Source organism: Lethenteron reissneri, chromosome 29, assembly GCF_015708825.2.
Source record: "Lethenteron reissneri isolate LAM-NWPU_2019-01 chromosome 29, ASM1570882v1, whole genome shotgun sequence".
Lineage (NCBI taxonomy): Eukaryota > Metazoa > Chordata > Hyperoartia > Petromyzontiformes > Petromyzontidae > Lethenteron > Lethenteron reissneri.
The window spans coordinates 13,184,777-13,256,865 of NC_083807.1; the positions used below are offsets into that span (position 1 = coordinate 13,184,777).

Below are 72,089 nucleotides of genomic sequence, written 5' to 3' on the forward strand. Positions count from 1 at the left end.
GACGTTTAGATTTTTAGATATACTTGAGATTTGTTTCTGTGGTGAAGCCTGTTGAATCCTGATTGTGTTATTTGTGTTTTACGGCATTTCTGCTTGCTTGGTGGTCATAAGAGTAAATGTGACTTGTTGTGAGTTTGTTCTGGTTTGTGATATCTATTTGTGATGCAGCATCCTGTCATACTGCGTAATAGTGGTACATCCTTGATGGTTTCAGTCACCATGTTTTCACGTCTCTGCAATTAGTGTATTTTAATTGTCATAGGTGTTGAGCCTCGTGTTAAATCACTTTACTACACTCGACAAAGGTCACTGTGAATATGGGGTGGTTACGTCGAATGACAATAGCCTAGAGCCCTAGTGTCATGGTGAGGTTATTTGAAGGCGATTTAATTGCAGGAGAATAGCACTGAAGGCATCGGTGTAAAATACACGGCCCTCCATTGCTCACAAGGTACACCTAGCCTGGCACAAGCGCTGTAGTGGCATCACCGCCTCTTGGTGGAGAACGGCCGTTATTGTTGTTGAGATAACGCCACGATGGCGTTATCTCACCCGCCCGTCTCCAATCAGCGCACGGCACCAGCACGTCCACGTGTCTCAGTGTAAGAGCTCGAGCAAGCTTGGCAGTGCCAAGGTTGGCGAGTTCAAATCCCGGTCAGGGAGTTTGTATCCAGCCCATCTTAACACCGGGGGGTCGATAAAATTGGCAAGTCAACGGTGGTTGTACTGCAGATAGACCCCCCCCCCCCCCCACCGTGAATATGGAAATTCCACCACTGGCTTGGCTGTAAAGGGGAGACCGCATCAATATGCATTCGAGTAGGAAATCAGCTTGACCCACAGCACGTGGCGAGACACACTTTGGCCCAAGGGATTTCACAACGCCGTCAAGGAGCGTAGCACAGCAGCGGGAGGGGGGGTATCAGCAGTTCCACTTCGGGCGTATGGCCGTTCAACCCCCTTTATGCATTTATTGATTTGATGTGAGAGCTGCCGTCGTTTTGTGGCTGGAAGAGGGGGGTGGGGAATGGAGCCATTCGAAATGTCCAAGAGGTGGGCAGGAAATTCGTTCCAGAGACTGCCATCTACTGCCCAAGACAGGGAGTGATCCACATTGCTATCCCCCAGTGGACGAATTGTTTGGTTATGCTGCTTTGGTGCTGATTGCTGCGTTGGCAAGCTGTGCGCAAGCACAGCTAACAAAACACTTCCACGCATTTGTCCATAACACTGCTTTAAAATTAAAAATATAATGGCCCTACTTATTAAGCATCATGTATGTGCTATGAGGGCATCATTCATACCCTGTGAAAAAGATCCATTGTCCATCAAATGCCACCTATTGTATGTTTCTTTTCCCGTTTAAGTCAGCGTTATATGAATGAATGTACAGCGACTCTTTTAGGTACGAACATTCGGCTTACGAACTTTCAGAGATACGAACAAGCCTGTCCGTATGTCCAGTCGCCTGTTCGGACCGAGAGTCGTAAGTTCAACCGCCGCGCAATCGATGGCGGTGGTGGCATCTACATGTGCAGAACATGAAGAACCAGTGGCATCTGCATCTGCAGAACGTGAAGAACCAGTGGCATCTCCATGTGCAGAACATGAAGAACCAGTGGCATCTACATCTGCAGAACGTGAAGAACCAGTGGCATCTGCATCTACATGAGATTGTACAATTTTTAAAGCCACCCCCGTGTTTAGTGTCCATGCTGTTCATGTTTGGAATCGACAGGAGTAAAGTTGGACTTACGAACAAATCGACTTACGAACAGACCTCTGGTATCTAACTCGTTCGTAAGTAGAGGAGTCCCTGTATCAGCCAATAACACGATGAGTCGAACCCCATTAGGTACCAATCACTCATCCTGTACACCCACCGCAGTTACCGTCCATGCAGCAGTATCTGCAAATGTGTCTGAGGCACACTGAAGTAGATGTTTCAGACCGTTTGACGTGAATGAGTGGCAACACAAGCTGTCAATGGCAGTAGATATAATTGGCATCTAGACAAAAGGCCCATTTCAACATGACTTTGGTGAAATTCAACGGAATAAAAAATGTCACCCGCACCGATTATGCTCTTTGTGTGTTAGGAAGAAAAAATATATATCTGGGTGATCCGTGACAAGGTTTGCAAATATTCTCCACGCTCCAGTAACAAAGCCACTGCGATTGTCAGAGGATTGCATAGCGTTGGGTTCACGTGAACTTGGAAGGCCACAGCTTTTGTGCAGAAAATGTTGCAAAACCTGTCGTGTATCGGCGCCCGGTTGGTTGAGAAAACAGATTGACTGTGTTCACGACATTTTTTTGCTTTGCTTTTTGTTTAAATAGACATTGAAATATGCATAATCTCAATACCACATGATACTAAATTGTGATATTACTTTTAATATCTTGCAATGCGTTTTGTTCATGTATAAGATATAAAAAAACTTATTTACAAATTTAAATAGGGATGTACAATAGAAATTCAACATAATCTCACAATAGCATTACACTGTATACAGCTAAATGAGTCGTGTACTTATTTATTTTAGTTTTTGATACCAATGCTTGCGGTTACCTTGTTATGATTTGCGAAATACAACCCTTTACTGGCACAACCAAACCACCTTTGACTCATCGCCCATATCCCTGTGCTATGCCGTAAATAACGCAGTCAAAATAGTCGCACCATCGCTCAAAGCAACAAAATGCATTTGACAAGCTGGGGGCTAACGTTAGATCTGTACTGTCAAGCAATAATTTAGTTTACGATGATTTTTTTTGTTTGTTTAACATACTGTAAATTTAACTACAAAGTTAACATTCAAAGGCTAGAATATTGCAATGTACAAGTATACACATCTAAGCATGAACGTGCCTCATTAGGGTTACAGTACAGTACTTCATTCAAAGCGAACAGTGCTTTCTGGGGTCTCCTACATCCTGCACAGCGTTTAAACGTACGACAAAATAATGATACAAAAACCACAGCGCTGCTTTAGAGTTCTATGCGCATTTGCAGAGAACGTTCTGACTTTCTTCTAAGAGCTTTGAACATTCGTTCGCGATCAGTCCACATAGTCCCACGGCTCTCTTCTGTCGAGGAAAGTGGAGCGCCGCGTGTGCCTTGAGCCTTGAGCGGAATGAGGTTAATAATAGTCGCAAGCAAAGAAGCTTCCTCGGAGGGACGGGCGTTCCTCTGGCGATAATTGCGACGGGGGTGGTGGTGGGGGCAATACAAACAAAAAAACGACTACGATGTCAGCGACGATGTCAGCGACGAAATAAAAACTAAACAGTTGTGGAAAAACAACGTTTGCCCCCCCCCCCATCTCTCTCGACGAGTGATTCCCCCCCCCCCCAGCAAGATTTTCTTTCTTCAGCAAAAACGTTCCTTAAATAACGCGGCGGCGAAGGGCGTCCTCCTCGTTGGCCGTTAAAGAGTTCCGCTCGGAGCAAAAGCGCCAACAAGCAGGGAGCGTCGCTCGTTCAGTCGTGAAGCAGACAAGTTGGGGTTGGGAGGGAGGGGTGGTGACGGGACGAGAGGAAGCGCCGCCGGTGTCACACGGCCCCCGCCGGCGTGCGCTCCGTGCGGAGCTCCGTGCGCTGCTGGCGTGCCGCCGGCTTGTCCCGGACGCGCGCCGCCTGGGGCCCCCTCGCGGCGCCTGGCCTCCTGTGCTTGTTCTTCCGCTTCTTGCCACGCCGTCCGTGGCGTGAGTTGTCTGGGGGGTCGGGAGGTGGCCGGGGGGGGGGAGGAAGCGAAAAGGTTGCGAGACGGAGCGGAGCGTGGCGGTTCGGGGCAAGGATTTACTCTTACGAGCTCTTGAGCACCTCCGGTGAAATGTGTCACTTTCACTCACACGATGTTCTTCGCGGTTTAGCTCGGAGGGGTTAACCGTGCCACACACGTGAACGTCTTAGCAAACGAAATAGCAGCAGAGGGTAAAGTCTGATAGGGCACTTACACTTTGGCGGTGTGCCCATGTTCTCTGGTCAGGTCTGACCACGTTTTAAAGCCGACATATGTTTACATAGCCACAGTGCACTCTGTGCAATAAAACAGTGTAAGAAACTTAAACAGAGATGCATACACGAACATGGAAACGTGCAATGTTACGGTGAAATGGAGCAATCTGGAAAGTGTTAGCTCCAAATTGTTTGCTGGGGTGGGTATGTGTAGTATTGCACGACTCAATATCAGCAGATGTCTTTAAAGTATGGCCTTTTTTCATCAAGAATTCTTCCAGACGATGCTTAAGTTTGAGTACCGATTTGTGCAGTTTTTGCAGAGCGAAAATGTGGTGCTCCCAGTTTCTATTCAGATTTAGAATTGGTAATTCATTGCACTGTGTGATGGCACTAGCATAAATTATTGGTCCAGAATTACGAAACAAATATTTGCCATACATATACTCATGACGTAGTCGGCGTTGCCGGCTTTCAATCAACGTGTCAGACACCACGTGAGGTATATTACTTGGTTAACAGATGATGGGGATCGTGTATTTTTAAGTGTTTAGCACGGGACTTAAAGTAACATGACATTTAAGCTGGTGCTACCCTGTGAGTGATATTAATTTAACCTCTGGATCATAATTCTCTCTGGGCCCAAAGTATAATTCCCCCCATCCCCTTGGATATAAGCCGATATAGTTTTGCCAAATTTCATCTTTCTAGCCTTTCTGCACCATCATGATAAGTCACAGCAATCACTTAAGCCAGACATTGCATCATTGTGTACATGATGCATACATGTACTTGATTTATAATTAAAATAATCCGGATGTACAATGTTTTGGAGTTCATTCCTCTACCATGCAGGAACAATAAATCGTGTAGAAAAGTTGTTTTGATTAAAGTATACACACAGGCCTGACCCACGCACCAGAGTAATAGACCTGGGTCCAGCAATACGAGAGGAATGTGGGAAAGAAAAATATGTTGGATTTTAAGGATTTTCTCTGCCACCAAAGCTCATAACCCTCAACAAAAGAGATTAAGTATAATCACATACTCTTTAGGCATTATTAACTTAGCCAAGATAACTTGTACATATAGAATACAAGCCTTTTTACTGCTTTGGAAGAGGTAATGTTCTGTGCTTCGAATATATACAGGACATTTTTGGTAGCTCTGTTCAGTTATTCCTAGGGATAATATATTGGCGCGGGTAAGAGTTGAAAAATAGCAGACTGAAATTTCTCAGAATTCACGAAGCAATGTTTTTGCATTCGGATTATAAACCACAGTTAATTTGAAAACATTTATTTTTCTATGTTCAATGGAATTTGATATTTGCCAAAGTGCCTTAAGCAGGCTTTGTCATTTTAGTGCCCTCCTTCAAATGGGCTACACAGCTGTAATCATAACAAAACGAACTTCCTCATTGTGTAACCAGCCTGCTATACTTCGGGATGCTGCTGCTCAAGTGGTGAAATGCTTAGCATGGTTGACTCGCAATGTAGAGGCCCCCTATTTGCTGAAATTCCTCCTGTCCACCCAGCGACATGAGTACTCCAATAACAAAGGTTTTTTGGGTTAGATCTGGTAAATATAAATGCGTCGTTAAACCCGCCACCACCTGACACAGCTAATTAGTAAGGGTTTTCACGTCAACAAAACCCGTTATTATGGATAAAATTGGTCGCAAAATCCGACGTGTTAAACTGACTACTGCACGGTTAGACAATGGGAAGGTCAGGTATGGGGTTAGGTACATTGTGCTTATTCCCACCTCTTCCAAGACGTATGACCCGCGAGGAAGAGTAGGCCAAATTACACTCCAGAGGAGCACTCTAGAGAGCTGCACTCCTCTAGTGGAGGCCCGTTAGTCAGCAGCGGCGCGAGTGAGCACTTGCAGGGCTGCCCCTTAACCTTTTATGATTCAGGATTGATAGGACTACGAGGCTGGAGTCCCATGGAGCTCCGTTACAACTCAAATTGCACTGAAGCCCTATCGCACCCTCTCGTAGGACAGCGGAAGAATCGCACGATGCGCTGCGTGAAACGCGAGTCATCACTTTATAAGAATAGGTTTCACCATTTCTGGTAAAACCTTTTCTTATATTTTGATACTGGCAAGGGAGGTCCCATGATGCGAGTCATCACATCGTCTTTGGGTGCCCAATCCAACTCCACACACACACACACTTCACCTCGACACACCACATATCCACACTCGCACGCCGATCGTCGCGAATGTCGCAATTGTGCACGTGAGTGGGGCCCCCCTTTGCCGATCGACTGCCGGATGTGGGCCTCTCACAAGGCCGTGTGCGCCTCGCCACGGTTGTTTGACCATGTTTCTTCCACCCTGGTCAGGGTTAGGCCTGGTGAAGGTGAGGAAACATAGACGCCGGAGCATAGAGGTACAGCACAACAATGGGCTTTGTCGCACCTTCCTCTGCTGCCCACCACGCCGCTACGACTCGTCTGACGCTTGGTGGCCACACGTTCACGCACTACCAAACCTGGTGCCTGCTTGGCTTCTGGGGGGATTCGGTCCAAGGAAGCCACCATTACTCGAAGCTTGTGCAAGGAGAAGTATCAATGCCCTTTATTCATCCTGGAAAACCTCACTTTTCCCGGGTGATTCTGTGCAATTGGCACGTTTGGCCGATTGCTATCACGAGTATTTGGCTTCATGTGGGTGAAGCCCAACGACCATGTGGAAAAAACCCAGAGCGCGGTAACACTCAAAGCTCCGCACAGATAGATACAAGAATCTGCTGTTGCACTGCCATAACCTGACCACCTCATAGTGACATTCAAAATAAAATCTTTCCGAATAGAGTTGCTGAAAAATACATTATTTGAGTATAGTTTTACCAATTTTGCTGGAGGCAGCCTTGTGTCGTAGTACAGTACAACACCGTACATTTAGACCATCACACAATTGCCCTCACCAATCAACCACCCTCACCCAGTGCAGAATTTGCTCGTGGGGCAATGATTATTGTCTCTTGACAATTTTTCGGAAACAGCAATGTATGGTTAATCTTGCATGTTATTCGCTGACTTTTCATGTCCCGGCAAAGCATTTCCCCGCATTTCAAAACGATTTGTGATTTATTTTTGTACCGTAACCTACTTGGCGCAGAGTCTTACCCGTCGTGATGCGCACTAGGTGCTGTACATTATTTACACAGTTGACCTTTTTGCATATCCGCCAACACCTCAAGTCCGCTGGTGGGGGGGGGCGTCATACGTGCGACAACGCATGCCCCTTTATCACGTACCTGAACAAATGCCCCATTTCTTATTGGTCCGACCCCCCCCCCCCCCCCCCCCAACGCGTACTCTTTCGACTCACCGTCGTCAGGGCAGGTCCGATGCTGCGAACGACACTTGCGCACTTCCCGGAGTGGGGGGCAGAGCCCCCCGCCACTGCTGGGGTAGCGGACGACCTGCCGCGCGTGCCACTGGCGCCCCCACTTGAACCCGCACTGCCGTCCGTTCTTCGTGCACTGGGACCACTCCCCCCACATGGAGACCTCGCAATGCACTGTGTGGAACAGAGGACAGCCATTGCCACGTGTTTGCCGTGCACCGAAACCCTCTCGCGTTCCGATAAGACCGTAGGTTGCAGGGTGGGGTGTCCGCATCCACCAATGTTTTTAAAGTCATTTTACTCACCGCAAATAACTGTAGTGACACAACCGCACTCTATGATAGCTGGTGCCAAACTGTGCCACACACACACGTGTGTGGCACAGTTTAGTTTTTCTTCCGGTTCCGTTCCGATGACGTACACGTCCGTCATCGGAACGGGAAAGGGTTAGTAACAATAACAACAGCAATGCACTTTTTATTTATCTGGGAAAGCCTGACAATATTCTCAAGACTCTTCTCAGGAGAGTCCTGGAATTGGTATGTTTGACCAATTCTAGAGCCTATCTTAAGCAAATGTTAACATTTACCCATAGGACCCTGTCGTGTTTTCGTGTAAGTAAACGGCCCAGTGTGTTACACGGCACAGAGCAATAGTAACAAAGTTGAAAACAAATCGGTAGTTTCCGCTCTTATTCTATGACTGACCCTTTGCACATTTGACAATGTCCAAGGCTAGTATATTGCTGGTCATTTTAGTTGTTATGACCCAAAAATAGGCCTTGGAAAATTCTGTTCATGGGTGGTTGTGTGAAAGGAACCCAAAGTACTGGAGAAAATCCACCGAGCAAGTGAGGGGAGAAACATTCAAAGCTCTGCACAGATAGATTTAATAAATAACTGCTGTACTGACATCCCTAGCCTGGACATATATAATCTTATCTGTGAGACGTTAATTCCCCAAACAATACAATTAAAGTTTAAATAGCACCCCAATGCAACCATATCGGAAGGCACATAACTTTTAATCAAATATATTGTACTTATTCAAACAGGAACGTTGTTTGAAAAAACAGCCACTTATGTTTGGGGTGAGCGAGTATTTTTTACCGCTTAATTTTAGTATTGATGACGATGGCTTTAGAATTAACTGCTTGGCACCCACTTACAGAGTTCCGATGGCAAAGCTGCACTCGGGAATTGTCGTCCTTCTTGGACGCCCAACGTCCCATCGTCACGTGGCGAGTGGCTGCTCAGATGTTTCTCTCTCTGTGCGATTCTATTCTGTGCCCCTTCCCTCATTCACATCCACTGTCCTCGTCATCATACTCCAGCGCATCCTCCCATCCCATCCTTGAATGCCCCTCTCTACCCCTTCTACCCTGAACTGACGTTCAATCTACGTCGCCCTTGTATGGGAATATCCTCCGGCGTAACTCGCCGATCGGCACGCACTGCACGGTGTGTGGGTAGCTGGCACGTGACTCACCAATCGGTGTGTGGGTAACTGGCGCGTGACTCACCGATTGGCACGCACTCCATTGTGTGGTTGGTGGGGGAGAAGCCGTCTGGACACGACTCGTAGCAGTTCCCCTTGTAGAGGTACGAGCCGGGGAGGCAACGCGTGCAGAAGTTCTTGCTGAAGCACGTGTCGCAGCGCTCGATCTTGCATTCTGGGATCAGAAGGCGGCGAGAAGATCGTTCGCAGCCGAGTTACTTTCCCACAAATTAAGGAGTTTTTATTTGCCAATAAAAGAGCAAATGGGAAAATGTTTTGTGAGTGAATTCAAATTATATTTTTAAAAGATCATTATATATCTAGAAATCGTCACTGAGCATTCGAAAGCTTTTAACATTTTTTTGTATTAAGGTGCCAGTTGCTGATGATAATGGTATTGATAGTGTTGATGCGATGCTGAAGATGATGGTCATACCAATAATGATGCTGCTGATCATGGTAGTTCTGCTGCTCACGTTCATAATAACAGCGACATTGATGATGATGATGTGTTCCGGTAGGGGTGGACCGACTTGCACACTCCTTCACGTGGGTGACACATGATGCTGCTGAAACTCTTGCTGATGGTCATGATGATGATGACGATTATGATGGGAGTGGTGGTACTAATCATCATATTGCTGTGTGTTGATGATTATGTTATTTATAATGCTGATAATCTTGCTGCTGCCTATGACAATTGCAATCACAATGATTATCCAATTTCTCAATACGGTTGCGAGCTGAAACGATAACAATTGGCGCGAGAGACGCTTGCGAGGGCGGGACAATTTAATTTGTCGCGGCCGTGTTCCGATGGTGGAGGCTTTCCCGACAAAATATTTGGCCAAATCACGACACCGCCTCGCCCAAAAATCTATGAAGGATTGATGCCGACTGTGATTAAGGTGCTGGCGGTAATGCTGCTGTCGCTGCCCATACACATCACGACACGTTAGTCTCGTCTTGGAGTTTGTTGTCCTTCCCCGCACACCTCCGATTAGCACGGTCGGCTACGCACGATGCGAGAGAAGCGTCGACATTGACGACGATATCGCGAGGCTTTGGCGGACCTACTTGCACACTTGTTCATGTGCGTGGCGCGCAGGCCGTAGTATCCCGAGGGGCACATGTGCAGGCAGGCTCCCAGCTGCCGCATGCCGGCCCGCTGCAGGTGGAAGAAGAAGCGAGGCATGCAGCTGAGGCAGCCGTTGGCATCCGAGCACCCGGAGCATCCGCGCGGGCACAGCGCACTGCTCGCACCCACTGCCAGCCGGGGGGGGGGGTGAGACACAGGGGGGGGGGGGGGGGGGGGAGACACAGAGGGGGGTCATTGTGAGAGTGAGGAGGGAGTATCGGGAGGATCGAGCACGGAGGTATCGTGAGAGGTGGCACAAGGAGCCCAGAGGGACGGGCACGAGCGAGCGAGGAGAGGAGGGGAGTGGTGGGAGGAGATGATGGTGAGGATGATGAGAGTGGTGGGAGGAGATGATGGTAAGGATGGTGAGGATGGTGAGAGTGGTGGTAGGAGGTGAGGATGGTGAGGATGATGAGAGTGGTGGGAGGAGGTGAGGATGGTGAGGATGATGAGAGTGGTGGGAGGAGATGATGGTGAGGGTGGTGAGGATGGTGAGAGCGGTGGGAGGAGGTGAGGATGGTGAGGATGGTGAGAGTGGTGGGAGGTGATGATGGTGAGGGTGGTGAGAGTGGTGGGAGGAGATGATGGTAAGGATGGTGAGGATGCTGAGAGTGGTGGGAGGAGATGATGGTGAGGATGGTGAGGATGGTGAGAGTGGTGGGAGGAGATGATGGTGAGGATGGTGAGAGTGGTGGGAGGAGGAGGAGAGAGAGAAGAATAAGGACGGGACGGGATGGGAGAAGGGGAAAACGAAGGTTAGCAGAGGGAGTGAAGATGTGAAGATGAGGGATTTACCAAATAGAAAGGAGAAAATATTCCATATTTCATGGAGCACAACAGGTTAGGATTGCATTTGCAGAGGAATAATGAAGTTGCAGATTGGGGGCAGAGCCATGCTCTATCCACTGCTGGATTAAGGCTTCCCCAAGTTGTCGCCATCCTTTACAATTCTTAGGATGCAACAATCCGTGCAGCTCCTGCACTTGACGCTGATCTCAACCCTCCATCTCGGTGGCGGTCGCCCTCTCTGATCCCATCCCTCCTGCGGCTGCCACTCCGTCACCAGTCTTGACCATCGGTCAGCATCCCGTACAGTCAGAGGTTGTCTGCCTAAGCCCACGACGTCTGCGAGTGGCGTCTCCTCTCGGAGCCACGCACAACTCTCTTTCTCTCTCGGAGTCATTTCGAGCATGCGGCAATGCCACATTTCTCTGTGCGCCCAATCTCCCCTTACTGCGTTCTCTTCGTCAATGTCCGTGTTTCCGACACATCTGGAAGCTGACAAAGAAAACTGACAAAAATAGCAGCGTATAAATAGTTTTCTCGAGCCTAATTCAATTGTACCGAATTTAATTTATTAGTATTCATTCCGACTTGCATTCCAATCCACATGGGACTTGCAGTCGGCTTTGAAATCACTTGGGCTGCTTGGATAGGCTTAAATTGGGCATCTGCGTCAGCTGTAAGTTGAGCTTTTGCATTTCCCCCATACATCATCTTCTATTATATCCAGCAGACTGTAAGGCTCAACTGTTAAACTATTCCTACAGCCGGCTGCGATGTTGTGCATTGCCTGGGGTCCAGTGGCAGGGAGACGTCTGTGCGTAATGGAACGCACCTGGCTAGTGTGAGCTTTACTCCAGGAGTGAGACGCACTCGAAGGTGGCGACTTCCCGAATGGACGCCATGCACTCGCCGGAGTACACACCTAAGTGCAGCATTCCACGTGTACGTACAGTCGACTCGAATCGCCCTCTTGTCAATCCACTGCTGGATGCGGTCCTACCCACACCGCGCGGGTGGTGGGGGTTGTTTGCTCATACTTCACCACGCCAGGCAGGGCAATTTGGGGACCATAGGAGTATAGCACAACCAGTAGTGCTGCTGCACTGCCCCCTGTTGACCAACACTGAGCTCCGCTGCCCGACGGCAACTCGTGTTTCGCACGTGATCGCCCATCCAAGGGGTGTCCAGGCTCAACCCCGCTTAGCTTGCGAGATTTCATTAGACTGTGCGCATTCGGGGTGATTTGGTCCGGGGCGCATTGTTTAAGCCCCACAGCGATGAACTCGTTGCACGTTCAAGTGTTGTCGCGGGCATGGCATTAAACTGCATCCAATGGAAGTGCCCTCGAAAGGAACGCCGGTGAGAGAGCCAAGGGAAACCATCTCAACTGGCCCTAGCTACGGCTCAAAACCCCAAGTAAACAGCAACGAAATAATTGAGCAGGCAATAAGCCTCCTTCTCCATATCTCTTCCTGCGCATAACAAAATAAAGGTATGTATTACACATTCCATCAGCCACGCCACGGCCTTCTGCGAATACATCATTTCAGCAGCATTTGGTTCAACCCAAGCAAACTCTGGAGCGGTTCCGACATTCACTGTCTCATCGGTAGTCAGGCTCGCTTGAATCAACGCTGGCGAGCTGACGAACGTTCATGGCAAGGTCCCACTCCGTTAGATATGAGTCCCATTTGACCTTTGTCGAGTAATGCGGGAGCATGGTGTTGTGAGAGGCTGAGTGGGGAGCAGGTTCAGACTGGATGACGGCCGCTTGAGCCATGGGCCTGCACTTGGTCAGAGAACTCGCGGGACGGGACGTTCAATGTGGTGGTATCGACAGAGATGCATGTTGATGTACAATTACTCTGATTCAGTTGTACTGTATAACTACTGCGACGTATAATTACTCTGAGACGTTGTGACAAGAGCAGCCATAAAGGTTGTTCTTGTTTATTATAAACTAAACTACAATTTGTATTTTACCAGGTAAGGCCCACTAAAGCCATATGGATCTTTTTCAGAAGCGACTTGGCCACAAATGATAGCTCAACGAAGTGGCTCACCACGTGGACATTTCTAGCAGCCAAATACGCTAAATGGACGTTTGTAAATGTGGAGGGGAAAACCATCGGACCTGGAGAAAAATCCACGTGACCACAAGGAGAACATGTAAACTCCAAATATACAGGCATCAGGGTCAGGATCAAACCCACAACCTCCTGCATACAAGGCGAGGCAATTAACATCCCATCACCGCTGCAGTGCCGATTCTATCAAAAGGCGGAGGAGGGTCAATGTGAAATGTAACTCTGCATTTAAAAAAAACCATTGTACGACATTATAGCTGGCAAGATTGTACATATTGAAAAACTGTTTTAAATATACACGAGGGATTTCACTGGCACAAATTCACCACATTCATCATTAACATAATAACGCGGGTTTCAGTTATAAAGCAGTGTTAATTACACACTCGATAATTCTAGTTTTTGTGTTTGGCAAGAAACGTTGTATGAGTATGTATTGTCACTTGTCTATATAGAGAAATACAGGTTTTACTCTTAAGGTGTTTTGGGAATTAATTAATATGGAGACTTTATTGCTACATGATAATGAATAATAAAACTTTAGATCCCTTTGTCCATCTACTGCTGGATGAAGGCCTCATCATGTCATGTCAGTCGTGGGGTTTGAATGACCATACTTCACCACACTGTGCAGTGTGAGTTGGTGAAGGGGTGGCCAAGATTGGTTCAGACATCACGCATCACTGATGTTAGCCGTGGCCACATAAATGGAACTCATGTCACCAGGTCCAGAGCACAGTGTGCTCACCATTGTGCCACTACTCCACCCAGGTAAAAAATAGAAACGGGCTACAAAAAGAAAATCTGAAAATTCATTAAGACTGCAGGAGTCCGATGAGCTATAAAGCTCTTTCACAGATGTCCAGTAGGTACGTGTACATGTACACCGCCTTTTTTTCAACCCACTTGCGGGTGAGAGCCTCTCTGCCGGGGTTATTTGACCATACTTCACCGCGCCGGTCAGTGCGAATTGCCGAAGGCGCCTTACGTAGACGTGGCGGAGCGTCGCGGTTCGAGCAACAGATGTTGCGACGCTGCCCTCTGCTGCCCACATCGGGATCCCCGCAGCCGCCGGTGGCGAGCTTCCCTGTGCATGGTGGTCACCCGTCCAACCACTATCCGGGCTCAACCCTGACTAGCTTAGATCATGGGTATGTATGCGTGTACATTGCACTATTCATGCCTGATCTCTTAGCTTCTCTCTGCAACCATTGCTCAAGGGAAATGAATCCGCGAGAAACGTTTGCCCAATCATTAATGTCATTTTCGTTAAAAGTTTCTTGCAGCGCTCGTAATTTCTGCTGTGCCTGCATTTCATCACCAATAATAAAAGCAACACGTCTGTGTGTGTGTTACAATTGCGTTTGATAGTTATGCATCTGGGTTATCCCTTGGCTTCGATAGATGAGAGTGTTCAAGCTGTTGTTGGCTTGAATTGTGCTTTGTTTATATTTTTTCTCACACACGAGAGACGAGTCTGACCCTCGACTCACAAACACGTTTACGCTTCTCTCAAGTGCTATGGTCGCCGGGAGGGGAGGATATACAGCACCACCAGCCTCACGCCACCTTCTCTCCTGCTGAGAGAGACCTCACGCACCACAGCATTGTGGCACACGTCTCTCCGTATTGGGCTCTGTCCAGAGGTCGCCTTTTACACACGCACGCACGCACGGATCCACACTGTCGGGAAAGAACATACTTTTCACCAAACAACACGCACAGGCCAAGTCTGTACCGGCAAGAATGTTTTGGGGGTCTTGGGTCTATAAAGGTGCGTGTTATGGATGACGCCTGTCAGAGTGCAAGCCGTGTGCGATGGCGTGATTAATGGCCGGTGGAAGGCTGAGGCTACTTGGGATCAGCTGAAGTTTCAGTGGGAAAGCGCCGCTTGCGTGAGCGACACGTGACACCGATCGACTAAGCTGAGGTTACGACGGACGGCCGTGCATTTTAAAGCGAACCCACGCATTCCGTGTCGGCATATCCCATGGTATGCAGCCTCCCCGCACGTGTCCAATGTCATGTGCGTGTGTACATACATCTGTGCGTGTGCGTACGTCTTGTATTTGTATGGGTGGCACAGCGGTCATCGCAGCGCAAGTACGAACCCGGCAACTTGACTTCGATGCCCAGCCGTGGCGAACGGCAGTGGCAAGGGGCACCATCAGAACTTTTCCTGGGCCTCCCCTAGGTTGACCCAGCCTTAAATTGGGACCTGATGTGGTCTGTAAAGCGTCAGCACTGGGCAGACAAAGTCGGCCAGGCACACTGCTGGCCACACCACCCCCTCGTACACCCTGGCAGTGTTTTTTTTGTAAATGTTATTTAGTTTTAAAAAAATGTTACCCTCCATTGTGTGATTGATTAAGTATCCATTTGGAGCACTCGCAAAGCTGTTGCAGCCCTTCGCGTTGGAGAAAAATCCCGACGGAAGCGCATTTCACAGAGCTACCGCTGCTGACATTTCTTTCAAGTGACCTCTGTCCCGCTCACTTCGGCTACTCGCGGTATTTTTCATGGCGCGAGTCAAACAGATGTTTTTTTTTCAGATCTAATATTTAGTCATATTAAGGGCTGAACCAAAGTTCACGTGATGATTGTTTCGTGTTCAGGCTCAGACCATCGACTCGCTGCACGTGAGGACATGGCCTGATCACGGGCAGAGGCCTGGATCTAAACCCAGGATCTCAGCGGTGGTAGCTCAGCGCCCTGACCTCTGAGCCACACGGTGCTAACTAACATGACATTCCAACAAAAGGGGATATATCTATCTGGATAGCAGTGGTTCTAAACCTGGGAGTGCGAGATGCCCTTTCTGGGGGACCGAGACGTGGACAGATTATTTTAGAAGGTAAGTCATCGAAACACAAATTAAGCACGGGCTCATAAGTACAACTGCTTTGTTTCATTAAAACCCTGTGAATTTATTAACATTATTTTTAAAAATGCTCTTGAGAACTAAAGTGCAAGGCTGCAGTAAAGGTTAAAAAAACACTGCTTTAAACGATCGAGTCCAGCGGAATTCAGTTGCGGACAAGCAGCGCTTGCCTCGCGGCGCGGCTTCACCGACGTTCCTCGACGAGAGATCTCGCAATTATTTCAATGCCGAATAATTTGCCGACGAAGCAGAGCGTGGACACAACGCGCGTTTTCGACCGCATTGGCTCGTGCGTCTTATTGGTGGAGCTGGTGGGGGGGGGGGGGGCGGAAGGGGTTGGGTCGCCGGTGGTGTTAAGTTTTTTCCAAAACCCTTGGGCTCTACTTATCCCCTAAGCGAGTTTGGCATCCTAATAGTCGACGAGGCAACGGTGCGCAGGTGTAAGAATTTATTACGGAAAGTTCCAATTTTGGTGAGGGTATTTTGTTTGTTTTCGTTTTATTTAAACCTACCCCCCCCCCCACCGCCTCTTCCAAAAACCGCCTTCGGAAGGAGGTATCATTTATCAAGTAAGACGATAGCTTTGCACTTATAGTGCTCCCAGCAAAGCACTTGCATGTGTCGATCTCCCAAAGAAAGCACTTGCAATTAAAAGTAAATAAAACAAATATCAATACGAAAAGAAATATAACTCCATGGAAGCTTCTGGCGCGCCTACTGTGTCGTATTTTGGTGTTAAAGCGACGAAACAATTTAGGGCTCTGTCATGGCCAAACTTTGTTGGCCCAACAGGAGGGCTCACGATGTTTGACAGGTTGTACTATCGCCTATAAGGTTGCCACTCTAAATAAATACTGAGATGACACCAGCAATTATAAAAGATCAATATCCTTTTAGGGACCAGTAGCACGTTTCTACAATGGCCATCTCATTGGCACGGCTTGCAGTGCGCCGTCGACTGCGCACTTACAAACCAGGTAAGCGTCTTATTTTAGCGCATGAAGTCATAAGGAGGTCCATCGGGTGGGTCAGCGGTTAGCCTTGAGATCCTGTATCATGTGCAATGAATCTCTCTGCGCGGTGTTGTGGTCCGCGCAGCTAATTACATTATCGGTCAAAATCGGCGGTCTTTACGGAGGCGTAGTTGAGCGTTGTAAGCAAGGAGCGTGAGTCGAGGTTGGAGATTTTTTTTTTGCTCCTCCAGTGCCCCCGTCAGTGGCGGACGCCGGAGAGAGGGGTTGACGTTGGGGTGAGGTTGTGGGGTAGGAGTCGGGAGGTTGGTGCTTCTGGGGAAGTCAGGATAATTGAGCCGACGATGCTTTTAAACTTGAGAGGGGGAAGCGAACTTGGACGAAAAAAAAAAAACGAATTCTCTACGAGAAGTTCCCAGAGCCAACACTTGCCCTTCCTCGTCATCGGATTCACGGTTCGACCGATCAAATGCATTCCGAAAGCAACTGAGAAAGTGCCATTTTTGCCAAGGATCTGTAGATCAGTTGACAGGATGGGGAAAAAAAACCTCAACTCTGTGTGCGAAAGAGAGACACGGAGTTTTAGCGAAGATAGCCGCTGCATGAGAATTTTTACATAAAATGTCCGTATCGAATCCGGACGCCTGCACAATACCAGTGGCAAATCGTGGGTCTTCCATCTCTCTTGCCTACCGCATGGGTCGACTCGAGCTGCACACTGCAAGCCGCGTCACGTTGGGCTCAGGAGGTGCTCGCTGACACCACCGAGTGATGCGGAGCAAACAAGGCATGGCTGTGTGTGCACAGGACTGAACACCATTTTGCACCAAAAAAACCCACCCTAACTACTATAAATGTCAGTGTAAAATAACAAATAATTTACAGGCGAATGCTAACCCACTGCTCGATGAAGGCCTCCTCTGTGTACGTTGAACTTCTTTCGCACTGTACGCAGCCAACCGTGCTAATCGGAGATGCGGGGGAAGGACAAAAACTAAACACAGTGGCAAGGGTTGCTTGACCATATTTCACCACGCTGCTCAGTACGGGTTGCTTGGAGGGCAGATGGGGGGGGGGGGCAAGGTTGGTTCAGATATCTCTCGCCGCAGACGTTGTCCATGGCCGGGAGTTAAACTCGTGTCGCCGGGTTCATAGCGCAGTGCGCAAAACCATTCTACCCACCGCTTCACCACACCGTCGCATAATTGGGAAAACATTTGCGCAAATGCGTTTCCCAAATGGAATAAAGATAATGGCCAACGATTCGAACACCTATTGTGCATTAGAATAAATGTGCGTCTTCGCCTGGGGTGCGTGAATGTTAATACGGCACACACACAAAACGCGAAACATTTTCTAGGCACTCTTGCGCCCGGAGTTAATCCGTTGACCTGTTTTTCATTAGAGAGGGAAGGTAATTTATTACGTCGTTTAATCCGGCGAGGTGAATTAAACCGGGGCCCCCATGCTGGTGCAGCATGCAAAGCCGAGGTGTGTAAAAACATTGTAGCCGCCGGTAGCTCGATGCCAATGGGAGGGGGGGGGGGTCTGGAAAAAGGGGGGGGAGGCGTGGGTTTCGTGTCAGATTCTGAACACGGCAGCGTTGAGACCCCCCCCCGCTGCCCCCCCCCCCCCACTGCCCCCCCCCCGCTGCCCCCCCCCCCCTCCTTCAAAAGGCTTCTCCACATGCGTGCCTCTCGGTCATCGTTACTCTTCCTCTTCGTGAATGTCACAGGCTGTCACAGGCTGGCCGCACGTCGAGGACGATATTGGCATGTGCTCGAAGTTTAAGAGGCGCTAAGATGGGTTTTTCTTTCTTTCTTTTAAAACGAGTTACAGTGCTTGAGGAGGATGCGAAGAATAGAATGTTTTTATTTTTAAATCCTTTCTATTAAGTTCACTTGCTTGATTGCGCACTTACGAGCGTGCAAATCTTTCGGTCGTTTTTTAACCCACTTCCCGTGATCCAATCGAGCTGACATTTTGCACACAGACTCGTTGTGCGTGACAATTTATTTTCGTGAAATTTTTTTCCCAAAATTTTCAACATTTTAGGATTTTTTTTTATATTTAATTACCAATTGCTTAATGGTGGCAGGCAATCATCTGACCCATAGGTGGCAGCCATCTCAAGCCAGAGGACGAGAGGACTCTAGCCGCCACACATATAAAGGATTTATAGTGAAAAACTTTGTTTTTACGGGTTAATTTTTTACTTTTTAACACGCACTCTTCTCGTCATGGATTTTAAAACCCTGCCTCTTGTTGTACGACTGTGAAATAAGAGTGGGGCTTTATATACAAAGAGGGTATACATAGAATCTTTATCAAGAATATTATATATATACACACACACACCGTTATATACACACAACCGCACCTCTGATTAGTACGGTTGGCTACGTACGGTGCGATAGAAGTTCAACATACATATATACAATAGACCTACCCAGCGAACTGAGTTCAATTCCTGAGTGCGAACTGAACTGGTTTCCGACCCATCCCCTTCATCAACCCACTCTGATCTGCATGGTGAAGTATGAGGTATGGTGGAAGCCATCGATGACAGCTCCAGCAGTAGATTAACACCGGGTTCGTCTGCTCTGTTATATACAAGTCTGAAATTAAGTTGGATATTCCTTTAAAACATTCGTTGCAACGCTCGCCGTGAATCGTCGAGGTCACTCCTCGATTGCTGGACCCGTGACCTTGAGACGTGACAACAGCTTGGGGTAAGCCTTCGTCTCGCAGTGGATAGACCAAAGCTGATTATGATAATGATCGCTTACATTTTTACGTGAGGTATTTTATTATTATTTAAAACAAAATGGAGGTCACTGATCGATTACACCATCCTAAAGAGATTTAATATTTAAAGATGCAATTTGCCTGACTCTTGCGGACATTGGCAGAGCCAGTGGGGGGGGGGGGGGGGGGTGGCACGTGCCCCCCCAATGATCCGATCGAAATCCCTAATTTCGATCGGATCATTGGGGTTCATTAGAAATACATCGGCATTTTGCGACCCCCACTGCCACTGTGTGGCATATTATTACGTGCCAGGGACTCTATGAGATGATAGGACAATAGTCTGAGTCCATAATTGGCAATAAGTAACGGCAAAGCAGTTAGCAGTGACTCACAGAATTGTGTGCAGTTGTGTATACAGTCCACGACTTCCCTTAAAGGCATTCACCTTCAGCGAGCGCGATGCCGATCACACAACGCGGTTCAAATTTGACCCCCGATCGAAGGCTGCGCCATCGTCGCACACGCGTCGAATAAAAAGCAAGGGACAACTCCTTACTTACTAGCAACTCCTTACTTACAAACAACTCCTTACTTACTAACAACTCCTTACTTACTAACAACTCCTTACTTACTAACAACTCCTTACTTACTAACAACCCCTCTATCATGTTTCATTGCTGGAGGGGTTGCCCCCCCTACCTGAACATCCTGGCTCCGCCATTGCTTGTGGACACAATTTTTAAATGAGGCAAAATCTTCATTCATATATTTGTGTTCTCTACATAATTTTTTTTTAAAGTTATCTTTACACAACACATCGGCCACACGGCCTTCTGAGCGGTATTAAATCAGTCCCAGTGCAATCAAACTCGAGGGCCGGTTTCAAACACGACACAGGGTCTCTTTAGAAGTGTCTTAGGTCAACGTGTTTGTACCCCACGTCTGTGGACGAACGGCAGCGGTTACATTGTATTCTAATATGGATGCGCTATCCGGCTGCTGCGTCAGCTACACTTCACTGGGCATCAATACTGGATGTCTGTGAAGAAGAGCTTTATAGCTCATCGGATTCCTCCTGCAGTGTGAATCAGTGTGAATCAGTGTGAATCAGTGTGAATCAGTGTGAATCAATGTGAATCAGTGTGAATCAGTGTGAATCAGTGTGAATCAATGTGAATCAGTGTGAATCAGTGTGAATCAGTGTGAATCAATGTGAATCAATGTGAATCAGTGTGAATCAATGTGAATCAGTGTGAATCAGTGTGAATCAGTGTGAATCAATGTGAATCAGTGTGAATCAATGTGAATCAGTGTGAATCAGTGTGAATCAATGTGAATCAATGTGAATCAATGCTCAGCTTCTGACACTGTTGACGTGAGTTCTTCCTGCTTGAACTCGCTTCTTCGTTTCAGCTGCGAACCACTCACACAAACTGATCGTCGGCTCGGCTTCATCTGAATCGTTGCCCTCCGGTGACCTTTGCAACTGAGAGTCGCGGCATTCTCCACGGACTAGAGCAGAAGCTGCATATAAGCACACCCCTCTGCAGCAAGGCTACCTGTGCTTATATTCGTCACGTGTGCTTGCATGAGAAGTCTCCCTTTGCCTCCCCCCACCGTGATAAGAATAACACTTTGGGCTTGTAAGGTCCCGCACGGTGTTCAGTGTTCGCTCTCAACTGCCGAAGGGAGGTGGAGAGCAGGAATCAGAGACACGCGGGAGAGACGAGACAGCCGGGAGATGAGCCGGCTCCGAAGGGGTTGTCGGCTTGCCAAAGAATACGCGTTTCGTACCAACGATGCGTTGCTTGTATCAGGACTGTGCTTATATCTAGCTCCCACTGTACGCACGTTAGACAACACACGCCGCGGTTATATAGTGCTGCACAATTTGAACTCGCACGAAGGTCAACAACGTTGGCTGCACGCTTCTCCTCTCTCTCGTCTTTTCAAGTTTCACGCATTCCACACTCGCGATTTAAAGGCGCAATTCTGAGCGCAGGGTGCAGACTCGGGTCAGGTCAGGCTTTCAAATATATGAATACAAACACCTCGGAAATAAGTCTACCGGCGGCCCTTAAAGCCGGTTCGCATTTTGCACGGCGTGCACGGCGTGAACGATGGAAGGGGCGAGTTCGCCGCCGAGTATCGAATCGCACGCGGCAGGAAAATAAAAAAATATGAAACGCGCCGATTGATCCCTCGAAATTAGATTTTCAATTTGCGCCCAAGCCACGAACATCGGACTCGCTGGTGCCATTGACCGAGAATTCACCTCGCGGCTGCCCATTGCACTCAAGTGAAACGCGTCAATTTGGGCGGACGTTGGGAGCTACCGTTCGACCACCAGACTAACGATCAACCGAGACCAACAACATTTACAAGAATAATAATAATAATAACTCAGCTGCGTAATAGATTTGTAGAACCGAATCTTTAACTCGGATCGGGACTGTTCGCCGAAATTATGGTGCGTGGTGGTGCTGGTGAGTGATACATGGTTAGCGCATTCTCCTGATCATAACCCTCCCTGCCCCCAGTAATTAAAACAAACAAAAAGTCAGTCGTGCGTCTTACAATCCGGTAGGTATGTGGATGAGCGGCCTTCTAGATCACTTTAGTGACGCCCAACACTCGCCCACCGCGTGAAACTTCAAGTCCCTCACCTCCTCCGCCAGCTGACCTTTGACATCGGAATGGCTGGACGATGGCTGGTCTGCATGAGGACATGCTCACTGTATGTAACTTTGGCTACTCCGTGTATATAGTACACAGTGGTGTGTGGACGAGAGGATGGAGCGCTGGCAGCGCAGTAGTTCACGCACTGAGTCGTGAACCCTGCGAGCCGAGTTCGAGTCCTGCCATGGCTCACGTCAGTGGCGAGGGACACCTCTGAACGGTTCTTGCCCGCACCCCTCATCCCCCCGCCCTTCATCAACCTAAACTGACCAGTGTGGGGAAGCAAGGCCAAGTAACTATTCGGAACGCCACGGTGGCGAGATGTTTACTACCTCGCCTGGTGTACAGGAGGTCGTGGGTTCGATCACGACCATTAGACCTGATCTATTTTGGAGTTTGCATGTTTTCCACGTGGTCGCGTGGATTTTTCTCCGGGCCCTCCGGTTTTTCCCCCTCCACATTTAGAAACATGCGTTTTGAGTATTTGCTATCAATTTTCACGTGAAAAAGACGCTTGCTTGAGCTCCTATGTGTGACCGGGTCGCTTCTGAAGAAGAGCTCTACAGCTCAGTCGGCCTTAGCTGGTAAAATAATAAATACATGAAATAGTTTCGTTTTAACTCCCATGATTGACAATAGCATGGACAGACTTTCACCACCATCAGTGGCTTGACAAAGGGATGTTGAACTCTTCTAGATAGTTAAGAGATACAGGCATGCTCGCGATGTGGTGGTCATCACTGTGCACAATGGCTAGCTGGAATTATCATCAGCGGCGGCGGCGGCAGCGAACGCAGCATCTCCACGTTTAATCCGCGGTGTCCGCAAACACTCCGTCGCGATCCATGTGTCGCTTCAGCACACGCACGCACGTGGGCTGTGAGCTGGGCAGAGACAACTGGATTATTACACGTCTCTGTGCGTATGTGTCTCGTTGATGTACGGCCCGGTTAAATGTATAGTGACACGTGCAGAAGTTTGAACATTCCTGCGTTGCCACTAAGTTACTCTGAAGGTTTTTTTGCGTTTTGGTGCGCGCGTGCGCGTGTGTGAGAGAGAGAGTACAGCGTTGCACCTGTGCTCCGCTTCTGCGAGCTGAGGTCTCATCACAAGCACCTCCGATTAGCACGGTTGACTACGTACGGTGCGAAAGAAGTTCAACCTACATACGCACAAGCGCCATGTGGTTTCAAATGTGTCGTCTGTGTGTGTGTGTGAGTGCTATGCTCGCTGACATTCCTGTGCCAGTTAATTTATATGGCACCTTATAATGTTTTGCAGAGCTTTGACAAATACACCGTTGCTTGAAGACCCATGCACGTCTCTTTTTGCGGTCACGGAGTTGTTTCGCCATACTTCACCACGTTCGTTTTGGTGGAAATGGAAGGAATGGCAGGATCGGTCAAGCTATCAATCCCCAATGATGTTAGTCCTGGCTGCGAAACCGAATTTAGGTCCGCCAGATGAAGTGCGTTGTTACGCGAATCCTTCATAGGCACAATACTCTGCGAGTTCCCGAAACTATGGAACAATATAATAACAACACTCCTTAGCGAACCCAAAAAAACATATATTATGGATAATAACAACAACGGTATTAGCAATACGCGTGCAGTTTGCATTTCATCGCGAGATCGTGTGAGATAGCAACAGCGTGGGGATGCCTTCATCCAGTAGTGGATGAAACATGATTGATCAAAATGTTGATGTGCTTAATAGAATAAATCATTCATATGGAGATTTGCATTTATTTATTCCATCATTACAAGTGGTTTTTTAAATCTTTTTTATCCTCAGCTAATTATAATGCAGCCGCGAAAACAATTCTCGCCAAAAATGAGCCACTCAATTCCACGCACGGCAAAGGTTGCGTCGTCACTGCGCGTAAGAGCAGCGGCGAAAACTTTTCATGCAAAATGTTCGCCTGTTGCGCGCACACTTATCCACGGGTGCATTTCATCCAACGGTCTACAGCGGCCACAGGCTGTCGCTCGCTCGCGTGAAATCGTGTGGAGCTGCGCGTTGACCCAAAGGTCAAAGTTTCGGCAAAATCTGCACCGGTTTGGTCGGCGGAAGGGCACCCTCACGGGACTCCGTTGCGTCGGTCGACTCAGCGTCGTCACCGTGGCTCAGCGTGTTCCACCACAAGATGACGAACACCGGCTAAGCCCTGTTGACATTCAGCCTTAAAGATCATGTCCTTGGCATCAGACTTTCTTTTTTTTTTAACCTGCATCAGTTGTTCATTTGAGCCAACAACACGCAAGAGGTTTTCTTTGTAACTTTCTGAAACTCCTTTATAAGTTACGACAGTCTGTTCCAGATGTTTTAGTGAAACGGTGAGTGAGGCTTTGGGGTGGTTTTTTTTCGAATCAAGCAGAAGGATTTAATTTGTGGACAAGTAAGTGGGGCCAGGGCCGGGCATGATTGTGCAGTGTTTATGAGTTGCGAAGTGAATTTAGTGGATTTTTGAACGGGGACTTCGCGTTTTCAATGTGGATACAAACAATAAACTGAACAGAAAACAGCGCTGGTAATGACGAGGAGAACTTACTTGAAACTATCTGTGAGTGGATTGTTCCTGTAGTGTAGAGTGACAAGGCTAGCCAAAGTAATTATACGGCTGGAGGTCCAGATAATGAGATTAGTTTTATTGTTTTGCTTTATTACAAAACATCGTTTGCTTTAACAAATAGATGTTAAGTTCATACCTCACTTGTTTCGCGATTTAAAAAAATTATTAAGCAAGTGCCTACTTCACAAATTGCATTGGTCAGATTGGTGAAGTATGGTCATACAACTTCCACGAAGCCGCAAGCCATAGAGAGAGAAGGAGAGAGACGTCTCATCCCACTGGCCCATTGACACGAGGGCTGTACATGTTCGCACAATAGTATAGCGATAGTCAACAGCACCCTTGCCAATCCACTGCTGGATGAAGGCCACCCTACGCCGCGTTGGTCACAGGGGTTGTGCGAGTAAACTTCACCACGTTGGTCAGTGCGGCTCAGTGAAGGTGGGTGGGTGCCCAGGACCGGTCCAAATTTCACTCACCATTGATGTTAGCCGTGGTCGCGGACTCAAACTTAGGTGGCCGGGTTTCTAGCGCACGATGGGCCTGTGTGTTGACAATGACCCTGGCGCCTGGGAGACTGACGGGTCAACGTCGTGGCGGTGATGGCGGTGTTGTCACTTTACTGACACACTGCATCTGAGTGGTGGCGGTGATGGTGGTGATGTCACCTTACTGACACACTGCGTCTGAGTCACGGCGGTGATGGTGGTGATGTCACCTTACTGACACACTGCATCTGAGTGGTGGCGGTGATGGTGGTGATGTCACCTTACTGACACACGCGCATCTGAGTGGTGGCGGTGATGGTGGTGATTTCACTTTACTGACACACTGCATCTGAGTGGTGGCGGTGATGGTGGTGATGTCACCTTACTGACACACTGCGTCTGAGTCACGGCGGTGATGGTGGTGATGTCACCTTACTGACACACTGCATCTGAGTGGTGGCGGTGATGGTGGTGATGTCACCTTACTGACACACGCGCATCTGAGTGGTGGCGGTGATGGTGGTGATGTCACCTTACTGACACACGTGCATCTGAGTGGTGGCGGTGATGGTGGTGATGTCACCTTACTGACACACTGCATCTGAGTGGTGGCGGTGATGGTGGTGTTGTCACCTTACTGACACACGTGCGTCTGAGTGGTGGCGGTGATGGTGGTGTTGTCACCTTACTGACACACGCGCATCTGAGTGGTGGCGGTGATGGTGGTGATGTCACCTTACTGACACACTGCGTCTGAGTGGTGGCGGTGATGGTGGTGATGTCACCTTACTGACACACGCGCATCTGAGTGGTGGCGGTGATGGTGGTGTTGTCACCTTACTGACACACTGCATCTGAGTGGTGGCGGTGATGGTGGTGATGTCACCTTACTGACACACGTGCATCTGAGTCATGGCGGTGATGGTGGTGATGTCACCTTACTGACACACTGCATCTGAGTCATGGCGGTGATGGTGGTGTTGTCACCTTACTGACACACGTGCGTCTGAGTGGTGGCGTTGATGGTGGTGTTGTCACCTTACTGACACACTGCGTGCATCTGAGTGTGCCGACCTGCCACGTCAATGTTAAAGCTGCACGTTGTTCAAGCCCCAGAGATGCAACTGAAAGCTCAGCAATGCTACGCAAGACAGGGAGAATAATAATATAATACTGTTCAGTATTCATTATGCGTTGTCCCAGTAGCGTCTTGTCACTATTGATAACGCCTAACTATGAATAACTTGTATCGAGCATAGTGAAGTATGGTCAATCAATCCCTCATGGCTACCACGGCGGAGGAACGCCTTCTTCCAACGGTGGATTGACAAAGAGTCTGTACATTACATGATTACATGCATTAGTAACTATCCATTACCTATTAGAGTGGAGCGGTGGCGCTGTGGTTAGCGCTATGGCGCTATAAACCCAGATGACTAATCCGTTTTTGGGGTCCGCGGCTTACACGCCCCATCCTGCACTTACCAGCGTGGTGAGGTATGGCCAAACAACCCCCACATGGCCGACACGGCTTAGGGAGGCTTTCATCCAGCAGTAGAATGACGAAAGGCTTTGCGTTCGCTATATATTACAATTAACTATCAATTCATAAGCATGAGCGTTTTGGCAATCCTGCAAAAAAAAGCGATTTAACTCATGATGTACGTACGTATGTTGAACTTATTTCGCACCTCCGATTAGTAATAGAAGTTCAACATACGTACCGTAACGTAGCCAACGCATGCTCACGCAAAGGTTGGGCAGTACGTCAAGTTGGGTTGTTGACACATCCGCCACGGGAGTTTTGGCGTTCTCCCTCGTGTGTGTGTGCGTGTGTGTGTGCGTGTGTGTGCGTGTGTGTGTGCGTGTGTGTGTGCGTGTGTGTGTGTGAGTTATTCCTTCCATGACACGCAAATACTTCTTTAATATATAACGGGATATCGTCCAAACATCTCAAACTGGGCACTCCTCGGCGAGTCTTTGGGACTCATTGTAGTTGTTTTTTTTTCATCTCTCCCCATTATATACGTGTGTTATACTGACTGACTGACACTCCCATTATATACGTGTGTTATACATACTGACTGACACTCTCATTATATACGTGTGTTATACTGACTGATACTCCCATTATATACGTGTGTTATACATCCTGACTGACACTCCCATTATATACGTGTGTTATACTGACTGACTGACACTCTCATTATATACGCGTGTTATACTGACTGACTGACACTCTCATTATATACGTGTGTTATACATACTGACTGACACTCCCATTATATACGTGTGTTATACTGACTGACTGACACTCCCGTTGCCTTTCCACTGCTGGGCGAAAGCCTTCTTCACAACGACCATGCCCATCGGCCATGGCAGTTAGTTGACCATACTTCACCACGCTGGTTTAGTGGAGCGCGCATGTGTGTGTAGCGATTCCCGCTCACGGCCAACACCAGTGACGATTATCTGAACCGGTCCTGAGCCTCCCCTAGATCAACTCAGCCTCTTCAAATGAGTACCTGGTGCGGTGTGTAAACATCGCCACTGGGGGGACAAAGGCGGCCGGGCGTGGTGCTGGCCACCCACAGCCCAGTGCGCCATGCCGCCCTTCATAGGTGCTCGCTAACAGCACTCGCCCCAACAGTCGGTTAAGGCTACACGGGGGATCTTTGTCTTTGTCTGCCCAATACGGCATATACAGCATGCGCTACTGATGTCGGTCGCGGGCCAGGAATCGAACTCGAAGTGGTCAACTTCACGAGTGCAAGGAGCGCGCCCACCACCGTGTATCAATATGATCGCGGGTTCAAAACTAAAAAAAGAGGTTATTTCCACTTAGGCACGGCGGCCGTGTTGTGCGCATCAGCCCATGTCTGAGCGGACGATGGTTTACGCGACCACCGGCAATCCGTGCGGCACCCGTGACTCTTCACGAATCGCCTTCACCGGTCAGTCGTCTGTCCACGTGCGCCGTTCGCGTGAACCCCCCCCCCCCCCCCCCACTGGGGCTCACAGCTGTTCCGCGGCGACGGTAAAGCAATTACGTCGAGTACGTCCTATGATCGCTGTTACGCTGTTTTTATAGCTTTATTTTGGTGATTTTGAAAACTTTTGGTTTAGCCATGTTTGTTTGCTGTGGTACAGAGTTAGCCTGATAACTGTAATCTACATTGTCTTATGGTTGCTATTGTTTGACTTGCATCCCATTGGGATTTTTGCACACAGCGTTGAAATGCGGTTCTTTTTTCTGGAACACTTTGCTGTTTTTCCCTGGATTTTTCTGTTTGCGCGTAGTCACTTTAAGATGTTTCTTGTTCATGTTTTTGTTTTGCTGCGGTTGCACCCGAGTCAAGAGCCACATGGCTCACAGGGTTATACCTAATAAATGAAACTGAAACTGACACGCGTGACATGCGTGACACGCGCGCGCGTGTGTGCGCGTGTCTTCAGCGGTGGGGGGTGGCGGTGGCGCAGTGGTTAGCGCGCTGTGTCCCAAACCGGGCGACGCGAGTTTCGATTCCCGCTCGCGAGTAAGGAGAGTGGCGACAAAGTCAGCCGGCGCTGGGGCCCGAACCCCTCGATCGACTCACACTCAAACGAGTATCCCCACGCGGTGCGTAAACATCGCCACGAAGGGAGACAAAGGCGGCCGTGCGTGGGGGTGCTGGACAACCACCCCCTCGTGTGCCGTACCCGGCTCGCTAACAACACTTTGCCCAAAAGTCAGTTAAGGCTATATGGGGGGCGGGGGATGTTTGTCTCTAGCATGTGTCATTGCGTGTGTCCGTGTCTGTCGGTGTGAGCGGTGGCGCAGTGGTTTCGCGCTCCGAGCTACTACGAAACTCGACTAGAATGGTTCGATTCCTGGACACGAATTACATCGCCGCTTGCAAGTCCGATACTTTCCGCCACCCCCCCTGGGCCGACTCAGTCTTCAATGAGGGCATGGTGCTCGCCACTCCACTCCATAGGAATTCGGCCTCAATAGGCGCTCGCAAACAGCAGTTTCTCTAAACTCTCGGCAGAGGTCGAGGCATTGCCGCCGTTGTATTGTGCCGTGGATGCGTAAAGTTGATACTAAAATATGACGTGCACACACACACAGACAAAGATCCCCCGTATAGCCACACCGTTATTTTGAGTCAAGTACTGTTCGAGAGTACCCGTGAAGGCTGGAATGGTACCCGAGGCCGTGTTGTGGCCCGAATCACACCCGGCCGCCTTTGTCTCCCCAGTGCCGATGTTTACACACCGCACCAGGTCACTCATTTGAGGCTGAGTCAACTTAGGGGAGGCCCAGGACCGGTTCAGATGACAGCATAGTCACTGGCCGTGAGCGGGAATCGAACTCGGGTGGCTGCGTTCGCAGCGCAGCGCGCCCTACCCGCTACTCACACGCACACGTGTACACACACACACACACGTGTGTACACATACACACACACGTGTACACACACACATACACACACGTGTACACACACATACACACACACACGTGTGTACACACATACACACACGTGTACGTACACACGTGTACACACACACACACGTGTACACACACACATACACACACACACGTGTGTACACACATACACACACGTGTACACACATACACACACACACACACGTGTACACACACACACGTGTACACACACACGTGTACACACACACACATACACACACACGTGTACACACACACGTGCACACACACACACACAGTGTACACACACGTGTACACACACACACGTATACTCACTTCGTCTGTGCCGCTTGGCCCTCGCCGTCGCGTTGTGGCCGCCCGTAAAATCCACGAGAGAGGCGACGATGAGCAGGAGGAGCACATGGAGCTGCATAGTCGCTTTGCCGGGCACCGGCCAGGTTCACTGCGGCTCGGGCAGACGCGCGTGGCTGCAGCTGCTGCTGCCCATAGACAACCCGTCCCGTCCTCGAGGGCCGAAGCTCCCAGTCTTCTTCCCAGCTCCCCCTCCCCCCCCGCCGCTTTAAGAGATGCCGAGTAGAGCGGATGCCGCACTGTCGACTACGTGGCCACAATATCGTCCCGATGCGACGGGGGCATCGCAACGCCGCTCATGTCAACGCAGCCGCCGGTCGCTCCGCTCGCCCCGCGCTCTTCGTCGCTCTCTGGGCTCGGGGAGTCGCGCACGCGACTTTCACTCTTCTACCCTAACGGACGCGCCGCTCTTGGTACCTTGAAATCGTAGGATGTGATCTTCACTATCTCTCGTCGTGTGTGTCTCTCTCTCTCTCTGTGCGTACGCGTGTCTCTCTCTCTCTCTGTGTCGTCCCGTGCTGTTTGTTTTGGCCGCGGCTCAACGACGTTGCCCCGCCAGGTAGACGCGAGCGCTCACTGGGCACGCTGGCTCCGCGTGGAGCGTCGGTGGATGCGCATCGCGAGTAGAGCTCACGTCGCCTCCGTGATCACCTGCGTGAGAACAGAGAGGATGAGCCCCCGGTTTCAAGAGGTGCCAACTAAACTGTTCCACAAAAGTCGCTTCGGTTGCCAGAGGGTTATCGCCGACTTACCTGCGCAACGCCGGGCTTGGAGACCTCCCCCACATGCGCTCTGCTCACAGTCGCGTTTGTAGTTAATACGAGGGGGGGTTGTGGTGGCGGTGGTGGTGGCGGCGGTGTTGGCACGTAACCTTCAAGTTATAAAACATCCTTTAAATGTCTACTGGTTATAACAGAAGGCGGGTTTCCTACTGGGTTACAAAATAATAAACGATAACGGTCGTAATAATATAATAACAATAATACAAAAAAGTCAAAGAAAGAGAGACGAGAGAGCGAGATGTAGAGAGCGGAGAGAGAGGAGGGAGAGGAGGGAGAGAGAAACACGCTTTGCAAATTTATTACCGGATGAAGGCTCGCGAGTGGCGGCGTAAGCGATAGGGCGTCAGTGCGCTGCCGGGAGGGAGCAGCGATCGGAAAACGAGTTTTAATTTAAAACAAATGTGCCTGCCTCGGCACGGCAGAGCCCAGCTCAGGGGCTCTGGCTCGTGGGGAGACACGGAGGAGCAGTAGGAGGAGGGAGCGGGCCGGCCACTTGCTCGCTCGCCTCCCAGCTCAGGAATGGGTCTCTCCACTCATGGGTACCGCTCCTCTTTAGCTCCCGCAGAGATCCTGGCGATGGCGTCAGCGCTACGAGGGGGACTCAAGGGGGGGGGGACAGCTTGAGGTGGGGGAGGAATTGATGGGGGCCAGGGCGGCGCTTGGGTGAGTCCCGACAAGGGGGGAGGGAGGGAGGTAGGGAGGGTGGGAGCCGGTGTTAGGTTAGTGGGGGGGTGGGGAGGGAGGAGGTGGGACGAAGACGAGATGAGAGAGTGGCTTGCTGGAGGAGGTATGGAGGAGGAGTGTGGAGGGGGGTTGAGAGAGTGTGTGTGTGGTGGTGGTGGTGGGGGGTGGCTGGCTGGAGAGGGCATCGGCCAAACATCTTGCTTTGCGGCTTGCGGAGAATCTTAAGGATTCGGTGTAAATGTGCGTCTCGGGGCTGCCGAGCGCCAGGCGCGCACTTCGTATGAAAGAACCTAAACGGCACCAACGCATCTCACGAGTGTGCACCACGCCGTGGATGCCACCGAGTGCTCGCGGTGTTCTCAGCATCGTGCCGAGGGCGCGAGATGCTGGTGGAGGTCTTCGCAGCGCCACGCGCTCTTTCTTTCTTTTTGTGGATCGGCACGTGTTTTTGTTTCTTTGGGAATATCGCCCAGGGAAATGTGGAAATCTAAACATGACGGCTTTGATGGCACCGTGTGCGCGCGCGTGTGTGTGTGTCGTGACGCTGCAGGGGCTGCTCAGCAGCCTTTCGGGATTTTTTTTCCTTCGCTAAGTGTTGAATAATGTCCACGACATGTACTCCAGTTGAACTTCAGAATATCCCTAAACTACCAGGGAATTATAACAAACCTCAACAGAGATTAACCGACACTTGTTAGACCGCAAATGATTTAATGATACCCTTTATCTGCTATGCCAGCTCTTGATAATAATAAAAAACTGCGCCTGTTCCTTTACCCAACTGCCCTTCACACAAACTGCCTCGTTGTTTGGCAGAACCTTTCGACACATCACAACGTCGGTAGGAGTTCATTTTAACGATGTCTGCATACGCGTGCGTCAAAGGAGCGAGCACACGTGTCCGCTGCGGAGATGGAGCGACAAGGAATGAACTCGCGTGCAGACGCCATGCGGTTTGGTTAGGGTCTTCATCCAGCATGGTTGGTGATGATGATGATACGATGCTCTTCACTTGCACTGTGGGTCGTTGGGCGTAGTTACGAAGAGCGATAAGGGACATCGATGAAGGCACAAATCCGTAAGGGGGCGCCGAGAAATATCGAACGGGTTCCGAATATTTTCAGGCGGTGAGGGGGGGGAAGGGTGAGACACACAAAAGCACGTTAAGATACAAAGCAACACAGGGAGGCGGACACAATCATAGACACACAGAAACGCGAAGAGGTACAGAGGACCACAGAGTGAGAGACAGACAGACGCACATGCACACAGAGAGAGAACTGCACATAGACACGCAGAAGCGTAGAGACACGCGCAGAAACACGCAGATACACGTCGAGCCAAACAGACACAGGGTGAAACAGATGCAGACGGATAAGCGTAGAGAGACTCGGAGAACCGTAGGGAGACACCGATACACGTGGAGATACAGAGGCAGACACGGATACCCCTCATGTCCCCACGGAGACCCCGAGGTGCACGCAAAACATGCAGCCGACTGATAGCGCCGATTCGGGCGCAGCGAGCGGGGCTCTGGGAGATCGGATCGTTGCGTGTTGTATAGTTCATGTGAGGGACGCTTTGAAGTTCGCGCGGGGCATTGGCCGCCGCGGCAAAAACAATGTTAATTACACAAATGATACGTGACTCGGATGTGTTTTACATTGAGCGCAACAAAAAAATGCCTTTGCACCAGGACACGTAGCAAACGAAATAGGAGTATCGTGGGGCCGTGAAGATGGGTGTCTCTGGTGCAGGCCAATCAGTTTAAAAGACAACGCGTCTAGTCATTATCAGAGCGTGTTTGTTTGATTGCACGTGTGGGTGACGCAGGTTTGATTGCTTGAAAATTTTATCTATTTGGTGTTTGAACATCTTAACACCTGTTTTATTGCCAGAAAGGGCGAATTTCATTCTAACGTTTCGTACTGAAACGGGAGAGTACACGCGTGGACACCGCAAAGCGAGTTCGGCACACGTATGAACAACGTGGCGAGTTTTTGTTGTTTTAAAGCTGGAAGGAGCAACATGCTAAAATGATCTCGCTAACCGATTCGCGAAACAGTTGATGGATAATGTCAATAAATGTGTATATACGTAAAGAGCGCGTGCCGTCCTTACCCCAGGAGCTCCGATTAGCACGCTTGGCTACGTACGGTGCGAAAGAAGTCCAACATACATGCAACGGCTCTGGTTATTTATTCGGACTAGCAAAACAACAGGAACATGATGACACATTCTACCTTGTCGTCGTTGTTGTTGTTAAGCAGTGTGGCCTCCCACTCACGCGCCATGCATGTGCGGCTGGCTCTCTTACCTTGAAGCGACAGCAGCCGTCGGCTGTCGAGTGCGCGGCGGGTAACACCCTGAAATATCCAACTCCCGCGCACGCCCCGCTGCTAATTCAACTTCCATGCGATCGAGCTGGCTGTGTCTCACCAAGGGAGAGGCCCACGGTTCTCTCCTTGTCTTCTTCCTCTCATTATTATCTCGCTGGCAAGAGATAAACTGGGTGGTTTCAGGGAGCGGTGCTGCAGTGGTGGTTGGGGTTCACTGCCTCACGAACCGAGCGACGTGAATTTTCCATTCCCGGCCACGGCTGACACCCGTGGCGTCAGTTCACGACAGTCGAGTCGATTGATTCCGTCGGCACTGGGACCAATGTCCCGGTGGAGAACAACAATGTACACATTTAGCAATCTTTGGAAGAACGTAATCAACCAGGTAGGGTGTTGACTGTTATGTTAGACGACTCACTGAGTTGTATTGCATTGTATTTCTAAGTTTACTAGGTTTGTTTTCTCATTCATTCGTACCTGATGATGATTGCTTGTGTTGCAATCGAAACGTCGTATGCTAGTATTTAAGTTATTTTTCTTTCTACGTGACTTTACCGAAAGAACCAAAGAGTAATTTACATAATACCGCATGTACAAAAACGAAGTTTATCACACGTCAGGCTTATTATTAAAGTATTATTAGTTTATTTTTTTAAACATTAATGTCGGTTGCAAAGTCCTCCATTGTCACGGGGGAGGTCGTTCCACTCATTGTCTGTACGACACATACGGCGGTATTTTCCTACACCACAACGTACACGCTTTTAAAACATATTTTTGCCACGGTCCATTCTAGGACTGTGAGACGTGCGGTGATTGCACCTTTTAAGTTAAGCCCAAGCCCCAGCTCTCTCTCTCTCTCTGGTGAAGTAGATTCCTTGCGTCGTGTACATTTCAGGCTGGTGTTCGTGAGCCGGCTCTTCCCACTCGAGGGTATTACGCATCGCGCTCACATCGGCTCATCGTGAGAAGATCCCATTGGCAAAGTTCGCCGCCGCTCGTCTCGGCACTCGATCCCTTGCCTTTGATTAACGAGCTCCTCGTGGTGAGGGCTCCAGGCTACGAGGCAGGAACAAGTGCAAAGCTTCCGTTGAACAAAATCACCGTACACACATTATTTTTGTTTGCTTGATTTTAATCAGAACTCGGAAGATAAGCACGATTGAGTCTGGCTCGTGCTCAGATGGGTGACCGGTGCGATATAGCGTTAAAGGCCGACGCGGGCACCTTTACCAAATCGCAATTACCAGCCTGGTCGAGTATGGTTAGACGACGCCCACGACTAGACAAGTTGTGGGACGGCCTTCACCCCGCAGTGGATTGATACAAGGCTGGTGATGCTTAGCTTTAGCCAAGATGAAGGGTCACCGTGCGTTATTCTTTATACATATATATGCATTACTTTTAAACACTACGCAATTGCACGCGTTCACCGAGGTTAATGGATTTATTTTGGCGTTCATCGCAGCGCTACGCGTTAGGCTTTAGCCTAACGCGTAGGCTTTAGCCTAACGCGTATGTCGAATTCAGAGAGTCTCTTTGTTGATGTTTTTTAGGAGGCGTTTGAGCTTTGACGTATGGTACACACTTCGACGCAAATTCCACATGAAGGGCTTCGAGTGGGGGGAAGAGGAAATAAGTTGAAGCTAGCCAGATATCAAGATGTCATTTACCGCGCTGTCCTGTCGAGACCACCTCGCGGGGGGGGGGGGGGGTGTCGGGTCGTAGCGGCCCTCGGCCTATTACACGCACAGTGGCGGGGCGATCGAGTGGCCACGCCGGGCAGCAACTGCGCACTGGGGGCCCAGGAGGCGGACGGGCCGAAGGCAATTGGCTACGGGGGAGGAAAGTGGGGTTGGGGTGAAACATTTGACAGGGGCCTCATCTCACTCCTTGCAGCAGGGCACATGCCAGTCCACGCTACGCCACTGCACAGTGGGGTGATGGCCGTAATTAATGACAAAGACAAAGGTGCTCCGTATAGCCTTGGCATACTGTTGGGGCAAGTGCTGTAGCGAGCACCTACGAAGGCCGGCGCGGCACACGAGGGAGTGACGATGTTCACACACCGCACCAGGTACTCATTTGAGTCAGAGTCGATCTAGGGGAGGCTCGGGACCGGTTCAGATGATCGTCACTGGTGCCGGGTTCGTAGCGATGCAGCACTAACCGCTACACGACCGCTCCGTGATTAATGGCATACGCACGCAGACATCTTGAACGTAAAATTTCGATTTAAAGCTTTCGTGACTGCAGGGATTCATCTTCTTGGTTCTTTCGGTAAAGTCACGTAGAAGGGAGATAATAAAATAATACAAATAAAACATAATAAAATAATACAATTCTCACAAATTATTTTGCATTATTTTATTATTGTATTTTTATTATTTTATTATCTCCCTTCTACGTGACTTTACCGAAAGAACCAAGAAGATCTTGAACGGAGGCGACGGGAGATGCTGCATCACGGATGGCGCAGCCGAAACACGTGCGCCTCACAGCAAGACAAATCCTGTGTTCGATTCCTGACTCGGGCACCTTTCTCTATGGAGTTTGTATATTTTCCCTTTTGATCTGCGTGCATTTCCTCCGGGTTCAGCGGTTTCTTCCCATAGCAAAAAAAAACAACCCCAATGTAATGATCCATATTACCTTCATGTAACTCTATTGTTATTACGCATAGCAAACATTGTTTCCCGACTGCCAAACAACTTGGCAGGGACACCTCGTGAAAAGGAGTCTTGAGACTTAGCGAGGCTTTCCTGCGTAATACAAAATAAAAACACTCCCCCACCGCTCCCTGCTTCCCCGCGCGCGTGCGCCGCGATGGTTCCAGACCACGCAGGCGAGGTGAAGGGGACGCTCCGAGTGGAGGGATGTTCGTTCCCGAAGGGCTGGGAGCTGCCGCCCGGCGATTCAAGCGGCGTGGGGGGAGGGGAGAGGCCGAGAGAGCGAGACCCAGGCAGGGCGGTTTCTGCGACTCTCTCGCTCGGTCTCCTCTTTCTCTCTCGAGCTGCCCGTGCGACGTTTTCGCTTGGCAGCGCGTGCGTGTAGTTTGTGTTAACGTCGATATGTCAACGACGTTTCGCTCCAAGCGCTGGGAGTTTCGTCCCGAAGTGCACTTTTCGGAACTCCTTCAGGAAAAGATAAATTGTTCAGTTCCTCAATAAGCTTCCAAGCAAGAAGAGCGAAACGTCGGTCGCCATGCCGAAGAACGCGCGGTTAACGGCGAAAACCTGCGCGATGACACTTCCCATATCTCTCTAGTTTGGTGTTGAACTCACTAGTACCCCCCCACCCTTCCCTCCAAATCTCCCCTTAAATCTCCCCCCTCTCCCCATCGCCGTCTCCCTGCCCCCCCCAGCTCTCCCCCGCCTCGCCCTGGGAAGCAGGAGAGGCGGAGGAGTGGCAGCAGGACTCTAAGCGCGTGGTGAGGCATTTCGTTTCACCGAGGGGGGTCTCCGCAACAAGCCGCAGGAGTGTGGGAGTCGGCGGAGGGGTACAGCAGCAGGGTTAAGGCGTGGGGGTAGCGGCAGGGGGGTGATTGGGTCGAGGATGACGTTAACTGGCGCGGCACATTTTTTTGCAGGTAAGTTGTTTGATTGAATTCAGTAAACCGGTTGCTGATTGGGACGCGTTGTCGCGTTGCGTGGTGAGCGCTCGCAATCGGCACGTGAACGCAGAGGAGCCGTTCACCGAGAGGGGTGCCACACACGGCACGGCTCTCTCTTGGCACGCAGACGTGGAGCGGTGGCGCAGTGGTTCGCGCACTGCGCTCATGAACCCGGAGACCCGATGTCGATTCGAGGACCACGGCCGTACATCAGTGACGAGTGATTTCCGAAACGTTCCTAAGATACCCCCCTTTGCCAACCTTTACTGAGCAACGTGGTGAAGTATGTTTAAACAACGACGACGACGAAGACTGAGAGGGCGTGGGAAAGCCTTCATCCAGCAGTGGACTGACAGAGTTGCTCATCAACATCATCTCGTCATCGGCACCCGGGAGAGGGCTGTTTGTGCAACAGAGAGGCGAAGGTTCACACTTCACAGTCCCAGCAATTGTTTGAATTTTCTAGATTTAGTCCAGCGATTCAATTCCATAATCCATTTATTTTCGGTCGAGTTTGTTTGTAGATATTTGCACGCTCTCAATTCGCGTAAAGTTCAAAACCTCGATTCTTACCCACGCGATTCGACGAATGTATCGCGATGTTTTTTTTATTGTTGGGAATATAGCGGCCTCTAGTGGCTGGCAGCGGGGAGGGGGTCGCGTTAATCAATTGCAACAGATACGAAACACAACAATGATGTCAAGCGTTCGGATAAAATGTCCTAATAGTCTATGCATGGATGCAGTGTTGCACTCGCCGTCATTACATGAGCACAGTGTTTTTTTGTATAGGTATACATTTATGTTTCCTACAAATCTATCCCGATTGTGCTGTCGGCGAAATGAGATGAAGAATCCAGTCGTTGAAATTCTCGACCGCTCAAGTTGGCCAACTCGCTGCCATGAGTACAAGTGTCATGACGACTTGGCACACTTCTCTCGAGATGGCACTTTATTGCAGACACGTTCACCTGACATCGGGCGGGAGACCCCACTGCAACAGCCCCGAGTCTCCCGTGCATCTTCCTTATATACCAACACGAGGCCACGCCCCCCTTCTCGATCATTCCTGTAGCCACCAGTCCCTTCGCACTCATAGCTGACTTCCCTGTAATTACCTCCCGTGGCCACCAGTCTTTTCGCACTCACAGCTGACTCCCCTGTCATTACCTCCCGTGTCCACCAGTCCCTTCGCACTCACAGCTGACTCCCCTGTCATTACCTCCCGTGGCCATCAATCCCTTCACACTCACAGCTGACTCCCCTGTCATTACCTCCCGTGGCCACCAGTCCCTTCGCACTCACAGCTGACTCCCCTTGTCATTACCTCCCGTGGCCACCAGTCCCTTCACACTCACAACTGACTCCCCTGTCATTACCTCCCGTGGCCACCAGTCCCTTCGCACTCACAGCTGACTCCCCTGTCATTACCTCCCGTGGCCACCAGTCCCTTCACACTCACAACTGACTCCCCTGTCATTACCTCCCGTGGCCACCAGTCCATTCGCACTCACAGCTGACTCCCTTGTCATTACCTCCCGTGGCCACCAGTCCCTTCACACTCACAGCTGACTCCCTTGTCATTACCTCCCGTAGCCACCAGTCCCTTCGCACTCACAGCTGACTCTCCTGTCATTACCTCCCGTAGCCACCAGTCCCTTCGCACTCACAGCTGACTTCCTTGTCATTACCTCCCGTGGCCACCAGTCCCTTCGCACTCACAGCTGACTCCCCTGTCATTACCTCTCGTAGCCACCAGTCCCTTCGCACTCACAGCTGACTCCCCCTGTCATTACTTCCCGTGGCCACTAGTCCCCTCACACCGCATGCAGGCTCTGTGGTCATTGCACAAAGACAAGGATCCCTCCCCGTGTAGCCTCCAAGACACCGGCGGAGCAAGTGCTGATCGCGAACACCAACGAAGACCGAAACTGCACAAGAGCGGGGGGGGGGGTGGATGGCCTGCGCCACACCCGGTGTTCATGTTTACTCATTTAAGGCTGAGTCGACCTAAGGGACGTCCAGGACCGTTTCAGTTATTTGTAACTGATAATGGTCGTGAGCGGGCATCGAACTCGGGTCTCCAGGCGCTAACTACTGTCCCACCGCTCCCACGTGGACACGCACACACGACTGCGTTACGTAGTCGGTCCCGTGTCACTGACAACGTTGGGCAAATCCAACGTGGCCACTCGTCACGGTCTGGTGCCGTCAGTCGGAGCTCCTCCACACCTGTAAATGTGAGATCCGTGAAACAAAAATAAATAAGCGCACACGGCACCAGCTTCCCCCATGTTGTCTCTCCACGTAAAAAAAAGACATTTCCGCATTGTTTACACGTCCACTGTGTCGGCCCGCACAGCCTTGTAGGAGCACATCTGTCCAGCAGCATCGGTTTAAGACAAGCAAACTCCGGACCGATTTTTGTCATTCAGTGTAGATCGTCATTCAGTGTAGATAGCGCTCGTTACTTGATTCTGCTTGTTTATTCAGACAAGCCTCACTGAGTCTCAAGACTCTATTTTTTCTGGAGGGTCCTGCAAAGGTTTTCTTTTCTTTTTTTTGCGGTAGAGGGGCGATGTTGCTTTGCGTAATCCCAATTGTATTAATTAGCAATTCATTTTGCAGCATTGTGATGTTTGGCGGATAGCAGTTACACATCATACTTTTTTCTGTTAGCTATTTGAATAAATCAGAGAAGTCGCAAGAAGCTCAGACAGAACAAGGGGGAGAACACGCAAACTACTTCCACACAGAAAAGCGCCTACGTCGGGAGTCTCACTCGGGCCCTTCTCGCTGTGCCATTGCCCTTCATCCATAGCGACGATCAGTGATGTCAAGTCCTGCTACATATACAGCCCGCAGGATCGGTAGCGGGCTCGGGACGGAGAATGGAGAGAGAGCAGAGGGCAAGGAAATCATCAGCCAGGGCTCGCGGAGTAGAGTGTGTCTAGGGTGTCTGGGGGTGACTCGGGGTGACTTGGGGTGACTCGGGGTGTCTGGGGGTGAGTGGAGTGGGGAGCGGTCGTGTAGCAATCAGCGCGCTGCGCTATGAACCCGGTGGCCCCGAGTTCGATTCCCGCTCACGGCCAACACCAGTGACAATTATCTGAACCGATATCTGGCCCTCCCCTAGGTGAACTCAGCCTCAAATGAGTACATTGTGCGGTGTGTAGTAAACATCGCCACTTGGGGAGACAAAGGCGGTCCGGTGTGGTGTTGGCCACCCACCCCCTCGTGTACCGTGCCTGTATTCATAGGTGCTCGCTCACAGCAATTGCCCCAACAGTCTGTTAAGGCGACCGGGCGTGGTGCGTCAGAGTGCAGCGAGACGCGCGTGGTGACCGGAGCGTAGAGATTCGCCTCCTTCTGTGCGCTCGTCCGTCGGCTTCGGCAAAACCGTCAGCACGGGGCCGCAGGTGACCTCAGCGCACAACACGTCGCAAGGTTCACACGCAAGTTGACAATCTTGGACGTGGTGGTGTTTTTTTTATTATTATTAATGTTACGACTACGCACCTTTTTTGTTGAACTTGCCTTGTCGTCCTCTTATATTGTTTCACTATCTTCGACGCTTAATATCTTCGGATCTACGAAGCCGAACGAGCTGACATTTTCGACACAGACTCGCCGCCTCGCGTGACAATTCCAGACTTTATTTATTTTATAATCCGGTCCCAAGTTCCACCGATCCTGCGCCTCTTCCTGTGTGTTTTACTTTAATTTGTGTAATAGATCCAATCACTCCACTCCCCCCTCCCTTTAAATCACGAATGATCGCGCACAGCTAAAGCAGTAACTATTTTGTCCAATTTAACACGCAGTCGGCTTTCGCGATCAATATCATCCATAATAGAGTTGCTTTGGGGGGGGGGGGTTATATAGCGTAAATATAAATGTGTCGTCAAACCCGCCACCACCATCACCCGACACGTTGTTTGAATGAAAGTGCTAACTGTGGACGTTGAATACGATGTCGTGATATAAACAGGCATACCCCGTTTAGCGCGGGGGATGCGTGCCTGGAAACGAGAGCGCTAGGTGAATCAGCATAGGCCCTATCGAGATGTGTTCCCGACACCTACGACGAACACATTAGGGGTTCATTGGGTTATTTGAACTAGAACACAGATGATACACATAAATTATAAATACTGTTAACGGTACACAATTTTTAACAAGATAAAACAGTGCACTCACCAGTGGTTGGTGAGGACCCTGTATGGTGAACTTATGGCAGCGTTGGGAGTCAAGATGGGAGTTAGAGATTTGCGCCTGGTGGTGCAGTCCAATCTGTGACTTGACTCCCCCCTCTCCCCGTGTGTGAGTAGCACAGTCCAATCTGTGACTTGACTCCCCTCCCCCCCGGTTTTAGACAACATTGCCCAAATATTGTGAAGGATAGTAAACCTTTCAAAATGCTTTCAAACTGTTTTGATACTATTATCTATCTGTATGAGGAAATCTCAAATCTCACTCATTCAATTATTCTAACCACATACTTTACGCATGTAACCTTGCTATTTCTTATATTTAATGTCAGTTTTTTGGGAGAGAGAAATTGTAAAAACATTGAAAGCAAATAGTAAGACTAAACTATGAAATAAATTAGGTTAAAAACAATATTTTCAATGCACACACTTTGATTTGCATTCAAAAGTAGAAAATAAATTATTTTGATCCCAAAAATAATCTAATTTGACGTGCTGCATAAATGTGGGTGGTTTCCTCTCGATATATGTTATTTATTCAAGCCACCCACTTTTATTCAGCACATCTAATTTGATTATATTATTTCTGGGGTCCAAATAATGTATTTTCTCATTTTTTTGTGCAAATAAAAGTGTGTGCATTTAAAAACGAGTTTTGAACCGATCTTTTCTGTTTGTTTTGAAGCCGCGCTCATCTTTGCATCAGAGGACAACGCTGCGCTTTGCGCAATTCACGCGGACTCTCAACTCTTAACATTCCGCGACAAAGACACGTGTCGACTCATGTATTCGCGTACAATAAACTGGGGTAGATTTTTTTAATTGAACCGCATTCCCATACTAAGTACAACTCATGGAGTTCGAGGCAAGTCTCGGTGGCTGTTTCACTTCGCTATGGATTTGGCAACTTTCAGTTCTAAATTCCCAGTCACGGCTACCATCTCTGGGAGGAACAGAATCAGCGGTGATTGATATCCGAACCGGTTCTGGATCATTCCCCACCTTCGCCAATCCGCACTAATTTGCGTATTAAAGAATGATCAAAACAACACTGTCCAGCGGTGTATTGAGATCGAGCTTGTAAATCATTGTTATTATATTGTGCAAAGAAGTGAATCTCAATGGCCAAATTACCTGGTTATATTAAATACTACAGTAAATCATTGTGATGATATTGTGCAAATAAGTGAATCTCAATGGCCAAATTACCTGGTTATATTAAATACTACAGTAAATCATTGTGATGATATTGTGCAAATAAGTGAATCTCAATGGCCAATTTACCTGGTTATATTAAATACTACAGTAAATCATTGTGATTATGTTGTGCAAAGAAGTGAATCTCAATGACCAATTTACCTGGTTATATTAAATACTACAGTAAATCATTGTTATTATATTGTCCAATTTACCTGGTTATATTAAATACTACAGTAAATCAAACGCCGATACCGTATAGGTCGTCACTGCCCGACGTCTGCCATTGTTTATAACGTCGCAAGGGCATGTGGCCGATTCAAGCCGAAGCTGCCTTTAGAGAGAGGGAGATGGTTGATGTCTCTGCCAGGAGTCTGTCTAAATGCTCTTTTACAATCCTTTTGGGGCAAAGTGGCCCATACCCCAGGGTCACGTAAACACGTGTAACAGTTAAAACGAGCGCGTGGTTAGCGGGCGTATCACCATTATCTTGCCTTTACCCAAAGGCTACGCAGGGGAGTGGAGAAGGGAACGGGGCGGGGGGGGGTCACCTGCAATGCATTCCCGTATACGTTTCATCGGCCACGTATCACTTATCGACTCTCGCTTCGCAGGGGCAAGACGTGTACTCCTTTCTTTCTTTCAGAATTTAAGATTAAATGAGAAAGTGTAAAAGTTAAATAGAAAGCGGTTCTGCCATATATAGCGCGTTTTGGTGTCCAATACACGGCAATGCGGTAATAGAACAGCGTCAGTATTTAGGGTCATTCAATCCACTGCTGGTTGAAGAGCTCCTCCATGCCGTGGCGGTCATAGGGGCTGTTTGATCATACTTCACCAGACTGGTCAGTGCGGAGTGCTGAAGCGGAAAAGAGGGGGGGGGGGGCAGGACCGGTTCAGATGTCACTCTACACTGATGCTCGCCGTTCGTAGCCGGGAAATAAACTCAGGTTTGTAGGTTCACAGCACAATTGCGCGTAGCCACACTGCAACACCGCTCGCACAGAGTTGCTATAAATAGAACATCGTAATCGGGTCCACATGTCATCACAACGTGTGTTTTCCCCCTGCTATCTCTCACTCTCCCGACAATGCTGGCACAGAAATTAAGGCCGACATGAAGCTGTAAATTAGCGTATGGCGGACACCCCCCCCCCCCACTCATTACAGATAAAGTGAGTTGCACATTGTTACGGCAATTCATCATTACTTGTCCTCCTGGCAGCCGCGAGTGCGTGGGTTCTGCACGCTGGGATCTTTTGAAGATGACTCATAAGACAAACCCGACGCATCGTTTTACACAGAGCACCGAAAATGATTTTGTTTTGTTTCCAGCGAATGCGCGTGTCGCCTAAATGAGTTTTTTTTTCGTCCAAAGGTTGTAAACGTGTTTCGTTAACACGGTCCAAGCAGAGAAAACTCATGTAGTTTGGTTTTATTTTCCCATCCTACCTCTCCCACCATCCATGCCTCTCTCCAAGACTGCCTTGCAATCAGAACGCACAAGTTGTTGTGATACAGCGTCGTCAGTGGTGCGTAAGTACAAATAACCACCGGAAAAAAACCACCTCAACACGTTCGTCAATAACACTGCCCCAATAGAGACACAACAATATTATAACGTGTCGGGATATGAGTCTTTATAATAGGGCCATTGAACATAGCCTGACATCACGTGTAGGTCAACTATCGTATCCGCAAGCAATGTGCACGTACACAGCTCCTCGATGTCAAGCCACTGCTGGATAAGACTTATCGAAGTCCCTGGGGGTTATCACCGCGCCAGGTCAATGCGAGCTCCAGGCGGGGAGCTTTGACACGCGAGCATAGAAGTATAGTACAACGACGATCTTTGCTCTCGCTGCCTGTCTTCAATGGAGCAAGCGCTCCCCACGCTCAAATAACCCTGCTGACCTTCCGAGACCTGGCGAGATCGGATGCACTTCGGGTGATTTGGCCATGTGATATTCCAGTCGCGATTATTTGAAATGTAGTTTTGCGTTATTATTTGCGATGTTTATAAATGTGCATCTAAATAATAAAGTAACGTAGATAATACTCGGACGTTCAATCCATATGGCACACATTACGCGTACATGTAAGCACATATTTATGACATAAACGCTCTTCAACCAGCATATTATACGTTAAGTACAACTACAATTTGCTTGAATATTTACAGCAAGCCTTTAATCCACATTTGCATGCAAACGGCTTCTGCAATGAAAACGGGAGCGGCAGTACTAGTCGATTGTCCCGTATTCTTCCAACTATCAGGCACTCGGGAAAGTTCTTAAGACGCCCCCACAAATGTGTGCTCGCTGTCAATAGAATATTGTGTGTGCGTTGAACTTCTTTCGCATCGTACGTAGCCAACCGTGCTAAGTCCAGTCAATGACAAACACCGGTGTATAAGACGCACTCTAAACATTTTTTTTTTACTTTGAAAATACAGGAGAGGAAAAAGTGCGTCGTCTATTCCGGAGAATACGGCAGGCCTACTGACTGCATCCCGCAAATTAATCGTCGCTGTGTGCGCCCCTATCAGTCAATCAGCTTCAAATATCCGGTTTTTCAAGAGCAATTGAGTGTGCAGGGAGGACGTCTTAATTGTTACAGATAACTCAAGGGGCCACTTGAGTGATCACATGGCTCGGGGTGTGACAACTATCTGCAGCAGATCTCGACTTGAGGTGGGATTCTTTGTATTATTATTCTATCTGAGCTCAGAGTAGATGGTCTTTAGGTAAAACGAGCACCGGTACTTTTTTTTGCCAGACAGCTTTGATGTTTTTAGGCACAGCGCTCAATGTCATCCGGGACCAGTCCGGAACGTGCTCAACTCGTGCATAAGATTATAGCAGCTTCGGATAGAATATTCATATCATTCATATTATGTAGAGCTATACACTGTGCTCTCGTGGGGTAGTGCCTTCAACGCAGACAATTCCTACTCCAAGCCAGCCTAGATGCGTTCCGGAATGAGTGAGCTATAAGGCCTGCCGTTTATCCAATCCTTACTAAGTTGGTGCTCTTTCTAATTGCGTTCATGCTTTTTCAAATTCGCCGACTGCTGTTAAGAACAGGTTTTCAATATCACGTGGTGTCATATTTTACAAGGGTACAGCCAAAGTGTGCCAAGTTGTTAGAGCCTGAAAACAAACTTTGAATGTTACCACGATAACTAAAATGTAAAAAGTGAACAGACAATTGAGTGGATAACAAATCTAAAACTACATCTTCAATCTCATGATCTGCCTACGACTCAAAGGTGCCTGGTCTCGTCCGCCCTCGGAAGCTCAGCAGCAGGATTGAGGCTGCTCATCACTTGGACGATTGACCACCAGGGCTTGCCAGGTGTTGCAGGCCTGGGGCAGCGAGGCGACCAGGACGATGGCCAGCGCTAAGCGTCACTCTTTCGTAGGCGGCGTTGGTTTTTCCGAGCACACGGACCCGATGGCGCTTTCATGGAATCGACCAAACACACGAATGTAGCAAGACCCCCCCCCCCCCCCCCTGAAATTGAGTCTTGAGACTCCAGCTTTCATTGTGTTATACAAAGCCCAAATATCATTGAAGTTAAGGTTGCAGCTTTGCGCATGCCACTTGCTACCGAGAGTGGCTCCTATCGAGAGAGCTGATACTGTTGGCTTCCTTCTTGCACGGTGGCCAGACTTCTCGGAGAGGCTGGGGGCAATTCTAGAAAGTCGCCCATTGGCTCAACGGCCGCGCCGGGAATTTAAACCGACTACCTTTAGATGGCGAGTCCAGTCTTGCTGTTAACAATGATGTGCAGTGGCAGCATGCCGTTGTCATAATTATTAGACTTTACTCTAATGAATAGCTAAAACAAAAAAATCGTATTTAACCAGGGAAGGCCCACTAAGCTGTATGTTCATCAGAAGTGAGCTGGTCACAAGTGATAGCTCAACGAAGTGGCTTATCACGTGGTAATGGATAGCAGCCAAATACTCAAAACGCGTGATGTTGATTCTAAATGTGGAGGGAAAAACCGGAGGACCCGGAGAAAAGTCCAAGCGTCCACGGAGAAATAATATCCCAAACTCCAAATACAAAGCAGGCGTCAGGGTCGGGATCAAACCCACGACCTCCTGCGTACCAGGCGAGGTAGTTAACATCTCACACAATATGCCCATACCCGTGATAATGCCGCACGGTGTTCACAACCATTTGTGTTTCCTCCTGCAGCCTCGGAAGCCACCGACGACGAGAGCCGATCAATTACGCCGCTGTCTTGAGAGCGGGGGACGGCGGCGTGATGGATCCCGTCGGGCTGGTGCTTTTTTGTTTTCCCTACTCGTCCGTTCGGCTCGGCGACACGTGCAATGACCACGACCGGCTCGGAGATACCCAGATAAATCCCCGGATTGTGTTACAACACGGCGCGAGATAGCATCGCGCTGCTAATGACTCACCCGAGGTACATCCCTCCCTCCAACCACTACTTCCCCCCCCCCACTCCCCCCCGAGGAGCTTGCTCCTCTCTCTCTCTCCGTCCATCCATCCCTCTCATCCTCCCTCCCAACCCCTTCCTCCCCCGACACACGAGGAGGGCTACTTCTCCGCCCAAGCGCTACTGATCAAATATTGGAGCGGGTCGGGTGGCGTCTCGTTTCCACGACACCCTTAACGCGTGCTGGTGGATTCACTGCCACCCCCGCCCCCCACCCCGAGGTCGGGCCCTGCTCTTCACAACTCTTAAGGCTAGGTCCACACTTGAGCCGTCAGTTGAGTGACTTGGTTGCATGCAATTGAATTGCGTATGTACAACCGGTTGCTTGCAGCTAAGACGGACTCTACTTTCAAGCGACCTGCTCGTAGATTTTATCGCTCAGCTGGAAACCAGTACTGAGTCTCCCCTAGGTCGACTCCTCCTTAAATGAGCATCTGGTGCAGCGTGTCAATGTCAATCATTGGGGAGACAAAGGCGGCCGGGCGTGATCCTGGCCATTCTATTCTAAAAAAGCCATACCGGCTTTTATAGGTCTTTGATAATGGCACTTGCCCCACTATCCTGTATAGGCTATGAGGGTTGCTGTTTCCGCATTGTTTGTAGGTGTATTATTAAGACGGTCTCCTAAAGGTGATGTGAATAATGATGGGTAGAAGTTGAGGGCAGGGTAGAGGAACTATCTGAAACAAAGGAAAGTTTAGTATCTTTTATTCCACGATAAACAATTACACCGTAACAAAACAGCACGTTCAATAACTCATATAGGTCCATAATAAACGTGTTTGGGTTAGATCGCGTTAATTTATCAATGTGTCATAACCCTCCACCACCCGACACGGCCAATCAGCAAAAAAGTGTCACGTTGACAAAAGACAAATAGTTCACTACTTTAGCCCACCGGTGTGTTGAAGAGTGAATCCACAACATTTACAGTTTTTGAGTACTGACGTTTCGCTGGTTATTACATCCAGCATCATCGGGCAAGAATTTATTTGTTGGATGATGTTTGTCAATGTTTATTATAACTTGAAAATAGAGCGTGGTACACCAAGATTTGAGCTGTCCCTCCAAAAATGAGCAAAGAAAACTCCCTTTCGAAATTCAATGGCGTTCTTAGAGCGCTGTGGCCTGACCTGGAGTGACACGGTTGGTGGTGGTGACTCATCGGAGACTCGTATTTATGGATACTTTAATATTTGTGTTATCATCATCGACATCTGGCTGCTATTGACGTATTGAAGGATGTGTGTCATCATCATCGCCAGTACCCTACTGCTACTTAGCTATTGGCACTCACAACTTTTCACGCACGGTGCACCGCGATAAGGTTAAGTAGAGTCAATGATATAATGGTGTGGGAGAAGAGGAAAAAGGAATGGGAAGAGAGAAGAGAAAGCATGGTAAAGGAACAGAGGGGCAGGAGAAAATGGTCAGGAGAGACGAGGATAGGGAGAGGCTACACGAGGACCTCGTCGCTGCTGTACGGATGGAGGAGCGGCGTCTGTTTTCACAGTGGGCGGGGATGAGAGAGGGGAGAGATTCAGAGTGGGGGAGCACACACAGGTCACGTGATTTGCAGGAGGCTGGAGCTGATTTAGATGCACGGTTTGAATGTCCTCTCCGTCATTCTGCTTTTGCCGAGACCACTAATGCAGCACAAGGATGACCCCTGTTGTGTCCTGGAGCCGTGTCGCAAGGGGGTCGTAATGAGTGGTGGATGACGAGCGGTGTGTATGGCTACTTAGGTGACGCAAATATAGTAAACTAGTATTTTTTTTATTTTACGAACGTAAGGCCCACTGAGCTTTATAGTTCCTGTTCAAAAACGACCCGACCACAAATGATAGCCCAATGAAGTGGCTTGTCACGTGGACATGTAATAAGCCAAGTAATCGAAACGCACGTGTCTACATGTGGTGGGGAAACCCGCAGGACCCGGAGAAAAATCCGTGGAGAACACGCAAACTCCAAATGTGCAGGCGTCGGAGTCTGGATCGAACCCACGACCTCTTGTTAACATCTCGCCAGGGAAGATGAGGAATTGGCAAAATAACCCAACAGCATACTTTTTGTTGTTGTTAAATTATACTTCTCGATTTAAAGCTTTCGTGACTGCAGGGATTCATCTTCTTGGTTCTTTCGGTAAAGTCACGTAGAAGGGAAGTAATAAAATAATAAAAATAAAACATAATAAAACAATTCTCACGACGTTTCGGCCACAACGCAAGCAGCCGTCCTCAGGTGAAAACCAGGTCCGTCGAGGCGACAGAGTCTGAATGAAACAGCACACGAGCTTGGAGCATATATATAAGCTGGGCGCATTGACAAAGGAATTTGCATATCAAAAGGAATTTAGCATATTTATGGGAAATGCAGGAATGTGATTAGTACTGCATATGCATGTGCATTATGCAGGATTAACAGCATCAAAGGGAGCTGCAGTTACTGCTGCTGCAGCAGTTGCTGCTGCTGCTGCAGTTTCTGCTGCTGCTGCAGTTGCTGCTGCTGCTGCAGTTGCTGCAAGTGCAGCAGCAGCAGAAACTGCAGCAGCAGCAGCAACTGCAGCAGCAGCAGAAACTGCAGCAGCAGCAGAAACTGCAGCAGCAGCAACTGCTGCAGCAGCAGTAACTGCAGCTCCCTTTGATGCTGTTAATCCTGCATAATGCACATGCATATGCAGTACTAATCAAATTCCTGCATTTCCCATAAATATGCTAAATTCCTTTTGATATGCAAATTCCTTTGTCAATGCGCCCAGCTTATATATATGCTCCAAGCTCGTGTGCTGTTTCATTCAGACTCTGTCGCCTCGACGGACCTGGTTTTCACCTGAGGACGGCTGCTTGCGTTGTGGCCGAAACGTCGTGAGAATTGTTTTATTATGTTTTATTTTTATTATTTTATTACTTCCCTTCTACGTGACTTTACCGAAAGAACCAAGAAGAGAAATTATACTTCGTTTATGCAGTTGTGTAAATATCCGTGTGAAATGTTTGCATCATAATTACAGGCCTTTGTCAATCCACTGCTGGATGAAGGCTATGTCAACCATCGCTGGGTTTATAGCGCATTGTCCCCAACGGTTAAATGTCAAAGTAGGAATGAAAGTAACGTGTTTTAGTCAACAGATTCTTCCGTTGAGAGGTAAAGTTTTGTTCTCATTAACTTGACAGAATGCGTAACACAACTGCATTACATATGGGGAGCGGTAGTACGGTGGTTAGCGTACTGGACGATGAACCCACTTTAATTTCGATTCTCAGCCATGTCTACTCTTATCAGTGCCACGTGATTTATGAACCGAACCTTGGTATCCCTCCACCATCTCCAACCCGCAGTGATGATCACAGTGAATTATGGTCAGGCAGCCTCCATAACTACAGCGCACAGAGCACATCCAGCAGTGGGTCGACAAAGGGCTGTTTTGATTGTTTTCGTTTCACGTGATGACTGTTATACTTTAGTTGTCAAAACCATTGTGCGGAACTGTGTCAATAGAATTTCATACGTGCTGTTTAATTTGATTGGGTTTTGTTTTTAAGTAGAGGATATTGAAGCGTAATTAAACCCTACAACCGCTGCAGTGCTTTTGTGCTAAAGCAAAGTGCATGTTGATTCTGGTGTTATGTAAAAAAAACATCCCCATGTGCATTATAATTTATTACAGGTCTGAAATTGCCTTTCCGATGGAACCCAAATGAAACGTAAACATTTGCACGAATGCTATTTCATTTGTTATTACTGTTAGACATCATGCTTGCATTACCCTTGTCTTTCTGAAACAAGTTAAATACATATTAGGTTTAGTACAATAAATACCAAACATCTATGCTCTAACAGTGACCACTTAAAGTCAAAATAATTCCACTCTGCCTTGAGAAGTATTAAACAAGTCTTTTAACACAATTCATTTGACTTACTTTCGAGGCCTAATTTATGATGTTCTAATGATTGTGTTTACACGGATTAATTTCTTCCCAGCCGATGTGTTTAGTTAACGCTGGCATGCGAGTTGTCCATTAAGACCTCGTGCACCCGCACTGCGAACTCGTCCCTTCGTCCAATCCCTCTTGGCCCATTTCCCAGCCACCTTGAGGATGAGCGCCTCCATGTCCGCATGCCTCCTCAGCGCACATCCCTGCACCACGTGTCCTTGGATTCATTGGGGACGAAGACCATTTCAAAAGAAGTTCGTCGTGTAAAATGTGGCCTCTCTTTTTATTGTTGGACCAAACCCGAACTTATAATTTCACAACCGAGAGTCCTGCTGATGTTAGCGAGTGAGATGAGTCGCGTGAGCTCTCGAGTGTGCAGGAGGGTGCAACTGCACCGTGGGACATGGGGCTGCATTTCGTTCCTTGCACCAGGGCCCAAGTCAACCTACTCCACTGAATGAGATATAAACTGAACTTTTTATTTTATTCTACCAAGTAAGGCCCACTGAGCTATATAGCTCTTTTAGAAGCGTCCTGACCGCAAATGATAACTCAACGAAGCTTCCTATCATTTGGAAATGTATAGCACCCAAATACTCTAAACTCATGTTTCTGGATGTGGAGGGAAAAAGCCGAGTACCCGGAGAAAATATCCACGCTACCACACGGAGATCATGCAAACTCCAAATCTACAGGCTGCAGGGTCGGGACCGAACCCACGAACTGGATACCAGATATATCCTGGCCATTTAAAAATTGAGAAGTGAAATGTAAAAGGCTTTTGGGCACCTGCTTTTTTGAGTTTGGCCAAACATTTCAACGCAGAAGAAACCTTTTTTTAAATCGTCTTGAGACTCAGCTAGGCTTTCCTGGGTAAATAAACGAAAGAGTGGAATGACAATGCAATCAATTTCACGTGCACCTTTTTAAATCCGCGTCTATCGTCAAGCATTCCCCAACCGTAATGTAACATCTCGCTCGCAGTGCCGTTTTTTTTCTCTCTCTCTCTCTCGAATATATCGAATCACTGTCAGGGTAATATTTACACACCGGGGAGGCGCTAAGAGGCGCGTGCCATGTGGGATACAGATGGCCGGGCTGGCCAATGCTGCTGTGCAAATATATAATTATGAACTTTAAGCCATCCCGCGCGTTGATTTACTCGCACGAACGATGAATAACCGTAACTTTAAATACATATTATAAAAATAATAAAAACTTCCTCAACATTGGTGGGTGGGGGGAGGGCACTAATATTTACTGTCACTTAATCATAAAATACAGGGATGTGTTTATCGGAAAAGGTTTTCACCGCCCGATGCTTTCGGAATGAATTATGCCCCCCCCCCCCCCCCCCCACAGTTGCGGTCTCTTTTTATTCGAAGTTTTTTTATTCTTTCAACTAAACAATGTGCTTCTTTTACAGAGGAGGCTTGGCTCGCAGTGAGATGACTGGCTTGGTCTCGTAAAACTCTTCAATCTAGCAACGCCGCGCCGACTCTGACGCTACTTGTTTGAAACAAGAAAAAAAACACATTACTCCTTTATTGTTTTTGTTTTAGTTAACGTAATTCGTTTACCAGAAAATATTTACTTTGCAGTCTGGACATGTACCAACACGTGTTGCAGTTTGTGCTGGTGGGGTGGGTGCCGAGGTAATGATACTTTGCTCTCTGTGTCCAACCTTCTTCGGCTTGAAACCCAATACCTTTGCTGGTCTCGTCAAGGAGCGTAAACCATCATCACGCGGACTTCTCGCGGTAGTCCTCGCAGCAAACAGCGGATTTTTGGCGAAACCATCGAACAAAGGCGGCGGTCACCGTATCGCGTGGCGCTTTCAGATGCGTTTCTGCGGCCGTCTGGAAAGCTCTTCCGATATCAGGAAGCCACTGAAGCTATGCAAATTTTAAACCTCGATTAAAAACTCGTTTCTTTAGAACTGCTTTTTGCGTTTGGTTTGTTGCCCTTCCCCCGCACCTCTGATTAGCACGGTTGGCTACGTGCGGCGCGAAAGAATTTCAACATACATACGGTGCGAAAAAAGTTCAACGGTTATTCAGTGCAAAATAAGTTCAACATACGCATGGCGCGAAGGAAGTTTAACACACGTACGGCGCGAAAGAAGTTCAACATAACGGCGCGATGGCGGGCGAGCACTGCGGAGCGCGCGGCGGTCGCGCCGGCAGCCCCCCCCACCCCCCCACCCCCCTCGGGCGTCGCTTCATCGGCGACGACGCCGGAACGTCGGCGGCCGCTTTCCATGAGAGGCGCCACGAACCCTGGCCGGTGTTTCGCTTTCGTTTTCGCCGAAACAAGTCGTTGGTTGGGGTCTGAAATGTTAGAAACCCGTGGCGTTGACTTCAGCACGGAGGCGCGTGCGTTTGAGCGGCTCTGAAGCGCCGCGCGGCGTGCGTGTAATTCGACGCGCTGTCGTGTTGTCGCGTAACATTTGCATGCGGTGGTTTCAAGCGTTCGTACAATTGGAAGTGAAATAGCGAATGGGGAAACGGTGAGCCCCAGGTTAACTTACAGCAGTGCTGCATGGTTCCATGCGACTTAATGACCGCGCGCGCGCGCGTGCGTGTGTGTGTGTGTGAATACGATGTAGTTCGTATGTCTTTATTCATGGCTGTTTCGAGAGACCATTGGGGCAGCGAATGTTTTTTAACGACTAGGGAGACCTGGGATGAACATGAGAAATTGGTGTTTGATGAACAATCCTATGATGAAGACGAAGAAAAGAAACCGCACGCATGATCCTTATCACTGGATCTCAAAAGGCGCGCAGCAAGAGGATGCCGCACTCGCCGATGCAATCGTGCGCTGCAACACACGCTGCGATTCTCTAGCTGTGGGTGCTGGGCCGATATTCATCAGCAAGGTCGCAGACTGCATGCAGAATGCGTTCACGTTCTCTTTCTGCCCTTTTCACGTTTGTTTTGGCGGCGGGGGTGCGGGGCGCACAACTCGAAATTGCTGCTGCTATTTAAAAGTTGGAGCGACACACACAAAAACGACACAACGAACTTGTTCATCAATTTGTGTTCGAAACCTTGGGCAAAGCAAAAAAAAATAACCACCCCCACCCACCCCAACGAGCATCGAGCATAACGGGCAGATTTACAGCTGTACCACGTGGCTCCGAGCCCATCCTTCCTCCCGCCACTCTTGCAAACATTTTTACACCGGCAGCATTTGGTCTCATTTACAGAGATGACAGCCTCTTGGCAGTGTGCAAAGCGGGTAGCAAACAGCTGGTCTGTATACCATACAGCCCCCCCCCCCCCCAACACAACCCCAATCTGTCGTACACTTCATACAATGACGCACGTGGCATTCAGTGAGTTTTGCTTTTTTAATATAAAATTTATATAAATATATTATTTTAAAAATGCTGGAAGTTTCTTATAGCACATTATTGGTTTGCTCATTATGATTTTAATTGTGAACGCGATTAGTTTCCTTAATCGTTTATGAAATATGCGTTTGCATTCACTGACGCTGTATACACAGATGGTTTTTATTATTTAATGAAAACAAAGCAATATTGTGCTTCTAGTAAACAAAACATATTGGATGTTTTGTTTTTTGAATAACAACATGTAACGACTAATTTGTTATGACTGTTATTAAGATATTCCATCATATTTGGTAACAAAATATCGACTGGATTTTCGCAGTTGTTTTAGGTGAATAAAGCTGCAAGGTTTACATTTCTTACATAAACATTTTTCTTACGAAATTTATCGAAAATAGTTTCAATATTTGAAAAGAATGCAATGAATTTGTATTTGCTTCTCATTTACCACTTTCAAATATAACTAAACTCTCAATTATTGAAATGCATTCTTTAAGATTCGCGAAGGACTATTATTAGAACGTAAAGAAATACCCCAAAAATCCTATAGGGTTTTAAAAGGGCATTTTTGAAATCCTATGGGATTTGTAATGGATATGGCAGTGAAAGAAGGGAAAATGATACCATCGGCAGTGGGGTACGGCATAGTGACACCAGTTTATGAAATTAGCGGTTCGTTACGCTCGTTTAGTTTGACAAATCGGAGCGCAATTTTGCCGACCGCTCATTCCGCACCGGGTTTCAACGGTGCGCAAAGAATCTGGAAACGAACCGTCTGCGTCAAAAAGCTAAAAAAAAATCTGTCACCCGAATTACTTTTCCATTTCACGGGAAACAAACTTGTGTTTTCACATGTGCCCCCCCCCCCTCCCGGTCCACGTCACATCTCCGAAATCCAGACACTCCACTGGCGGTATATTAATCAGCAGTTGCGAACGCGTTCCTTCTCTCACTCTTTGTTCACGTCGAGTACAGAAAAGACAAACTAACGCAGCAGTATGTGAGAACTTAAACAAATAGCTCCGCGCACACACACGCGCGCACACAATAGCGCCCCGCGGCAGAGCCAAGACAGCTTGCGGGCACTAAACTTGCTCCACACACCCACTTCAGTACCCCGAGTTGTGAATGCCCTGGCGGCTGTTGGTGACTTTGTGCCGCCCTTCGGTTGTGGTACTTTATTTTTACTCAAACAAAATAGCCCCCCCCCCCCTCGTCTCTTGTCTCCACAACTCCCACGTGCACATAACAGTACCTGGCTGTAGTTGACGTTCAAGGCATTATATCGAGAACGTGTCGGTGCAGTCCACACGAGTTTATCATCATCACCATCATCCATGGTCAATCCACTGCTGAATGAAGCGACCAAAATGTTCCGGGTTCCAGAACGAATTCATAACGAGGAGGCACTCGTTACAATCTTGATTTGAAGCTTTCGTGACTGCAGGAATCCATACTCTTTGGTTCTTTCGGTAAAGTCACGTAGGTATAAAATTTAAAATAATATATCACGACGTTTCGATCGCAACACAAGCGGTCGTTCTCAGTTCCAATGCTGGATTAGTTTTTCCGCTTGAGGACGACCGCTTGTGTTGCGATCGAAACGTCGTGATATATATCTTGTATTTGATACCTACGTGACTTTACCGAAAGAACCAAAGAGTATGCTTGCCACAAATTAACCACAATACCTTGCTAATCTGGTCAAGGAGCGTAAACCACCACGCTCCCTGAGAACGATTGCTTGAGGGCGCTTTATAAATTGAAGTTGTTATACTAGTTGGAACCTCCTGGTTACACCAGCCCACAGGGGATTATTGTGTCCGTCCGTCGTGCAGGGAGGGGCTGGGTGGGGAGGGTGAGGAGGGGCTGGGTGGGGAGGGTGGTGCTGGGTGGGGATGGTGGGGAAGGGCTGGGTGGGGAGGGTGGGGCTGGGTTGGGGGTGGGAGGGGTGGGGCTGGGTGGGGAGGGGCTGGTCACCCCGTGGTGCCCTTATAAAACTCAACGTTTAACCTACTCACGCCGGCTTGTGCCAGCCCTCACAGTCGGGTATATTTGCGGAATACACCACGCCGCCATTGACCCTGGCCATTGACCGAGCAACCCAACGTTCCTACCAGCTCCCTCCGCAGGAATGTGTTCACAACAGCGGATTTTGGTTGGCTATCAAACAAAGGCGGCAACCGCATCGCACGCTTTTAGATGCGCGTCTGCGGCCGTCTGGAACGCTCTTCCTTTCGACATTATGAAGCCACTGGAGCTATGCACTTTTAAATAATATAGATTGAAAAATAATTTCTTTAGAACTGCTTTTTGTGGTTCATTTATTGTCTTTCCTCCACATCTCCGATTAGCACGGTTGGCTACGTACGGTGCGAAAAAAGTTCAGCATACATACAGATGCACGACCTCTCGGACGCGTTTTATTCATTTGCTACCACTCGATCGTTATTCTTGACCATCGGCCATCAAGACGTGTCCTGCCTACTTGTCTCCGTTGCTTGAATGATGTTACCAGGCAAGTAGTTGGCGTGGCGGCACAGTGCTTCGTGTGTTGTTCTATGAAACCCATCTGCCTGAGTTCACTACATTGGCCACGGCCAATATCAGTGATGTTAGCAGTGGTGAGTGATACCTGAAACAATTGGACTCCTGCCCCTTCACGAATCGTCAAACAACTACCACAGGTGGCACGGCGTGAAGAGGCCGTCACTCGGCAGCGGATTGATCGTGTGTTATGAATGATTATTTAGGTATTATTTGATTCAGGTAAACATCGAATTAATAAATGGAATGTGAAATGGTGTTTCGAATGTCGAGATGGTAAACAGAGAGGATATCTCCATCATAATAAGCAATGATCAATCCACTGCTGGATGAAGGTCTCCCCAAGTCGCCATCTTTCGCGATCCTTTGATGCAACAATCAATCCAGGAGTTGGCTCCTAGATATCTCACGGATCTGCTAAAGTTTTATATTCCACTGCGAAAGCTTCGATGTGCTGAGTCTGGTCTACTCATTATTACAAAGACCATAGACTTTGTTGTTCTACAGGAGACGGAGCTTTTTGCAGCCAAGCTCCGCGATTGTGGAATCCCCTTCCCTTTTCGGTCCATTCTGGAATAATAATAGAAATGAAGAATAATTTAAATGTATGAAGCGCCCTTAAACAATCGTTCTCAGGGCGCTATGCACGAAAAGGCAGAAATAGTTGACATCAACCAAGGAAAGAAGAAGTGAGAAACACGTTTGAAAACAACTAGAGAGAGAAAGCCATTTTAAACGGATACGTTTTAGTCGAGATTTGAAGATGTGTAAGTATCTCGGAAGTCCTCTGACCTCGAAGGGGCAAGGAGATCCCGAGTCTTGGTGTCGCAATCGCATTGGCGCCGTCACCTCCAAATGTGAAGCCTCGACCGTGGGACAGTGAGCACTGGTCAATCTGATGGGGCTTGATGATCCTGATGTGGCTGAAGAAGTCCATGAATGGAGGGAGGAGAAAGTCCATTTAAGGCCTTGAATACCAGCAACGGAATCTTAAAATCAATACTTTTTAAATCGTGTCTTAAAACTCGCTTGTTTTACACTCAGGCTTGCTGCACAACTTGAGCTTCTTGGAAAGCGCTTTGAGGCCCTGTGTGCAAATTGCGCAATTATAGAAATTCGAGTTTATTATTATTACGATTACATGCACTGATACCATCATTCCATCTCCATGGTGGATTTCCTCTCGGATGCGTTGCATTTCTTGGCTTCCAACGCCGTGATTATTCTTGACCTTTCGTCATTTCTTCGAGTAACGCATCCTGCCCAAGGCCAATTATTGTGGATGATGTCATCAACCTGCGTATGTTCTCTTCCTTGCGCACTTTTCAGTTTCTACTCTGAATTGTGTTCGCTAAATACTGAGTTTCTGAACCAAATTTCATGGTAGGGAGTACATACCGATTAAACAGCGCACACTCGTTAAACACGCAACGTGTTTGCCACGAATGAACCACAATGCCTTGCTGATCACAAGGAGCATGAACCATCACGTGAACTCTGGACATCCTCGCAGCAGCGGCTCTTGGCAAGCTATCGAACAAAGACGGCGGTCACCGCATCGCGTGGCGCTTTGAGATGCACTTCTGCGGCCGTCTGGAACGCTCTTCCTCCCGATATTAGGACGCCACTGGATCGATGCACTTTTAAATCTAGATTGAAAACGAATTTCTTTAGAGCTGCTTCTTGTGTTTAGTTTGCTGTCCTTCCCCCCCTCTCCTCCGATTAGCACGGTTGGCTACGTACGGGGTGAAAGAAGTTCAAAATGCATGTTCTCCTTTTCTTTTCACGATCAAGTTTAGCTGCTCTCATCCACCTCTAGTTTTTTTATTGCCGTCTGCTTCGAAATGCTGCCCTGAAACATTTTTTTACAAAGATTTATCTTAGGTTAACAAATCATCTAGGACGCCTATCGAAAGTGATTTGTTAACCTAAAATTATCTTTTACAAACTAAAACAACCCAACACATTCTTCATGCGTCAACCTGTCAGGCTCACTGACATAAAACGGTGATTTTAATAGTGTTAACCCTTTTTGAACGCGCAGCGACGCTTTGTAGGAAACGCACGGTAACCGAATACATCGCTTACATAACGTAGACGGCTGCTCCATGGTTCCCGTTGAGCACAGCTGTTGAGCTTCTCAGCCACTTCTGAACAGATAGCATGTTTTGGTGTCTGGGCTTGCAGCGCATTTCCCTTCATCGCCTTGAAAGTCACCAATGTAGCATTGCATGCGGAGGCTCGCGCGCTGCCAAACGTGTTGTAAGAACATTGCTACTCCTGAGCGGATAAGGACGAAGGGGGTTCACTTTACTGCGCTTATAAAAATGAGAATTTAAAACACTTGCGAATTTCACAGAAATTGTTTCTTGCCAGAAAAATGCACGGAAATGTAATAATAAAATAAGAATATGCCCGAGGATTCCTTGGGTGTAAATGTAGAAAAGAAGAAAGGCCTTCTAATGAGATATTCGTTTTTCTTTTACAGTCCAACTGAATTGGATTTGAGTCCCACGTATAAGACATCCAAGTAGGTATATTGAGTTATTTGCTTTCATAACAAAAAAATCAATAAGATATAAAAGACAATTTAAAATATATCGTGGATGTATTTTTAACATTATAGATTAAAAAAATATGACTAATGTGTCTATAAATGTGTACTCTAGTTTCATAAATTGCATTAACTTTAAATTCAAATATTCATTATTTTCATCAGGCTTAATGATCGAGTAGATGCTGTATTTAAGCACACTCCTTGTGGGTGATCGCATGTCTGCTTATAACACAAGTAGTGTGTTTGTATCAGAAGTTATCAGTGTAAGTGTGCGTTATTCATTCCTGAATTGCGCTTACGTAAGATATACGTTCCGTCTATCCAGCCTCCACTCATATCGCTTTTATACTGATGTTGTGCCGTTGTGACCCGCCCCTACTGGACATCTGTATAGAAAAAATAGCTTCATAACTCATCGGAGATAAATACAGAATCTGATTGTAATATTCAGGTTTATTTTTGTTCAATCTACTCTGGGAAAAAGTTCTCCCCTTGCCAGGTGTCACCCATCACTAGTATTCATTCACTCTGACTGGAAATGAAAAGACAGACAACTTTAACATGAGAAAAAACGTGTTAAATGGAGGAGTTATGAAATAACTGAAAACAAACGAACATCAGCTGCAATTACAGGTTTGACACTGTTGCTCAAGGCATTAATCGCCTGTGTTTGAAGCATCTGGATTTATAAACAGTAGAACAAATGTGCATTGGAGGAGCCTCCAGACTTGCATTGACACCGTGCCATGCTCAAATGTGCAGGCCACGTGTTGTCTCTTGAATTATATCGTTTACGCGTGACATCTGCCCCATAAACAGGTCCTTTGATGAGATGCAGCAGAAAGAAAATTATCTCGCAAAGCCAAAGAGATCGCATTTAACATCAATAACGCAAAGAAGCATGCCATGAAAAATGCCTGTGTAGTGAGTTCAACTGAGTCACAAACGTACTCTTTGGAGGCAACACATTTATTAACACCAACACACGGGGTAACTGCCCCTTGACACGATAACAACCTGTGGTGGTGACCACCAGGATAACCACACTAATTACAATGTAACTAGCTACAATGGACCGGACCACAGCTCGGGTCCAGGTCCACGTGTTGGTGACTCTTCTCGAACGTAGATTCTTCAGGATGAACAACAGCAGCCGGTCCCTCTGGGGGACCCGGCTTCTATCCTCTGTGACGTGGCTGGCCCCGCTCTTAGCCACGCCCACCTTCTAGAACCCTCGAGCAGGATCTCGACCCTGACACGTGACCACCCCTAGCCCCCACCTGGGGGCCCTGTGTAGACTTTACCGGTCACGTGTCCTTCGGGGTCAACCAGAGTGCCATGGCCCTAAGTAACCCCATTCCCATGGCCGGCACTCTCACACCCTATCCTGTAGGGGTCGGCACTGCACGCAGAGCGTGGTGCCCTCCAGCGCTGTCAGTCAGAGCTCACGAGCCCCTCTAGGCCGGTACTGCACCCACATCCACGTGGTGTCCGCGATGTCAGTACATCGCACGCCGTGCCTCTCTCGGGGCGGCATCACACAGTGACATCCGCGGTGTCACTACACCCGTATTCATGTTCTTGGTTCTTTCGGTAAAGTCACGTAGAAGGGAAATAAGAAATTAACAATATTATTTTATTATTTCCCTTCACGTAGAAGCGAAATAATAAAATAATATTATTATAATATTATTGTTTCCCTTCTACGTCACTTTACCGAAAGAACCAAGAAGATGAATCCCTGCAGTCACGAAAGCTTTAAATCGAAATTTACACCTGTGTTCCTGCGTAGGTCTTTGCGGTTGTGCTTTATTGCTGATGGGGAGCGGTAGTGTAGTGGTTGACACTTTGTGTTACGAACCTGGCGACCCGGGTTCCTTTCCCGCTCACGGCCAGCACCAGTGACGATTATCTGAACCGGTCCTGGGCCTCACCTAGATCCACTCAGCCTTAAATGAGTACCTGGTGCAGTGTGTAAACATCGCCACTAGGGAGACAAAAGCGGCCGGGCGTGGTGTTAGCCACCCACCACCTCGTGTGCCGTGCCAGCCTTCATAGGTGCTCGCTAACAGCGCTTGCTCCTACCGTCTGTGAAGGCTACACGGGGGATCTTTGTCTTTCTTCGCTCTACTTGTTGCGTTGTCGCTCTTCGTGACGTGATCCCAGCACGTGAAGGGAAAGCGTCGGACGTCATTCCCGAACAATGCGAGGAAACGAACGTGACAACGCGACGGAATGCCCTCGAGACGCCGGTTGTCTACGCGGAGAGCGTAGCCAGGGCATTGCCAGCACGCGTGTCTGTCCGTGTGGCACGATTCATCGCGCCGGAGGCTACTTGCCCCCACAGTGAAACATAGGATCGGCAGAGGCGGTGTCTCTTTTCAAAAAGCGAAGTGAAGTTTGGAAATGGAGTGCGATCAGCGAGAGCCGAGAACTGAGGATCAAAGGTGACCACGTTCGTCAAATACTTCGGCACGAGTGGCATGCACAATGGAGTTAGATCGTGTAAATATAAATGTTGTGTCGTTAAACCCGTCACCACCCGACACAGCCAACTAGTAAGGGTTGTTCTGTAAACAGAACGTAGCCAATTCGTCACTAGTACAGCACTACACCGGTGTGTTGAAGAGCAAAGCCACAACATTGACAATCTGAGTACGACGTTTCGACAGTGATTACAACCGGCATCATCAGGTGGCAGCCAAATGTGGCGAAACGTCGTACTCAGATTGTCAATGTTGTGGCTTTGCTCTCCAACACACCGGTGTGCTGTACTCGTAACGAATTGGCGTGTTCTGTTTACGGAACAAGCCTTACTAATTGGCTGTGTCTGATGGTGACGGGTTTAACGACACATTTATATATTTACGCGATCTAACCCCCCCACAAAAAAAAACCTGCATTATGGATGATATTGGTCGCGAAAGTCTACCCCGTGTCAAAGAGTAACGTGGATTTCAGCATTGCAATCTCGACCCACCACGGGACGTAAATTCGCGTGCTCTGCGTTAATTCAGATCCCGGTGTATGTGTCGAGATATTCCACGTATCAGTCTGTCCGTGTGCTCCGCGTGATGCAGACAGCGGTGAATGCTTAGCGCGTCACGTTCGCAAGTGTTTAGACAATCATGGGCCGCGTGCAGCGTGGAACGAGTTCATTTGTATCTGAACGGGAGAGGTAAATTGGTAAAACGCGGAGCGTGCTGGTGGTGGTGGTGGTGGATCTCAAGGACTGGCGTTTCGGAGACCCTACTCTATATACTTAGAAAATTGAATATACCAACTTAGTATCTACACAGTACGCCACCGAGGATACGTTTGCAAGAAATATTTAGATTATTGACAGTAGCAAATGTTAATCGGGCAAATTAATGGCCTTGTAAACGTTTTACGCTTGATGTGCATGTGAGTGTGTGCCTAAAACTGTATATAATCAATCAATGAATCTTTTTTTGACGTGCCAATATCGCCCTCGATAAAGGAGGTTTCGGTGCACATTGTAATGGAACGGGAACGATACCGGGGCGTACAGCAAAGGGAATAAACATTAAAATAAAGCACAAACTGAGCTGAAAATACCCTGCAATGATTCATGGGAGATTGTTGTTGTTGTTGTTTTGGGGGGGAAATATAAAATTTGTATAGTGTCTGAAAGAGAGAAAAAGAAACCCACCCCCGACATTTTTATATTTTGTGATGTGCTGAGCAAACATTACTATTTGTATAAATTGCGTAATATCTTCAAGAGAAACATCGCCGTAGTTATTGTTGGACAGCGATGTGCAGTGGAGAGTTCAAGAGCAGGCGGTGTGTTTTTGTGTGCCCGGTGTGAATAAACACTGCGTTGTGTTCACGAGCGAGCAGGCACGGCATTGGGCAGATACACGGCCGCCTTGTCCAGAGCAAAGAAACAACGACTCAAGGCACCACGTGGCATGTTCACGGTGTTGTTTGTTTCTTATTCCCTCCTGACTTTCGGAATGAGTTGTCGGGCTGTATTGCGTGTTGTTCGGCACGATGTCCGACGTTTCGCTGCACATGCCGGGAGCTTCTTCAAGGACTGAATGGCAATTCGTGCAGCGTTGAACATTGTGCCAAACAATGTGCGGTACAACCCTGAAAATACAACCGTGATGAAGCTACATTTCTCCGTTATTTTTCAGTAAAGTTCTACAAAAACATATTTATTAATAGGCAAACATTTTCACTCGTAAACTTAACTTGTCTTGCCCTCTTTGTCCATGTGTTTTTGTATTTCTTTTTCCCCATTTATAGAATAATGTCTGAATTCAGCAGTGAAGGGGCAGGGTCAAAACTACCCCCTATAAAAATGGAGCATTCTGCAGCTAATTCCCGACATGTGTGGCCTCATTAAGGCTGCTTCCACACTAACAGGTGGACGCTGTGACAAAGGCGCATTCCATTTTTTTTGTAGGGGTATTTGTTTTCAAGCCCCCTCACCCCTGTGCCCTCGCAGCCCCCCGCCGCCCAGCAGTGCGTCTGCCAAGACTGAGCGGATTTTGTTTTGGCACGGAGGCTGTTTCGGTTCACGCTGCGTGCTGTTCAGTGCGATGTCCGATGTTTCGCGCCGTGTGCCGGGACATTCTTGTAGGGAATTATTACTGTCGCTTTCCATGTCCGATGGAGCTTTGAGTTCCGGAAAAATCTGAAGAGTATTCCATTCCAATGCAATGGGCATCGTGCCCAACAGCACGCAGTACAACCCGAAAACACATCAGGGACAACAACAACAACTGCAACAACAACAACAACAACAACTTACGACGTACCATTTGCATGTCCCAAAATTAAAATATACAGAATTACCCAGTATACACGACCATTTTTTTTACTTTGCATTGAGCAATGTTCACACATTGATGTTCACACATATTAAAACAACGTGCACTTCGAGTAAGATTCGCGTCAAGTATTGGCGCGTGTAAACAAGCATTGTTCCAGAATCTGTAAACAAGGGACTTGTAAAGCCACCTGGGAGGCGTTAGCGGGGAGCCCGGCATAGTCGGCGCGACCGCTTTTACTGTTCGCACCGAACAAAGAACCACCACGTGGCCTCAAATGTGTGTTGGGGTTCCTTTATAAGGGGGCACGGCCTAAGTGCGCCGATTTAACAATATCGAATGCAAGTGGGGATTCAATAAAAAGGGTGTTTTGATGGCAGACTGCTCCCTACGTCTGGTGCGACAGAAAGCCCCCCGCGGTGTCAGAGTGCTAAAGGCACACGGGGGGGGGCTGGGTACGAAAAAAAATGAGCTGAGCAGACAATGGCACGAGACTCTGTGTCACTCCTTGCCCACTTTCTCCCGCTCCGAAACTTCCCTTGACTCCTGCAACTTTTCACTGGGTTCTAATCAGTATGCTGTGTATAGAGGGTGTCCGTAAAAGCATCAACTACTGTTAACTCTTGACTTTAAGCTTTCGTGACTGCAGGAATACATATTATTTGGGTCTTTCGGTAAAGTCACGTAGATAGGATCAAAGAAAATAACAAAAATAACAAGAAACTACGACGTTTCGATCGCAACACAAGCGGTCGTCATCAGGAAGAAAAAAGAGGGAGACATCTGTCCCCCTCTGTCCCCCTCTTTTTTTATTCCTGATGACGAGCACTTGCGTTGCGATCGAGACGTCCTCGTTTTTTGGTTATTTTTCGTTATTTTCTTTGAACCTATCTACGTAACTTTACCAAAAGGCCCGAAGAATACTGTTAAATAATAATCGATAGACAAGTCTTTGCACCGCGGGGTGGAATGTCCGGGCTGTGCCACAAATGCAAGTGTTCGCCAATAAACAGAAATTTTGGGCAACGTCCCACGGAGCATGACAGAAGTGTTTGAAACAATCACAGCCGACATGTTGGTGAACACACCGGTGGCTCTTCTCACACACGCCGACGTGATGTGTATTGCCAATGCCAGGCGGATATGTGGAGGCTTAGAGGGGGGGGGGAAATGGAATACGATAAAATCTATATAAATTTCAAGTGTACGTGTTAAATTTGAGAAACTTTTCTCAATTTTTTTTTTTTTTCTCACAATGTATGGTACCTTTGAAAACAATACGTGTCATGAATTTTTGCTGACAAAAAGCCATGCTTAATGTATATGGAAAGCATTGCCTTACATTTTATGACATTTTCCCAACTTATTATTAATAAAATCAATGGCAGACAGATCATCGTATCATGTCGTACACTTTAACATTGATTACAGAGAATGTACGTTTTACTTAGGATGATTAATGAAGAAACAATTGTAATCGACTACGTTTCTTTGTGGTAGATTCCTCAAGCCCCTTTTAAAATAGCAGCTTGCCTCCTGAAGGCAGGAAACCCCCTACAAGCCATGCCCGCTGTGATTTGGCTGATGATGCTGATGATGTCATCAAGCCCCGCCCACCGCCTCCCGTCCAATCGGCAAACGTGAGAACAGACCTCAATATATATTTCTCCCCCCCCCCCCCCAACTATTTTCGCCTTATCAGATAGGTCGCGTAATCGAATAGTGATCAATGACCTCACTATTTTGTTAATCCAGTTCTAGATTATTTCGTTTACTGCAGGCCTGGACACCGGCCTAGTTTCCCATTTCAGTAAATGTGATGGGGTACATCGTTTCCCATTTAACTTGATTCTCAGAAAGTTGATCCGGAGACTCTCCGTCGTGACAATGCAAGTGCCACAGCTGCAATCACACCGGCCCGGCCTCGGCTCGGAGCGGACTTAAACAAACGTCTTCCTCGCCGGTCCTCCTACAGCACAACATTGGTCCGTTAGATTTGAACGGCGTTACATGATGTAAACTAGTGAAGGCGTAAAAAAAAGCCTTCGCAGCAGACCATTCATTCCCATGAATGCCGGCACTGAAGGCCATTGGAGAATGGTCTTCATGCTGGAAGAGCGAACTTTAAAAGGAAATTTAAAAAAACAGCACACAGATGAAGTGGCACGTGCTGGGTAGCTGCTCACATCCCAGAACGGTGGTGCGTTGGCGGCTGCTGTGACATTGTTGTTTGCTCTGCGAGTCTTGCCACTAGGGGTGGTTTCACACTCATTTGGCAGCAATACCCAGAGCTCCAACTGGGGTTGCCACCTCTGAGGTACAAAAAAAATAACTGGAGCATGGCAAGAAGAATAAGTGTATCTCAAACTCTTGGAAGAGGGGAGAACTCCGTGTAAATAATTTGATTTTGGATTGATTATTAGATTTCCATTGCTATGTGTTATTATGTATTAGTCATGACACCACAATCATGGGACCTCCTTTGCCAGTACCAATATATGAGAATAGGCTGAAAAAAGAAGAAGCTGTTTCTGGTGTGCACCAAACAGCTTCAAAGACAATGCATCTATTATCAGAGAATGTTTTTTACTCTTTGGTTCTTTCGGTAAAGTCACGTATAAAGACATGATTCCTTGTAAAATTTTTCAGTTTGGTTTTATAGCATCTTAACACCCGTTTTGTTGCCAGAAAAAAAGGGAAAACCTATCCTCATGACTAAACAACTTTCCCTACTTTAAAACACGCCTGCCAAATTGGTTGGGTCTCCATCGAATAAAACGATTCTTAGCTCATTGCGCCTTCCCGGAAATAAACTGGCTTAATGGTTGAAAAGGGACATTTAATGCCCCATAAATAATGATAGATTTCCCATCACAGCCACTTCAAAAAAAGAGGATGATGCTGGGAAAATTACGATTGCAGCCATGGGGATATCGATGAAAGTAACTGAGCATGGTTGGTATCTCGGCCTCGCTGTGCGCTGCGTTGCACCGCTAGTCGAGTAGACAACCATGTGTTCAATAAACCCTCGAAGCCAGGATGACCGTCCAACTCCGATCGTCATTTATTGATTGTAACAGGTAAAACTGGTGAGAAAACACAGATACAGCATCTGTTATAATTCGGAAACACCCACACAATAAACACCACAGCATCAGAACATTGTCTCAGATAACAATAGATCCTGGAAGGACCAGGCCCCCACATTACCCCTGAACAACTAGACAAAGGCACAAGCTGGTGCGTTGCATACAGGCACAGTGTATTCATCCCACTGCACCCCAAATGTACAGCATTACACTTAACACTAAACTGTGGATGAGATACTTCGTCATCACTCTCAGGATCGCAACATAGGCACAAGTCTGACTCGACCTACTAAATCACAAGTAACATCCACAATAAGGAAAGTCACAGGCTTCGTTACTAACTAGGCCTCGTATTTGCTACAACAACTTAACGGCACCATAAAGGCATTTACATTGCTATAACGGTCATTCCAACATTACAACAGCATTTCCAATATTAGAGGAATATAAACAACTTACAGATAATGCTTCTTAAGCTCCCACAATGGATAAGTGCGGCTGTGGTCTCACTGAGATGCGATGCGTGCCGCCATCTTGACTTATCTGAGTAATGGCTGAAGCCCGCGTGGTACAGTAGAAATCTAACATCGTCACTTCCTGGTCACGTGACCAACATTAGCATCAAAAAAACAGGAACTTCCTGTTAACGTACGCTCCCCATCTGCCGTGAGGCAAGACACTCCCCGTCTGGTATCTAGGAGATACCACCATTTATTTCCTATCTCATAAACAAGTGTATAACAACTTCAACGGGTCGACTTATTTGTCCATATCTTTGCGAGAGAGAAGTAGTACTATCTCGACTATGGGCCTGATGAAAGTTCTTGCGACACCTTGCTTCGCAATCATAACCTCGACCTTTCGAACTTTTCCATCGGCACTTGGAATCGACTTGAGGATGCGGCCCATTGGCCACTCATTCCGTTTGGCTTGGTTGTCCTTCAGTAGGACGAGGTCGCCTTCTTGGATGTCTGGTCTATTAGACTGCCACTTGTTGCGCACTTGGAGTGTCGTAAGGTACTCGTTTTTCCAGCGATGCCAGAACGTGTTCGCGAAGCTCTGCACTTGTCTCCATTGACGTCTGTAGAGGTCTGCAGTGCTGGCCTCCTCGGTAGGTGCTGTGAGCACATCTGTCTTCTGGGTAAGAAGTGTAGCAGGAGTCAAGATGAATGGTGACTCCGGGTCGGTTGAGACGGGAATCAGGGGTCTTGAGTTAATTATGGCTGAAACCTCGGCCATGAGAGTGGTCAAGACCTCGTGAGAGAGCCGTGTGGACCCGACATCACATAGCATGGAGTCGAGAATGCGTCGAGCAATCCCGATCATGCGTTCCCAGGCTCCACCCATGTGCGAAGAGTGGGGAGGATTGAAGATCCATGTGCAGCCTTGATCACTAAGGTATTTCCTGACAGAATAATCTTCGACATTCTCCGTATTGATCTTAAGCTCTTTACATGCTCCTATGAAATTGGTTCCACAATCAGAACGGAGTTGCTTGGCTGGCCCTCTGATGGCGAAGAACCTCCGGAGTGCATTTATAAAGCTCGAAGAGTCCATGGACTCGATGACTTCGATGTGCACTGCTCGTGTACTCATACAGGTGAACAGCACTGCCCAACGTTTGCTGTTCGCGAGCCCTCCTCTGGTGCGGCGGGAGATGACTGTCCATGGTCCGAACACGTCAATCCCTACAGAGGTGAAGGGAGGTTCCACACTGAGTCGATCGGCTGGGAGGTCTGCCATTTTCTGTTCTTCCTGTTTTCCACGTAGCTTGCGTCACCGGATACACTTGTGGATTGTGCTGGCGATGCACCTCTTTGCTCCAACGATCCACAGCCCTGCAGATCGGATTGCTCCTTCTGTGAAGTGCCGACCTTGGTGCTTGACCTTCTCGTGGTAGTGGCGCACGAGTAAGATTGCGATGTGGCTCTGGCTTGGGATTATGAGGGGGTTTCGTTCATTCTCATCTAATTTTGCATTCCCTAGCCGACCACCGATCCTGAGCAAGTCGTCTTTGTCCATCCCGGGGTTTAGCTTCCTGAGGGTGCTGACCCTAGGAAGGTCTTCTCCCTTGTTGATGGCCTTGATCTCACTTGCATAAGCTGCCTGTTGCACACAGCGGAAGATTGATTTCCTTGCTCTGGAAAGCTCGTCTTCAGTGCGTGGCACTGTGCAGTAATGCCATCCATTGCAGCTACCAGTGGTGCCTCTCATCGGGCGATGGAAGCAGTCTGCGATATGCGTTAAATGTGCTATCGCTCGCACGAGCGTCGTCCATTTCGAGAAATGTTCAAAATGGTGTGGACTCAGTGGACTTCTTGGTCGCACATTTATTACGAAAGTTGTCACTAGAGGACGAATCTCCTTGTCGGACTCGGGCTCTAAGAGTCCAAAGGTCTCCTTGGTAGTACATGGGCCAACGTCACGTCGTAACAGGAACGCTGGACCCGTCAGCCAGATGGTTTGATTCAGCAGAGATGCAGGGACGGACCTAGTTGCAAGATCTGCTGGATTCTGGTCAGTTGGAACGTAATTCCATTGCTCCGGCTGCGTCGATCTCCTGATGCGCTCCACCCGGTTGCTGATGTAAGTGTAGAACCGTCTGGTTTGGTTGTTTATGTAGCCTAGTACGACCTTACTGTCCGTGTAGAACTTGACCGCGTCCAGTTTGACGTCAAATTCGTCTAAGATCAGTTCCGCCACCTCTGTAGCAAGAATGGCTCCACACAGTTCGAGCCTTGAGATGGTATGTTCCGGTTGTGGGGCCTTGCCGTGGAACTCCTTCCAGAATTCCCACTCGGACGATAGCTCCGAGTCGAGGAACGGAGAGGCCACGGTCACAGCGACCACCGCCACGACCACCAGCAGAGCGACGAGCAGCGGCTTCACCTTAGTCTTCTTCCCGTCAGTCAGGACTGGCTTGGAGAAACGTGGAGGAACAAACTCCAACAAAGACGGTGGATGTATAAGCGAAGTCATGGTGGTTTCTTCGTAAGTCTGCACGGTACAGCCTTGACTTCTCTCGCCGAGTTTCTCTTTCAGCGTGAAGTGGTTGGGGCACGGTTTGAAGAGCGACGTGCGTCCATTCGTGAGCACACTCGTTCTGAATGTGCTAATGTGGTCTGGTTTGTGTATTCCCTTCAGACAAACGTCACCTACGATGACCCATCCTAGGTCGAGTCTCTGGGCATAGGGAGCGTCGTGAGGTCCATTACGTTGGTCGCGAACCTTGTGGACTCTCAGCATGTCCCTGCCGAGCAGAAGTAAAATCTGTGCCGCGTGATCCAATGGCGGGATGAACTCTGCTATGGGTTTCAGGTGTGGGTGGTGACGTGCAACTTCGGGCGTGGGAATCTCACTCCTGTCGTCCGGTATCTCGTTGCACTCTGTCACCGTAGGAAGGGCTAGCTTCATGGTGCTATCTATGGTTTCCACCATGAGGCCGCTCGCTCTTCTTCCCGCTGTCTCCATCAGTCCTGAGCATGTTCTGAGCGTGTATGGAAAGGAATTCCCACCTACACTTAGCTGATCAAAGAACTCTGACCTTGCCAAAGACCTGTTGCTCTGGTCGTCCATTATGGCGTACATCCTTACTGCCCTTTCAGGATGTCCTTTGGGATAGACTCGGACGAGGCATATCTTTGAGCAAGATCTTCATTTGAAGCCTTCTCCACAGACTTCTGTGCATTTGGTTGTGATTGACGAAGTGAGTGCGGCGGTCTCGCCTTGCTCCCCGCCGTGCTCTGCTTCGGGATCGGAAGCCTTAGTGCTACTGAGTTTCGAGTAAAATGTGTGCAGAGCAGTTGCGTGTTTGTCGCTGCCACATTCCTCGCACTTGATAACTGCCTTGCAATTCCTTGCAAGGTGGTTTGTAGAAGCACAGCATTTGAAGCACACTCCAAATTCTTTCAGCATGTTCTTCCGCTCTTCCAATGGCTTCCTCCTGAACTCACGGCATTTCTGGAGGGAGTGAAGTTTATCATGCAATGGGCATTGCTTCTCTGGATCCTCTATCTTTTTCTTTGTGGTGGTTGCCTGGACGGAGTTTGCGAATGTCGCAGGAGAGACCTCAGTCTTGTGTACGGAAATTGGCACTCTCGCTGTTCCTCGTTTCGCTGTTGTCCTTTCCATTTTTGGGAGATCTGGACTGGAAATCCCCGTGGTGCCAAACATGAAACTCGGGTCATTTCTAGTCTTAGCCAGGTTGCGGATAAACTTTGAGAAAAAAGAGAATGGGGGGAATGCAACCTGATGCTCTGACTTGTATCTTGAACCCGCTGTTCTCCATTTTTCCTGCACGTCAAATGGCAATTTCTCTACGATGGGGTTCACGCCATGGTAGGTATTCAAGAAAATGAGACCTGGTAAGTAGGGGTCAGCCTGGGCTGATTCAAGCTCCATCAAAAGATCTCCAAGCTCCCATAACCTTTTATTGTCTCGACCAGAGATTTTTGGAAAGTTCTGCAACTTCTTGAAGAGAGCCTTCTCAATGGTTTCTGGGCTACCATAGCACTCCTCGAGCCTCT

General features: G+C 48.3%; 2 protein-coding genes across 3 annotated transcripts; both read right to left on the reverse strand.

Moving 5' to 3' along the window:
* Nucleotides 1–2,377: 2,377 nt before the first annotated feature.
* LOC133349272 (R-spondin-3-like) lies at nt 2,378–31,290 on the reverse strand. 2 transcript variants are annotated; one of them, XM_061562632.1, is made up of 7 exons: nt 31,061–31,290; nt 30,728–30,846; nt 29,940–30,626; nt 9,899–10,087; nt 8,847–8,996; nt 7,307–7,498; nt 2,378–3,716 (listed from the first exon to the last, which is right to left on the reverse strand). In XM_061562632.1, the coding sequence occupies exons 3-7, from the start codon at nt 30,034–30,036 to the stop codon at nt 3,556–3,558; spliced, it is 789 nt and encodes a 262-aa protein (XP_061418616.1). In that variant the 5' UTR covers nt 30,037–30,626; nt 30,728–30,846; nt 31,061–31,290; the 3' UTR covers nt 2,378–3,555. The 2 variants fall into 2 exon arrangements, with proteins under 2 accessions (XP_061418616.1, XP_061418617.1); XM_061562633.1 differs by lacking the exon at nt 30,728–30,846.
* A 36,842-nt stretch (nt 31,291–68,132) lies between these two features.
* On the reverse strand, nt 68,133–69,877 carry LOC133349068 (uncharacterized). The gene has a single exon (XM_061562206.1). It carries the CDS (start codon nt 69,304–69,306, stop codon nt 68,323–68,325), a length of 984 nt encoding a protein of 327 aa, XP_061418190.1. The 5' UTR covers nt 69,307–69,877; the 3' UTR covers nt 68,133–68,322.
* Nucleotides 69,878–72,089: the final 2,212 nt, after the last annotated feature.

What these genes read in the sequence shown, in the direction of transcription:
- LOC133349068 (XM_061562206.1), bottom strand. Translation starts at nt 69,306, where the DNA reads ATGGCAGACCTCCCAGCCGATCGACTCAGTGTGGAACCTCCCTTCACC.
- LOC133349272 (XM_061562633.1), bottom strand. Translation starts at nt 30,036, where the DNA reads ATGCAGCTCCATGTGCTCCTCCTGCTCATCGTCGCCTCTCTCGTGGAT. An exon ending in GCACATGAACAAGTGTGCAA is followed by an intron (nt 8,997 to 9,898) that starts GTAGGTCCGCCA and finishes TTCTGATCCCAG; the next exon opens with AATGCAAGATCGAGCGCTGC. An exon ending in AATGGAGTGCGTGCCAATCG is followed by an intron (nt 7,499 to 8,846) that starts GTGAGTCACGCG and finishes TGTTCCACACAG; the next exon opens with TGCATTGCGAGGTCTCCATG.